The 70,004-nt window shown below is 45.6% G+C and overlaps 4 protein-coding genes and 1 pseudogene across 9 annotated transcripts in view; 4 read left to right on the forward strand and 1 right to left on the reverse strand.

The window, feature by feature from the left end:
* The first annotated feature begins 18,756 nt into the window (after positions 1–18,756).
* LOC148117967 (uncharacterized) lies at positions 18,757–27,337 on the forward strand. 4 transcript variants are annotated; one of them, XM_087901420.1, is made up of 8 exons: positions 18,757–18,900; positions 20,159–20,179; positions 20,906–20,923; positions 21,300–21,501; positions 21,653–21,921; positions 24,901–25,099; positions 25,261–25,526; positions 27,232–27,337. In XM_087901420.1, the coding sequence occupies exons 2-7, from the start codon at positions 20,159–20,161 to the stop codon at positions 25,524–25,526; spliced, it is 975 nt and encodes a 324-aa protein (XP_087757546.1). In that variant the 5' UTR covers positions 18,757–18,900; the 3' UTR covers positions 27,232–27,337. The 4 variants fall into 4 exon arrangements, with proteins under 4 accessions (XP_087757546.1, XP_087757547.1, XP_087757548.1 ...); XM_087901421.1 differs by having other exon boundaries at positions 18,758–18,900; positions 25,300–25,526; XM_087901422.1 differs by having other exon boundaries at positions 18,759–18,900; positions 21,300–21,387; positions 25,249–25,526.
* A 149-nt stretch (positions 27,338–27,486) lies between these two features.
* Positions 27,487–35,699, forward strand: LOC125400796 (uncharacterized). 2 transcript variants are annotated; one of them, XM_085683069.2, is made up of 6 exons: positions 27,487–32,086; positions 32,746–32,766; positions 33,407–33,460; positions 33,791–33,989; positions 34,150–34,406; positions 35,593–35,699. In XM_085683069.2, exons 2-6 carry the CDS (start codon positions 32,746–32,748, stop codon positions 35,596–35,598), a joined length of 537 nt encoding a protein of 178 aa, XP_085539195.2. In that variant the 5' UTR covers positions 27,487–32,086; the 3' UTR covers positions 35,599–35,699. The 2 variants fall into 2 exon arrangements, with proteins under 2 accessions (XP_085539195.2, XP_048290922.3); XM_048434965.3 differs by having other exon boundaries at positions 27,487–33,460.
* Positions 35,700–35,894: 195 nt separating this feature from the next.
* Positions 35,895–42,011, reverse strand: LOC148117968 (inosine triphosphate pyrophosphatase pseudogene; annotated as a pseudogene).
* A 6,119-nt stretch (positions 42,012–48,130) lies between these two features.
* LOC125400817 (uncharacterized) lies at positions 48,131–52,496 on the forward strand. The gene is made up of 6 exons (XM_085683071.2): positions 48,131–48,296; positions 49,507–49,524; positions 50,216–50,233; positions 50,599–50,800; positions 50,953–51,203; positions 52,389–52,496. Exons 2-6 carry the CDS (start codon positions 49,507–49,509, stop codon positions 52,419–52,421), a joined length of 522 nt encoding a protein of 173 aa, XP_085539197.1. The 5' UTR covers positions 48,131–48,296; the 3' UTR covers positions 52,422–52,496.
* A 256-nt stretch (positions 52,497–52,752) lies between these two features.
* Positions 52,753–70,004, forward strand: part of Ap3b2 (adaptor related protein complex 3 subunit beta 2) — a 36,364-nt gene continuing 19,112 nt past the window's right edge. The window contains exons 1-4 of one of the 2 annotated variants that reach the window (XM_087901251.1): positions 52,753–53,261; positions 63,205–63,280; positions 63,413–63,487; positions 63,793–63,888. In XM_087901251.1, the coding sequence (XP_087757377.1) occupies positions 53,149–53,261; positions 63,205–63,280; positions 63,413–63,487; positions 63,793–63,888 (360 nt within the window). In that variant the 5' untranslated portion in view covers positions 52,753–53,148. Of the gene's footprint in view, positions 53,262–57,842; positions 58,122–63,204; positions 63,281–63,412; positions 63,488–63,792; positions 63,889–70,004 lie in introns of those variants that run through there. The other variant, XM_087901250.1, reaches the window with a different exon arrangement.

Below are 70,004 nucleotides of genomic sequence, written 5' to 3' on the forward strand. Positions count from 1 at the left end.
TGCAGAAGTGGGATTCAGGCAGGCGCACCTAGTGGGAGTCCCCCTGGGTTTTTACTACCAATGAAACGGTTACTCTGTTCCTCACTCTGGATGGCCAGTGCTAGGCCTCACAGTTTAGGTGGCCACTAACAACATGGAACTCTGTGCAACTGATAATCAAAAGTGTAATTTTTGAGAACAGGGTGCAGCTTTTTTTGTTTGTGGATTGTTTGTATGTAAATTTTGTTTTGTTTTCAACAGGCTTTCTGTGAATCCCTGGCTGTCCTGGAACTCACTCTGTAGACCAGGCTGGTCTTGAACTCACAGATCTACCTGTCTTTGCCTCCGGAGTGCTGGGATTAAAGCTCTGTGCCAACACCATCTGGCACAGGATGCAGCCTTGTGCACATACTTTAATCTTAGACTAATGTTAGGCTATGAGCCTCTCCAGAATTCACAGCTCCCAGAGCTGGAGGATTCTGCTGAGATTCTGTCTGAGGATTCAGTAGAGATACAATGTCTCTCTAGTAGCTGGCTCCTCTACTTCTTTGATCTTTTGGCATTTACCCCATTTTGACTCTGGGTTTTATTATGAAGACCAATTGAAATTCGTGCCACAATCTCCCCCTATAGAAATATAATGGTTCAGTTACAGACACAGGACTTTGACATGGTCCTGCCATTATTCCTCAGCATGTGTCACATTAGTGTGTCTTCTGAACGCATTGTTACACAAACAAGCACGTCTCTCTCATTCACGTGTAAATTTACTTTAGTCCTGAGTGGTAAAATTGTGTGTGCCAAATAACTGGTTTTGTTATCTGGTTCTTAATTTTACACGTATATGTGAATGTATGTGTGCATGCGTGTGAAGTGTATGCGTGTGTTGTATGTGCACATGTATGTGTAGGTGGACATGCCAGCAAACTACAGGGAGATGTCCTCCTTTGTCATGCTCTGCCTTATTCTTTGATGCAGGATCTCTCGTTAAACCTGGAGCCCACAGATTTCCTCTAGACTGGCAGCCATGCCCAGAGAGTCTGCTCTCTCCATGCCCTCTCAGTGCGGGGTTAGGGGGGGTGAACAGGACCATGTTCGACGTTTATTGGGTGATGGGATCTGAACTCTAGTCTTCTGTACCAGCACTCTTAATTGCTGATTCATCTCTCCAGCCCCAAAGAACTGTTTTAATTTCTTTTGGATTTATTGCCAGTAAATGCTTGATTTGTGTGCCTGCTTTAGATCCCTGCAGTCAGAATCATGTAAAAGTTTCTCAGGTGCAAAGCTGTGCTCAGTAGAAAATGTTTAGATGTCCTGACCTACACCAGGGAGACAGGGGGGACATAAGGGCTTTCTTTCCTATTGCTTTGCTCAAACATCTGACAAAAGCAATGTAAGCAGTGGTTTATTTTAGCTCAAAGACTGAGGCTATATGTTGGGGAAATGTGATAGCAAGGGTTTGAGGCCGGACATAGGAAAACCTCAGTCATGAAGCCAAGAAGATGAACGAATGCTGAACCCTGTATGAGTTGAGCAATGGCCGTTAACAATAGAGAAACTGCAGACCTTAGGACGGCTGGGACAGGAGCAGTTAAATGAAAATTGAAGTTTTGGTCCCACAGTCATTCAGTCCCAAATAAACATACAGAGGTTTATATTAATTATAAGCTGGTTGGCATATTGTTCAGTTTTATTACTAACTAGTTCTTACAACATAAATTAAACCATAATTCTTGTCTATGTTTAGCCATGTGGCTTGGTACCTAGTCTCAGAAAGCATTCTCATCTTGCTTCCTCCGTGTCTGCGTGGTAACTGACTCTCTGCCTTTCCTCTTCCCAGAATTCTTCTAGTCTGATTGCCCCACCCTATCCTTCTTCCTGCCTGGCTATTGACCAATCAGCATTTAATTAAACCAATATGAGTGACAAATCTTTACAGTGTACAAGAACATTCTCCCAAAGCAGTTAAACACTCAGCATTCCGAAGAATCCACCAGCCCGTGGAATTCTCCTGTATTTGTTATTAAAAAGAAATCTGGAAAATGGAGAATGGTAACCGATCCAAGAGCTGTTAATGTGATTCAGCCAATGGCCTTCTACATACAGGCTGATATACCTATGCCTTTTCTATTACCTAAAGGATGGCCTCATAGTTATTGACTTAAATGATTGTTTCTTCATTAAACATTTAGAAGAAAAAGACAGAGAAGAATTTGTCTTCACAGTGCCTACATAGAATAATTAATAGTGTGGCCCCAAAGAGTCCAGCTCTTAAGAAACCCCTCTCAGGGCTCTATCAAGGACACCACAATAAACAAAGGGGGCTAAAGTCTGGGGGTCTAAGAAATCTACTTACAACAGGATCCATCTATCCATGTTTCTTTATTCCTGTTTTCTCTCTTTTTCCTTTTCTCCTTTGTTCTACCTATTACAAAGATTCCCAGTCATATATATCCTCATAACCAGCAACTCCCCCAGCCCTTGCTGGTTCCAGGGCTGGGATTCTTTTGCCCCATAAAAATCAGAGAAGAGTTTTCACACACTCACACACAGACCTGTGACTTTCAGCTTACGAGTGGGAGTGACTGGTGCAGGTCCAGTGAACTACTTAATGGAGAAAGTTAGGAAAGGAATTAAATCGTCAGGGGATTCTAGAAGGGAAGGTTAGGGTGCTGCTCTATATTTTTAGGTGGTTAGATGAAAGGTTTCTTTTCAGTAAAATTATGAATAGGTCACGGATTGTATTTTAAATCAGCACTCTGCTTCTTTTCTCCCAGAATGCATAGAGGATACCAGGTAATCAGGCAACCTACTTAAACAGTCAGGGGGGAGCTAATGGCTCCTCATCTGATTAGCATATTCACCAGAAGCTGCAGTTTCTAAGGGCCTAAGTCTGGAGTTTGCACTAAATTATCAGTTCAGTGGTATGCTGTTAACACCCATTCTGATCATGGGTATTGGAACTTTCTCTGACTTGTGGTTAATTATCTCTTCTGGTGTCCTTGAGACAGTAAATTTCCTGTACTAAAATCATCAGTGAACTGGCCTCTTCTTCTTTCTATGAACCACCAGCTTGGGCAAGCAGTAATTCTATGTCCTTGGATATCTGCGAATATCTTAAATGAGATGCTTTTGCCTGGACCCTAAATGCTGACCAAATGCCTGCTGATGAAGATAATTGCAGTAAGGCAGATCTCTGCTTTTACCTAGGAGAGAGGAAGGAAGCCCTGGCCGTGGGAAACTACTTTCACATGTGGATAGGGGAATGTGATGGGTAAGCCACAAAGACATAGGAAACAGTTCTGCACTATGTGAATTAATTGCCAATTTGTAACAGAAAGGGAGTTGGCCACAGTGAAAATTCACAGCAAAAGACAGTCACTTTATTCTCAAAACAATAATACTAAAATTTCCTTGAATTATGGTTTAACATTTACCATGGTCCCTGGTTCTGATATGTTCCTTGTAAAAAGATGGCTGAACAATTACTGTCTAATGTTGCGGCTTTTAGCAATTTATCAGCCACTAAAAGATTTCAATGTAAGATTCTCACACAAGGAAAGTTAAACAGCCCCACCTTTTGCCAATATTTTGTATGACAGCCGTTGGAAATGATACATAAGGAGTTTCCTCAGTCTATAGTTTACCATTATGTGGACGATATTTAATAGCTGATTCAAATGAAGATCTTTAGAGAAAATGTTCAAAGAAGTAAAGGAAATTTTGCCTTGTTTGAGATTACAAATCGCTCCTGAAAAAAATACGAAGTAGAAATTCTATTAATAGCTTAGAATATAAAATAGGTCTACCAAAAATTTGACCTCAAAATGTGCCAAGTAGGAGAGATAAATTACATACTCTTAATGACTTTCAGTGATTGCTGGGAGACATTGCCCATCTATGCCCCACTACTGGAGTAACAAAACCAGAACTGAGCAATTTGTTCCAAACCTTGAAAGCTGACAAGGATTAAGTGGTCCAAAAGAACTGGGTGAGAGAGAATAGGCTTTGCTGGAAAAGAAATTACAGGATGGACATGTGGATCATTTGGATCCAGAGTTTGATTGCATTCTGGTTATTTTACCCACTATGCATTCTCCTTCTGGAATATTAATGCAGAAGGAAGATATTATTTTCGAATGGATTTTTCTAACCACGTGAACAGAGTAAGAAATGAAAAACTTTTGTGGAAAAAAAGGTGCTTCTAAAAGAAAATTGTGACTTCATTAATTATTGTAGTACACTTTACAAATGATGTAATTGACTCATTAAGGGGAGAATTTGAAAACTGGCAAAGAGCTTGCAGTGAGTTTTTGAAAGAAATTAACAAGTATTCCAAAAGCAAGAGCATTCACTTTATAAAGAGAACTAACTGGATCTTCCTTACATTGTATAGGGAACACCACTAACTGGAACCCCGACATTCGATACTGATCCCAATAAACCTGGAAAGGAGGATTACCAGTTAGGAAATTGAAGTATAATGGCTCCAATCCCTTCTTATGCTGTCATGATCATATAGAAATGTCTTTATTATTTATTCAGTTACAAGATATAATTAGGAATAGGAATCATACCAAATATGTAGCACATATCCAATCTCATACGGGTCTGCCAGATCCTCTAGCACAATATAATGCAGAAATTGATCACCTATTGACAAGAAGTGTGATCAAAGCCTCAAGATTTAATATAAAAAATATGCCAATAGCAAAGGTTTGAAAGAAGATTTTTCTGGTGACAATCAAGGAAATTATAAAGAAATGTTCTGCTTGTTCTTTATACAATCAAACTCCACTACCTGCAGGAACTAACCCAAAGGGTACTCAAAAGAATGAACTCTGGCAGATGGATGTGTTTCATTTTGTCGAATTTGGAAAATTAAAATATGTAGACCATATCATAGATATATATTCAGGATTTCAGTGGTAAACTACTTTGAGTTCTGAGAAGACTGATTCTGTGATCACCCATTTGTTAGCAGTCATGACTATCATGGGGATTCCTGTACAAATTAACTCACAATGCTCCAGCGTATGTCTCTGTAAAATGAAAACAAACAGAAAGAAGTAATGAAGTCACCTAGAAATAGATTGCATAATGCTTTGTTAGATCTAAATTTTATAAATACTTACTTGAAATGAATGACAACTGCAGAGAGACATTGGCTAAAGAACAAACTACTGAATTAAATCATCCTATCTACTTTAAAGTTATGTTGACCTCGGAATGGAAATCAGAATATGTGTTGCATTGGGAAAGGGGTTTTGCTTTTGTTTCTACAGGAGATGAAATTCTATGGATACCATCAAAATTGGTAAAAGTTATATTTGAACAAGAGTGTTCTTGAATGAAAGAGGTGATAGTTTATCAAACTAACTTATACAATTAACAAGTTCTTCTCAATTGATCATATGGACCTTGCCAAAAGGGAACCTCCCCAAAGTTAGGGTTGGAGCAGGGTTTTGCTTTTGTCTTTCAGAAGGATGAAGGCATCCATCTAAGGAATCTGAAGACCACTGGACAAATGAGACCTGTGAATAAAATAACTACTCATCTAGAACAATGTCCCAACAAGTGTATACATTGAGAGACATTAAGATATACTGTTGGTAATGCAAGTTAGAATAGGAAGTGAATGAGAAACTGAAGAACAATTAATAAAAGCTCAGAGACAGATATTGGGGTTCAACCTGAAGACCATAAAAAATAAACCTGCCAGTCACTGGCTTTTACCTTGACCTCAGTATGAAAATGGCGATCCTGCCTCCAGGAGACCTCAGAATGAGACTGTGTGAGAGCAGTTTCTTCACATCTTATACTTGTTTAAGTACAATGAGTCTATATAATATATATTTAGGCAATAAATACATATGCAATGTCTAGTCCATTTGTGTTTGACAAATTCAGAGAAAATACTCTGTATCTATGCTATCCTGGTAAGTCCAAATTCTTGTACATAATTACCTTCTATCAAAACTTTCTGTTTATTATGTTAGGTAAACAAGGAAAACTATTGCTATCTAGTCTTCAACTCCCTCAGAGACTCAGGAAGGAAATAATACTAATTGAGTAAGCAGGAAGTGGCCCTATAGGCTTCATAAATAACTATACAGCCTGTGACATCTGCAAATCAACCCTCTCTGAATTCCTGGGATGCTACGAATTGAAGACTCTTGGGTGCTACGTCTCTGCCTCACTCATGGAATCTGTGTCGTTGTTATATGTCCTCACTCCCATGGGATGTTTCTGGAGACCCGGACCTTCCCTACTTATCTAGTTTTGTAGGACTACCAACTGTTGGCCACAGAGCTGGTGGTTCAAGAGGACCAAACATGTCTGGGAAGTGAGAACCAGCAGGACCCCAGAGGTACTAACCCTACATTGATAGTCCTCAGTAATCAAACCCCTGTGTTTCCTGGTAGATTAGATAGTGTGGGAATCCACACGTGTTTGAGATCCGCCATTACAAGATGGCGCTGAGAAGCGTGGTAAACAAGATAACAATTCTATTTTTGGCGCGAGTCTTGCCTTAGTTTGCCTAGCAACAGCTTTGCACCAATCCTAGCCTGACTAGTGTCCTGTTAGAGGGAACGTCTTTTCAGCCTGCATATAAGCCGCCACTCCTCCCAGCTCGGGGCCCCTCACTTCCAGCTCTCCCTCAACCAAGCAGTGCTTCAATAAAGCGTGATCAGAGAAGAATCCTCGTGTCGGTGGTCTTTCTTCCCCTGCTGGTCAGGGGCGCGCCACAGCTGGTACCAGAAACCCGGGACTGAGCATCTAGCAGACACCTGTGAGGGGCCGAAGAGGATTCAGAACTCTACACACGAAGCGGACGACGTCAGTAAGTCCTCTCAGGTATGTTGGTCGGCGGAATTGACCCGCTGTGGTTTGCTCTGTTTGTTATTTTGATAACCCTTGTGGTCTGTTTTTGTTGTTTTTGGCTGCGGTGTAATGAACCTGGAAAAGAGTGTCTTTGTTGGGTGTAGAAATCGAAAGTAAGTCCGCTGTAGATAAAGCGGCTTTCGACTGATGCCAAAAACCTCGTAAATAAGTGGGCAGTAGGGGCCACAGTCATAGTACTGGGTCAGGAGTCTGTGACTTCACCAGTCCAATACAGAGTTTGTTGAAACAAAGGGGTTTAAAGATTTCTACGAGTACGATTCAGGCCATCGTCAAGGACATAGATAAGACTGCACCGTGGTTTGCCGTTTCTGGCGATCTCACCCTCAACTGATGGGAGAAACTAGGCAGAGACCTTGAGGAAAATGATCAATTAGGCAGAGGAACGCTCCCCTTGTGGAGATTGGTACATTCGTGCCTTAAGGAAGGGAAAAATATAGAAGTAATTAAGCAAGGACGCAGGGTATTATCAGAGCACCAGGACAGTTTATCAGAAGCAGAATCAAAAGGAGAGGATCAAAACATGCGCAAAAATAAAAGAGAAAGGAAAAAGGCTAGCCAGAAGGAAGAAAAAGAGAGGGAAGAAAAGAACCCTCATAAAGAAACAAAAAAGGATAATATTAAGAAAAAGCCTCCAGCGTCCTTATATCCGGTGCTGGAAGAATTTGCCTCCCTCGAGATAAGGGAGTCAGAGGAGGAGGATGAATTAACTGAGCAAGAAGAGGAGGATTTGGAGGAGGCAGCTGCAAGTTATCAGGAGGAGAGGTATGATCCGCCAGTAAGGGGCAGACGAGTCAAATTAGGAACGGGGCCAATGGCGCCTTCGGCTCCGTATTCTGAGCCGGCTCCACCCCCTTATTGCCCTCCTCAGAATAAATGCCATTTTATTGGTGGGAGAACCTGGTCCCGCCTTGCAGCTGCTTTTCCAGTATTTCAAGATCCTCAAACAAATACCAGATATCATGAGCCCATTCCTTATAAGCAGCTCAAAGATTTGGTAGAAGCATCAAAGACATATGGAGCAAATGCCAGCTATACACTCACACTCTTAAGCAGGTTAGCCAATCAGGCTATGACTCCTTCAGATTGATGGGAAGTCGCTAGAGCTTGTCTTTCCACAGGACAATATTTGGATTACAGATTCCTTGGAATACTGCCAAAGCTGTGTGGGTGCCCCAGTGGCCCCTGTCTCAGGAGAAACTCTCAGCAGCTAAAGATTTGGTACAAGAACAGTTACAATTAGGACATATTGAATCTTCCATATCCCCTTGGAATACGCCCATTTTTGTTATTAAAAAGAAATCAGGAAAGTGGAGGTTGTTACATGATCTTAGAGCAGTTAATGCGCAAATGCAATTAATGGGAGCTGTACAAAGGGGACTTCCCCTTCTTACTGCCTTGCCAAAGAATTGGCCTGTTTATGCTATTGATATTAAAGACTGTTTTTTTCTCAATACCATTACATCCTAGAGATCGAGAGAGGTTTGCCTTTACTATCCCCTCTGTCAATCATGAACAGCCAGATAAGCGGTTTCAATGGAAAGTTTTACTGCAGGGTATGGCAAATAGCCCTACTATGTGCCAATTATACGTAGATAATGTTATTCAGCCTGTTAGGCACGGCTATCCATCAGTTAAAATTATTCATTATATGGATGACATTCTTTTGACTGCGTCTTCACAGTCAGTCTTGGATGCAGCTTACTCAGCTCTTGTAGCGGTCTTAGAAACAAGAGGGCTGGTCATTTCTCCGGATAAAGTACAGCAATCTAGTATTATTAAGTTTTTAGGAGCATCAATTTTCCCCGGTCAAGTGAAACCTCAAAAGGTTTGTATACGAACATCACACTTAAGGACTTTAAATGATTTTCAACAATTATTAGGAGATATTAACTGGTTGAGAGGATATTTACCCCTTTCTCGGGCTGACCTCCAAACTCTATTTTCAATATTAGAAGGTAACCCAGATATTAATTCTGCCAGGTCACTTACCCCTGGAGGAAATGCTGCGTTGCTTCGAGTAGAAGCAGCCATTACACAAGCACAGTTAAAAAGATTTGATCCAGAAAAACCTTTGCTGCTTTGCATTTTGAAAACAGTAGCTTATCCAATAGGTGTTTTTTGGCAAGGAGGCCCTCTTTGGTGGCTGCATAGCCATTCCTTGGGTGCCAAAACTCTGCAGTATTATCCTCACTTAGTGGCTCATCAAGCATTGACAGGATTGAAATTTGGTCTTACTCATTTTGCTAAATATCCTGATAAATTGATTGTTCCATATACTAAACAACAGATAGAAGTGTTGGCTGGAACGGTGGATGATTGGGCCGTGTTGATTGCCTCCTTTGCTGGTCAGTTAGATAATCATTATCCTCAGGATAAATTATTATCATTTGTGGATAAAAATCTTGTTTACTTTCCAAAAGTGACCTCTGTTAAACCTCTTGTGTCAGCAATAACTATTTTTTTCTGATGGCTCAAAGACTGGGAAAGGTGCATATGCAGTGCAGGGATATGACCCAGTGATATGTCAGTTTTGCCCTAATGCACCCCAAGTAGTGGAGTGCTATGTGGTATTGGAAGTTTTTAAAACCTTTCAAGAGCCATTTAATTTATTTTCAGACTCTCAATATGTAGTTAATGCAGTGGCAAACTTGGAAATTGCCGCTAATATTCATCCTTCCAGTGTAGTAGCTCCATTGCTGCAACAAATTCAATCTCACATTTTGCAAAGGACGAATCCCTTTTACATTGGACATATTAGAGCTCATTCATTACTTCCTGGCCCGATGGCTGCTATGAATGATTTAGTGAATGGGGCAACGCGTGAGGCAGCTATGATAGCCCTGGATCCATTAGAATCTGCCAAACACTTTCACCAGTTATATCATATTCCTGCCAATACCTTACGTCAAAAGTTTTCAATTTCGCAAAATGATGCAAGAAATATAGTCAAAAACTGCACTTCATGTGTCCCGTTTCAACATCCCCCTCATATCGGGGTGAATCCTAGAGGCTTGAAACCTTTGTCTCTTTGGCAAATGGATGTTACTCATGTTCCTGAATTTGGACGATCTAAATATTTGCATGTATCAGTTGATACCTGTTCTGGTATAATTCATGCTACGCCGTTGTCTGGTGAGAAAGTCTCTCATGTGAAGACCCATTGCCTAGAGGCCTGGGCAGCATGGGGTAAGCCTCATGGCTTAAAGACTGATAATGGCCCAGCTTACACCTCTCGTGGCTTTAAGGAATTTTGTGCTCGTTTACAAGTATTGCATAGTCTAGGACTCCCATACAACCCACAAGGACAAGGTGTGGTAGAACGGGCCAATAGAACTATTAAAGAATTATTACAAAAGCAAAAAGGGGGAATAGCGGAAGGTGCTACCCCACGAGAGAGAATATCTCTAGTCCTTTTTACACTTAATTTTTTAATTTTTGACACCTTTCGGCAGACTGCTGCTGATCGACATATGCAGTCGGTACCAATTGTAAAACAACAAGTCATGTGGAAGGATGTTCTAGATAACAAATGGTATGGACCGGATCCTGTGATACAGAGATCCAGGGGAGCTGTTTGTGTTTTTCCTCAGAGTCGCCCCGACCCTATCTGGATCCCAGAGAGGCTGACACGGAAGATAGAGGAGCCTGAGAGGAGGGATGACGCAGAGAAGCTTGATGAGACTGTGGTGGCTGATTCCTCTGATCCATCTGTTGAATGCTGAGGAGAACCAATTTTGGGCATTTACACGGACCTGGCCCATACCTATCCCCGTTCATAATGAATCTACTCTTTTGCCGCAATTTTATTCTACTACTTGCCAATTTGGAGTGCCATGTAAAGCACACGTGGACAGGGAGGAGTCATTATTTAATCAGACTAAGATGTCATTAGCAGGAACATTGTGCCTGACTAGGAATCAAACCAGTCAAACATGTATTATTCTTGAACAAAAGGTGCTGTCAGCTTTTGAGAATCCTTTGAGATTTATAGTTTCAGGTCTGTCTGTTAAGATGTTAACAGAAGCCCTATCCCAAGTTTCAACAGGTGTGGGTTCAGGCACTGGAAAAGGGAATAATGGCACCACTGAAGTTAATGTTACAACATATTTGATGAATATTACTGTTACCACTCCTAATTTTATTCAAACTACCAGCGGCAATGGTTCTGGTGAAAATTATAACCAAACCAGACCTATGCGCAATTGTCCCAATATTTACTTAGAATACCCACCTGAATTTTTTGATTGCAAAGGGGAATATGACAAATTTAAAGTTGCTACGCCTGGATGGTGGTTTTCCCCTCAGTTGCAATGCTATTTTCTGAACAAAAATAGCACTAAGACAGGCTGGCCATTAACGGCTTGGGTATTGGTCAATTCCAGAGGCGTAGCATGTGATTTATCACCTATAGTTAATATTAACCAGAGCCTTGTGGAATTATTTAATGTAACTGGCAGATTAAATACTACTAATAATAAGTTGATTATTGATAGCAAAGAAGAACATCATATTATTTCCTATGAAGGAGGAAGATTATGCTTAGATCCACCATTCATATTTTTGGTGTTTAATTATTCACAAGATGCCGTGGATTGTGGAAATACCACCTGTTATCTTACTCAATGTTGGGGAAAGAAACATGACACAGCCTTGGTCATGCGCTTGCCTACCTTTGTGCCTGTTCCAGTTAAGGCTAACCCCAAGGATTTTCCTTTGACCACCATATTTAGACAAAAGAGAGATTTTGGCATTACTGCAGCTATTGTCACTGCCATTGCGATTTCTGCGGGTGCAGCTGTTACCGCGGGGATAGCTATGACCAATCAAGTGCAGACTGTGTCCACTATTAATGAGGTTGTACAGAAGACCTCCAATGCCTTATATATCCAAGAGAAAGTTAATACACACTTAGCTTCTGGTATATTAATGCTTAACAAAAGAATGGACTTGATAGAAAGATCAGTACAGGATCTTTTTGATGTCATGACTATGAGCTGCGTAGATAGAACTACTCATATGTGTATTACCCCCTATCCTGCTACCCTTAATGATTCCAAAGCTATATCAGCCTTATTAAGTGGAAATTGGTCCCGAGAACTTGAACAGCTTCAAGCTAATTTTACGCTTAAGATACACATGCTTAACCAGACAGAAGTAGAAGTTGTTACATTGGGACAGTTTTCTGATTGGTTAGTAGCTACATTCACCTATTTTAAAGAGTGGGTTGGAGTTGGCATGTTCGGCATGATAATTTTTGCAGGTCTGATACTTGTCTTGTTCCTGCTCTGTAGGATGCTGCGTGTTAGGAAACGGGAGAAGGTTGCAATTGCTCGAGCATTGGCAGCTTTGGAAGCCGGCCAGTCCCCCCAAGCATGGATCAGCATTTTTCAGGACCTCTAATCCAGTGCCCTTGCACCTGGAGGCCTTGTTGCCATTGCACCCAGAGGGACTGGATGACCGGTTGGCACCGGTCAGAGGCTACCACGGATAGCTTGCACCTGAGAGTGCACTGATCAGATCCTATCAGGGGGATATGATGCTGAGCATATAGGTCGCCCTCAATGTTACCCTATCCCTGGAAAAAGGAGTGGCAATATTTTTCAGGGCAGCATCCACTATCCCCAGCTATGACCAGTACATTTTCATACGATTTAAAACAAAAGGGGGAAGTGTGGGGATCCACACGTGTTTGAGATCCGCCATTACAAGATGGCGCTGAGAAGCGTGGTAAACAAGAAGATAGAAGGAGAGTGTCCGGCTGATGCTGTGGTGATGGGAAAGGATACTGCATTAAGCCCTAGGGAGTTGACTTGGTTTCACCTCAAACAGCATTTCATCAGGTGCAAGCGACACCTGATATTTCTACAGAGCCAAAACAGCTTCTTTATTAATCATTGGTAATAAAACATATTCACAGCATACACAGGTAAACCCCACATCACAGAGTGAGTTCCAGGACAGCCAGGACTGCACAGAATAATGCTATCTCAAAAAAAAAACCCAAAATTAAATAAATAATAAAAAATATAAATATATAAATAAAATGAGTGAAAAAATAGACATCACCCCAAAACCTCAATAACAAACTAGATCAAGTGAAGCAATAATATTGGAGCTTTAAATTGTTTCTTTAAAAATAATTTGTTTAGACAGGAAAAAAAAAAAACAAATCACAGTTCCAAGAAAAAATGAAGAGAGCCCTGGGCAGCCTTAGAAATTACCCCAGCCTGACTAGGCAGTGTCCACTCTGAAGGCTCCTGTCCTGAATGCCTGCTGAGTAGCTGGCCACTGAGAGATGACTGGTCCAAGGATGCTGACCTCAGCAGAGGATCAACCCAGCAAGGACCTTATATATGACTTAGGAGGGAGGCATGGTTGCAGCAGGCAGGTCACTGGGCAGTGTGGTGGGGGACACATCGTTGCAGGGCATCTTTACCCCTGGCCTCTCTCCCTGTGTCACAACTTCCTGGTCACTGTGTGAGCAGCTCTGCTCTGCCATGCCCTCCCACCATGATGGACTGCTTCCTTGCTGGTCCCCAAACAATGAAGCAGTCATGAGAAATGCTGAAGGAATTTCATCTGTCTAAACGGAAATAAGTATCAGATACACACTTAGACCTTCAAGCATGTAACTATGAGGGGCATCCTTACTCCCCTTACTCTCTCTTAACATATACAGTGTTTCAAAGCAAAATTTGTAAAATGCTGTGAGGTGTATCGTGTACATATGACAAACATGACTCAAGACAGGCAGGGATGGTGGGACCGGAGCTACAGCACTGGCTGTGCAGATGCAAGCTCTATAACTAAGTAGTTTGTGTAAACTACGTACTATTATATTATTAGCACTATGCCCTAACCAATTAAGCTAACTGTCCAGCTGGAAAACTAGTTACATTGTCATCTCTAAAGAGACTGCTAAGGCAGAAGACAAAGAACTGGAGCTAAAGCCAGCAGATAATGAAAATGGAGTCATTCTGAATCAGAGTCTTACTGTATGACACAGGCTATAGAACCCAGGTGAGTCTGGAACTCACTATGTAGCCCAGGCTGCTCTCAAACTCTCAGTTCCTCCTACTTCAGCTTCCTGCGTGCTGGAATTGCAGGTGTGTGCTGCCATGCCCATCTTAAAGTGAATTAGTGAAAATATTCAAATAAACCAAAATGATACAAGAAATAGAGAACAAAAGGATACACACACACACACACACACACACACACACACACACACACACACCAGAAAGGAAAAACAGGTGAATAATGGTAGATCAAAGTTTAACCATATTAATTACCAAATTAAATATTATATCTGGAGTGAAAAGGAGGACCCGAATATGTCCTATTATGTATTTTTTAAAACACAGTGACATAAAGCTAGGCCTATGGAGTGTACTTGAGCCTAGAGCTGAGACCAGCCTGAGCAACAAGTGAGACTCCCATCTCAAAATCAAACATAAACGCAAAGACACAAACAGATTGCAAGTGAAAGGGAAAAAGGAAAGCCAATGAGTGATAAAGACGCGGTTACGATTAGCAATCCTAGTGTTAGATCAAGACTTCAGCTCGAGCATTCGCAGAGCTATGGGGGGACATTCATATTGATAAACCTCAGCTCATCCAAAGATGCCGCAGTCATAAAAGGTTTCTTCATGTAGTAAGAGTTTCCAACTCCACAGAGCAAAATCTATAGGATGAACGGAAGACGGTTCTGCCCCTGTACTTAGCAGGAAATCTTACCATCCCTCTTAACAGACAGAAAACTGTAGGAAAAAAATAAAGTTAATATAGTCAGAGGTGATTTGAGCAATATCGCCACCACCTTGACATAGGTGCGCTCACTGAACACTACACCCGAACCTGCAAATACACTTGCAAGGGTGCAAAGTGTGTCCCCTAGAACAGAGCACAAATCAAACCTCAATAATTCATGGGGATTGAAAACTAGCTCTCGTCCTCTGTCCAAGGCAGCGTGGAGATGAAGCCTTGAGTTCTCCGAAACCAGTAAAGAATGAGGGAAAGGAGCTGAAGGGAACGGGCAGTCATGGATGTAAGATGATGAAAGGTGGGAGGAGGGGAGGGAGGAGCCATTTACTGAAATACGATTAATAAAAGGTCAGTGTCAGAAACTGGGGTTCAATCTGAAGATCTGAGAAGCAAAATGGTCAGCCACTGACTCTTACCTCGACCTTGTTCCACAATGATGATCCTGCCTCCAGGGAGCTCAGAAAGAGCCTCTGTCTGAGAACTAATTCCCCCTGTCTTATATTCCTCTCTAGGGCTGGGATTAAAAATGTGCACTGCTGGGGTTTAAGGCATTCCCCACCCAATTTTTTGGCAACCAGTGTGGCTACTGGGATGAAAGGTGACATCATTGCGGTTACTGAGAGTAAAGGCGTGTATAACCTGGTCTGTAAGGCTGACCACTGGTACTGTTTTACTCTCAGATAGTCAGGCAGTCTTTAGTTATTAAAATACAATTGAAATGTCACTACATTTCCCCTTTTTGTCTAAAATGAAAAGAAGGCTATAAATAATGTAAGAAAACTATATATAGTAAGTACAATGACTATATACAATATACACAGGCAATAACTACATCAACAATGTCTAGCCCACTTGCATTTGGCAAATTCCGAAAAAATATTTCATATCTATCCTATCTTGGTAAGTCCAAAGTCTTATACCTACTTGACTTTCTATCATAACTTGCTCTCTGTATCTGATAAATTGTCCTATAGCTATCTAATCTTCAACTCCCTCAGATACCCAAGAATAAATAATATTAACTGAGTAAGCTGAAGGTGCAAGCAAGTGACTTTCAAGAAATGTGAGAAATGACAGAAACAGCTGGCTGCCTGGACAGTCACCCAAAGTTCCTCTGCAACATTGGGGCATCCATCTTTGGCCTACAGGGCTAGCATACTTAACAGACTTTTCCGTGAAGCAGGATATTTTGTGTTCTGCTTGTCTAATTAGGACAGCATAATGTCAGCAGTTGAGGCAGGAGCATTTTCTTGCCCAGTGGCTTACTTTCACCGTGAAGAAAGTAAACTCCATGTGGAGGTTTTTTGAGGCCCATTATCTTCTCTGAAGTAGATTGGTGCTGCCAGGAGCAGACATGTCTTAATGTTGTTGCAAGGAGCCACTTGTTCATCATGGCCACCCAGAAACTGTATTAATTAAATAATTGCTTGGCCCATTAGCTCTAGCTTCTTATTGGCTAACTCTTATATTAATTTATCCCATCTCCATTAGTCTGTATATTGCCACTTGGCTGTGGCTTACCGGGTAAGATTCCCATGCAGTCTCTCTCTCTCTCTGCCTTCCTTCTCCCAGCATTCAGTTTCATCTTCCCCGCCTACCTAAGGTCTGTCCTATCAATAGGCAAATGCAGTTTCTTTATTCATTAAGCAAGAAAAGCAATACACAGACAGAAGGACCTCCCATATCACATTGTCATAAAAAAAGAAGAACTTAGGTCATTAAAACATCTTAAATTCCAAATTCTGTAGATCTCTGAAGTTTTTGAAGATAAACTATCAGTCTAAATTATATCTTTGTTTGACCTTGATAAGATATCTAAATGTGACTACAAGTTCGATTATATTAGGTCATTAACTATTAACCTATATTTTGTTATTATCCTACACAGTTGATAATAATAATTTTCAAGGACTAGAAATTTGCAATACATTGTTAAATGAACTGTATAGATATAATACCTTGGACAAGATTAGAAAAGTGTATATTATATGTTTTAACAAAATTAAAATTAAATTTGAATCATTATACAAAATTAATAGTTGCTTTTTTAAAAAAGTGGGTGCTATAATTACCTTTTTATCTCATCATATTTACATCTTCACTTTTTCTTTTCAGAGTAGATTCAATAATCTATCTTTCTATCTTGTCATATTTATAATTTTCTTTTTTCTTTTCCTTAATTTTCTTCCTCTCTTTCGCTCTCTCTTTCTCTATATATTTTTTTATTTTTTTGAGACAGGGTTTCTCAGTAGCTATGAATCCCATTCTGTAACTTGCTCTGTAGACCAGACTGACCATGAACTCATAGAGATCTACCTGCGTCTGCCTCCTATTGCTGGGATTAAAGTCGTGTACCACCTGGCCTTTTTGTTGTTGTTGTTGTTGTTGTTTCAAAGCAAGAACCTTAAATCTAATTTCCTTTGTTTTGCTTCCCCCCCCACCATTATCCAAACAACTTGTAACCAACACATTAAACAAATACAAACATCCATAATCCAGGTTTGGCGAATGTGAGCTTAGTTTTGTAGGATACTTCCTTTTGATTGGAGGGCACTGGTCATCTTATGGGGACCTAAAGAAAATTTAGGATTATGATCAAGACCTTCTGGAGTATTCTCTGAGGCTGGATCGTTTCAGGCAGCAGTCGTGAAGCTGTTTTGGATGTAGAACTCAGTGGAAATTGTAACAAATATACTCTGAAATATTGGATCATCTGTGTCATCTGTTACCATTGGAGACTTTTCAGGGGGTCTTCCTTAATCAACCTTGCTTTTCATAACCAACAATGAATCCACAGACTCTCACTTCCTGTGGAAACAAAAGCAAAACCTCTTCTCCAAAGTAACATAACTTTTGACTTAAATTTTGAAGTCAAGGCATTTTGAACAAACCTTATTTTTTTTAATCCATAATGAATCCATACAGGTTAGCTCAGTTGGTAGAGCATGAGATTCTTAATCTCAGGGTGGTGAGTTCATGCACCACATTGCAGGCCGAATGAAAGACAATTAATAAAAACTCAGGGTCAGAAATTGGGGAACAACCTGAAGATCTGAAAAGCAAAATGGTCAGCCAGTGGCTCCTACCTCGACCTCAGTCCAAGAATGACAATCCTGATCCCGGGAAGCTCAGAACGAGTCTCTGTCTGAGAGCTGTCTCCTCCCATCCTATATTCCTCTCTAGGGTTGGGATTAAAGGTGTGCACCACTGTAATTAAAGACATGCACCCCCCTGATTTCTATGGCAACTAGTATGGCTACTGGGATGAAAGGTGCATGTTATTGTGGTTACTGGGATTAAAGGTGTGAGTTACCGTAACCTGGTCTGTAAAGCTGACCAGTTGGATTGTTTTACTCTCAGATCTCCAGACAGTCTTTATTTATTAAAATACAATTTAGATGTCATTACAATTTACCTATCTGGACCCCAGCCCCCAGGCTCTGGTTTCTTGCCCACCCCAGGGTCATAGGGGAAGTGCTGCTGTCTCATTCAGATTGGCTAGGACACTGGTGCCCAGAATCTGGCCCCAGAACTTCCTGGTTAGCCCCTTTATCTGCCAGACCCATGGAAACTTGTCCTCTTTCCGCTGGTCATAGAAGACAGACGTCTCATAAGGAGTGAAGTGTGGTTACTACTGTTGGGTCCTGGGAATGCTCAAATAATGGGGAACAGACCCCAAAGCCTATGAACCAGAAGCAAACTTTATGCCAGATACAGCAGGGCAAAAAGAAGCTTATCAGCTCTCTGGGGCAACAATCAAAAATCGGTCTCTGATACTGTAGCAATGGGAACAAGTTTTGAGCCTCTTTTTATAGTAAAAACTAAGCATCAGACTTGGGATAAATGTATTTTTTATTTTTACAATTTTGAGGTTAAGCTTAGCATCACCTTTGCATTCTAAAATTAACAATTTCTGCTTATAAGGTGTTGGTTTAAGGTGTTTGCAGAAGCCTGCAGCTGTCCTGATACGGATGTTTGCCCTCTAGCTGAGAAGGATACAAGGCAGTGATTAATGATTAAAGAAAAGAGCAGATGGGACTTACATATAAGCAGCTATAAAGTTAACCTTGGTCGGTGGCAGTGGTAACACAAAGGTTTTATTCTTTATAAGTTGATCTTTGACCACTGACAAAGCTTCTGGCTTTAAGGAAAAAGACATTCTTCAAAGAGAACATTTGGCTGCTGACACACCTGCAGGCTGTCAGCTCTCCTCTCTCTAGGCTTACAACTTTCTGGGATCTTCACTACAAGGTGAGCAGCTTACATTATGGGCTCAGATTATGATGGGATCACAGTGATCAGAGACCCCAGAAGGGAAGGATGGTCAGAAGAGGTTGGCTTCCACTCTGACCTTAACTTTAGCTGTAGGTACCTGGCTGGGAGCAGTGACCCCAAAGCCAGTCTCAGGGACACCCTGCCACTGCTCTGCTTCTGATAGCCAGGGCGACAGAAGGAAGGACTCACGCCTCCAAGCCTGGATCCCCAACAGGGTGGGCAACATTGTCAGGCCCTGGGCCGTGGAAATGGAAAACTTCTGTCCCAGACTCTGATGGCTCCAGGGTGTTGCTCTTTCTACTTTTAACGACTAAATGAATGAATGCTAAAGTCAAGGGTAGCTGCTCCTCTGGGCAGGAAGACTGCAGGAGTCAATACCTCCTGTTGGTGGGGGCTGGAGACGGGGGGGGGGGGGGGGGGTGTTCTGTGTACCATTCAAGAGGTCCCAGGACTCTGGAGTCAGTCCCTTACCCTGGGTAAGTCAGACCACCTCAGTCTGAACACTACTTCTACCACTTTTTAGATGTAACCTTAACAACCTCCCCAGGCCCCAGTTTTCCCATCTTCCATGAGAATGACAGTAGGATCTACATGACATTGTTGTTGGGGATAACTGGGGCCTTCATACAGCTTTGACAACAAGTATTATTTTTCATTATGGGTGGAACAGCAGCCATGGACCTGAAGCCTTGTTTGAAGGGGCAAAGACCCAGTTGATGGCAGACAGAGAGGCTCTCTGTCCTCAGCCTCCACTCTAGTGGGAAATTTGAGGGAGAGTCTGGACTTTTCATTTGAGTGATTCCTTTGGACCTGTGAGGCAGGGGTCACAGGGAGGCCACCAGCCTTTAGGATCCATTGGTGTCCTCTGAGCTGAGAGAGAGCTATTCTCTGCAGCCCTCCACTGCAGGCAAATGTGCAAGTTCAGGAGCCAACTAGACCTTAGATAAATAAGCCCTGCCCTCTGGCCTTGTAAGGATCACAAGGAGCTCTCAGTGCTTCACAGAGGTCAGGTGATGCCCAGCTCACCAACATTATTGTCCTCAGGTTAGAGATGAGAAAGTTGAGGTTGAGAGAGAAGGGACTATTTTATGTCCCATATGGAGAGGGGACAGGTCTCTCAACCTACAATCAGCCATGTAGAGCAGGTTTATGCACAACACCCAGATACTGAGCAGCCAGAGCAGGGAGGAAGGGTGACGAACCCGGTGGTGATGACTGGCTTTTCTCTCTCTAGATGAGCTTCTCCGAATCCATGGTAAGTGGAACTGAAGTCGTTGACTCATTTTGTCTCCTCCCCAGGCAGGGTACCAGCAGTCTCAACAGGGGCCAGGACAGTCCCCTGCCTTCCATAGCTGTGACTTCTGCTTGACCCTGTGGGTATGGGATGGGAGGGGAGCTGGGAGGAAGGTGTCTCGCTATTTGGTGGATGTCAGAGAGTAAGACCCCTGATCAAAGGGCACAAGGACACAAAGATGCCTGGGGTGAGGGATCACTTGTTGGTCTGAGGTCCTTTAGCAATGCCCCAAATAGTCTCTCTCTCTCTCTCTCTCTCTCTCTCTCTCTCTCTCTCTCTCTCTCTCTCTCTGTGTGTGTGTGTGTGTGTGTGTGTGTCTTCTCTTAAAGCATAGCTCAGGTCTAACCAGGGCTGTAAAGTCATCCTTCCAAGTTTCCAACTCCCCCTGTTCCCAATGAAGATGAGAAACTAAACTGGATTCCTCAGTTCCTTATAAAAAAGATTTTTAAAAAGTCACAATATTAGTTTAGTACACAAGCCACAGGATGGTCACATGGGCACAGGTGAGGTGTGTATACTATAGCAAGATTTAACATTCCTCATTTTTTTTCTTGAAAGTAAGGATACTATAGCTATATCGAGAAAGGTAGGAAGCAGTGAATGGATGCATGTTGGGTACCGAGGTTATTTGACTTGGGAGGTGTCTACCATGGCTCAGATCTCACTGAAATTTTCCTGTTTCTTCAGGACCACTTCTCAACCCAGGTACCTGCCGACACCCAGAACCCAGTGTTGCTTGTAGGAATACCAGGATGGAAGACCAATGAGGGAGGAGATCTGGGAACCGGGATAGGGAGGAGAAGAGTGGCGGGATTTGGGAATAGTGGATAACCCTGGGTGACAAGGAAGTCCCATTTGCTGCACAGTATGGGATCCTTAAAGGTGGCTCAGGGCAGGGCACATCTGTGGTTTTCAGGCCTCTGGAGTCCCTTATAGGCGGGGTGGGGGGGTTGTTGGGTAGGAAGAAGTGAAGACCTTCTACCTAGGTCCCTACCCTGAGTCAGGTCTACCTCTGTGATGAGCGGAATGACCCAGCTGTACCTGTGCATATACGCTGCATCTGCCCCATTTCTCCTCTTAGACCGTACCAAAGGCAGCCATCACCGTTAAGTTCTTCTTCTCTGAGACATTCGTGAATCAGCACTTCCAGGAGGTGGAGTTAAACCAAGGTGAATATCAGCCTGGAGACCTCTTCTTGTTCGAATTGCAGACTTCTAAGGCCCAGTACTTTGGGTTCCACGTGGGTGTTTACTGTGGCAACGGAGAGATCATACACTTTGAGGGTGAGCGAAAACAAATACGGCCAGTCAGGAGAGGACATAGCTGGCGTGAAAACTGGGATGGAAGTGTAGGTCTCTGAAAGAGGGAGGGGCAGCCCTGGTGTGGGACTTCAGATTGAGGAAAAAATGCTAGCTCTGATTTGTACTGGGCCAGCTCTCCCCACAGGCAGGACCTCCAAGTTTGGTATAGGTGGTGTACTACAGTCACTTCTGGAGCACAGAGAAGGTAAGGTGAGCAAAGAGGGACTCCGTGCATTAAAGCGATCCAGAAAGCTCTCTCGTGTGCTTCGCAAACGTGATGGTGTGGACGCTAAGGACCTAGATCGCCGAGTAAAAGAAGTCATGAATAACGATCCTCCTCAATACAATGTTATTAAAAGCAACTGCATGCACTTTGCCCTGAGGCTGCTGGGCATGGATTCAGTAAGTACCTCTCCTGTAGCCGCACAAATCCTCATCCCAGTCTCAAACTTGCTAACAGATGCAAACTTGCTCCAGCAAAATTCAGATGCTCCCTCTCCTGCTACACTCAGACCAGGCTCCTCTAAACTGAAGGTCTTCACTCTGACATCCATATGTCCCAGAAACAAACTGGTGTGCCTACTTGTTGAAGGTTACACACTATGAAGCCCTTTGAGCCCTTGCCAGGCTGGCCTCAAGCTCCAGTTCCTTAGATCCTGACTCGACATATTTACTGAATACTACCAATCTCCTGTCCTGATGCTGGCCCAACCCCTCAGTCTTCTTCCTTCAGTAGAACTTTCTGAAAGGACACACCAAGACCAAGTTCTCAGCACAAGTTATTTGCCCTAGGGGGACAAAGGCAGGGAATAGGAGACAAGGGAGAGGGGAGAAAGGGCAAGGGAGAAGGGGAAGAGATATTTCCCCAGAGGAAGAAAGGACTGCCTTTGGATAAAGGGGAGGCAGATGTGGTCCATAGGCAGATGGCAGCTTATGAAGGGTAACCCATTTTTGTAATGGTCTGCTCTGTCCCTTTAAGAGACAAGCCAAGGCCACTTCTCCTCTGCTAGGCAAGCTCAAGCCTGAGTGTCTCTCTCTCTCTCTCTCTCTCTCTCTCTCTCTCTCTCTCTCTCTGTCTCTCTCTCTCTGTCTCTCTCTCTCTCTTTCTCTCTCTCTCAGAGGCAGCTTCTGTCTCTCCCTTATTCCCACTTTTCCCCTTTCCTCCTCTCCTCTCTCTCTCTCTCTCTCTCTCTCTCTCTGTCTCTCTCTCTCTCTGTCTCTCTCTCTCTCTTTCTCTCTCTCTCAGAGGCAGCTTCTGTCTCTCCCTTATTCCCACTTTTCCCCTTTCCTCCTCTCCTCTCTCTCTCTCTCTCTCTCTCTCTCTCTTTCTCTCTCTCCCTCTCTCCCTTTCCCCCTTCCCATCCATAACCCACTAAATAAATATCCGACTTCACTTTACATGCCAGGCTTATCTGTCTCATTCTCTCATCCGCCTTGTGGCTTCCAGCCTGGGACCCAGCTGCCTTTGTGGCCTGCTGTGCTCTCGAGACCCACTACCCACTGCCTGCCATAGCTCAGGGACCTGCAGCGTGGTCTCATGGCCCGCTGTCTGCTGCAGTCACTCAGGGGTGCAGCATTTTCTTAAACCATAACACTGTGTTAGGATGAGTTGGTTTGTTTGGATTGGGCATGGTAAATAGGGCAGACAAAAGGGGGGGTTGCTGGACTTCAATCCTTTGATAGCTGACCCTTGATGGTCAGTCTCAGGAGGAGAAAGTGGCCAAGTAAGGAAATAGACCTTGGTGGCTAGCTTTAGGAATGTAATCTAACAGGTTAGCAGGATGAGGGAATGGGGCAGGGAGAGACCTGCCAGAGACTTGTTTGCCATGCTGGGGCCTACTAGAGCCCTTCACATTCTGTTGATCCAAAGTCCAGCTTTATGAGATTCACCCAGCCCACCAATTCTCATCTCAGAGATTTGGGGATTCTTGTTCTTCAAATCAAGACAGTTCTTGGGAACTCTTCCATTCTCCAAAGCACACCAGGAGTGCCCAACCACTCAGATCCATTCCCCAAACTCTAGCCCAAAGAGATGTAACCCATACATTAGCCTAGCTTAGGGCTTTCTCTCCATCCAGATCTAGTAAGTTCCTTTCTTACTTCACTCTCTGCCTCCCTGCCTTGGGTCTTAGGAGCTAAGCTCCAGGAATCACAAAGTGCTGGAGACACGGTATTACACCAGACTCTAACTCAGTCTGTTACTTTCCCCTTTCTTCATAAATATCATGTCCCATATGGAGAGAAGACAGGTCTCTCAACCTATAATCAGTCATCTAGTGCAGATTTATGCACAACACCAAGATACTGAGCAGTCAGATCAAGGAGGACAGGAGAAGTAGCCAGTGGTAATGACTGGTTTTTCTCTCCCGACAAGAGCTTCTCATCCCAGGTAAACTGAGCCAAAGTCCTTGACTCATTTTGTCTCCTCCCCAGGCAGGGTACTAGCTGTCTCACCATGGCACAGGACAGTCCACTGCCTTCCATAGATGTGACTTATGCTTGACCCAGTATGTATTGGATGGGAGGGAGTAAGGTGTTATCCCTATTCCGTGGATTTCACCCCTGACCAGGGGCACAAGGACTCAAAGTGCGGGATCATATATTGGTTCCAGGTCATTTAGCAGTACCCCAATAATCCCTCTCACCTCCATCTTTCCTCTGAAACCAAAGCTCAGGCATAACCAGGGCAGTGAAATCATTCTTCCAAGTCTCCAACGTCCTCTGTTCCTAGTAAAGATGAGAAATTAAACTGAATTCCTCAGTTCCTTTACAGAAAGAAACATGCAATGGCATTTATTTAGTACACGAGATGCGGGATGGTCATGTGGAAACAGGTTAGCTGTGTACTCTAGAAAGATTTAACATTCCTCAATTTCCTCCTGAAAATAAGGATACTACTCCTATCTTGAGAATGGTAGCAAGTAGTGAATGAACGCACATTGGCTACCGAGGTTATTAGACTTGGGAGGTGTCTACCACGGTCCAGATCTCACTGAAGTTTTCCTGTTTCTTCTGGTCCACTTCTCAACCCAGGTACCTGCTGACACCCAGAACCCACTGTTGCTTATAGGAAAGTCAACATGGAAGATGAGGAAGGAGATCCACGAGCTGGGAAGGAAGGAGAAAATAGTGTCAGGATTAGGGAGTATGTGGACAACTGTGTGTGATGAGGAAGTCCCAATTGATGGACAGTATGGGATCCTTAAGAGGTTGCTCAGGGCAGGTTACATCTGTAGTTTTGGGGTCTCTGGAGGCTCTTATGGAGAGGGAGGAAGGTATAAAGCAGTGAAGACCTTCTGCCTAGAGCCGCACTTTGATCCAGGTCAACCATGTGTGATGAGCGGAATGACACCATCCAGTCTGAGACAGTTCTTTTCTTAGACCCTTATAGGCACATCCTGCAACTTTCAATTCTACCCCGGGAAGTCCACAAGTCAACCCTTCCAGGAGGTGGAGTTAGACAAAGGGGCCCCCAAGTCTGGAGACCTCTGCCTGTTCAAGTTGCAGTCTCCTAAGGAACAGTCCTTCAAGCCCCACGTGGGTGTTTACTGCGGCAACGGAGAGATCATACACTTGGATGGTGAGTGAAACAAATTTGGCCAGTCATGAAGGGGCTGACCTGGGATGAAAACTGGGCTAGAAGTATAGGTCTCTGAAAGGGGGAGGGGCCGCCTGGGTGGGGGACTTCAGTTGGGGGGGGGATGCTAACTCTAATTTGCCCTGGGGCAGCTATCCCCACAGGCAGGGCCTCCAGCTGGGGTGGACAACAAAGCCTTCTAGGTTACCTAGGTTACGGTGGAGGTGGTGAAGGTGTGGTGTGCAAAGAAGACCTTGGTGCCTTGAGGAGCTCTGGACACCTCTTGCACGTACTTCGCCAATGCGATGACGTTAAACCTGAAGAACTGGAGCGCAGGATGCAAATAGCTATGAACAGCAAGCCTCCTCCCTACAATGACATCACCAGCAACGGCATGCACTTTGCCCTAAAGCTGCTGGGCATGGACTAAGTGAGTACCTCTCCTCTAGCCGCACAAATCCCCACCCCAATCTGAGTTTCCTAAATAGATGTAACTAGACACTCCCTCCCCTGGTACACTCAGACCAGGTTCCTCTAAACTGCAGGTCTTCACTCTGACATCCCAAAGTCCCAGAAACAAACTGGTATGCCCAGTTGTTGAAGTTACACACTATGTATGCAGTCCTTTGAACGCTTGCCAGACAGGCCTCAAGCCCCAGTTCGTAGATCCTGGCCAGACATATTTACTGAATACTGCCAATCTCCTGCCCCGGTGCTGGCCCAACCCCTCATTCTTCTTCCTTCAGTAGAACTTTCTGGAAGGACATACCAAGACCAAGTTCTCAGCACAAGGGAGAACTATTTGCCTCAGAAGGACAAAGGCAGGGGATAGGAGACAAGGGATAGGGGAGAAAAGGGGCAAGGGAGAAGGGGAAGAGATATTGAAAGACTCCCCAGAGGGTGTCTTGAACACATGGAGACCCTCGCCCAAGAACCGAGTCTGAGCCACTGGATGCAAGAGCAAGAGGCAATTTTTATTGTTCACACAGGACCTGTGGGTGCTGCAGTCCTATAGAGAACTGAGCACCCTGGGCTGGGTTTTGGGGCAGATTATATAGGGTTGGGGTAGACAGAAGCAAACGTACAGAAGCAGATGCATGGTAACAGGGATCTCATTGGTCAGTTTGAATGAGGCAAGGGGTGAATTTGAGGGCAGGTCCCTTGGCTCCTGACCAGGATCATAGAAACCAGATAATAGCTGACCTGACCCTATCTAAAGCCCATATGGTTTTCCCTGAACTTTCCATTCCCCTCCCAGGCCAGGTGTCTGACCATAAATCTCCTGTTTTGCAGCCTGGTGAGGCTGCCCTCGCCCCCTGACCTCAGATACCCTATTTGTTTGTGAAAGAGCCTTGCAAAATGGCTTTACTGCAGCTAAAGCTCGGTCGGGGTCTTAACAATATTTCCCCAGAGGAAGAAAGGACTGTCTTTGGATAAAGGGGAGGCAGATGTGGCCCATAGGCAAATGGCAGTTTATGAAGGGAAAAGGGTAACCCCTTGTTAGATGAGTTGGTTTGGTTTGATTGGGCATGTTAATTAGGGTGGAAAAAGCAGGAGGTTGGGTTGTTGGACTTCAATACTTTGACAGCTGGGCCTTGGAGGTCAGTCTCAAGAGGAAGAAGTGGCCAAGTAAGGAAATAGACCTTGGTGGCTAGCTTTAGGAATGTAATCTAACAGGTTAGCAGGGTGAAGGACTGGGGCAGGGAGAGACCTGCCAGAGACTTGTTTGCCATGCTGGGGCCTACTAGAACCCTTCACATTTTATTGATCCAAAGGCCAGTTTTATGAGATCTACCCGGCCCACCAATTCTCATCTCAGAGATTTGGGGATTCTTGTTCATCAAATCAGGACAGCCCTTGAGAACTCTTCCATTCTCCAAGGCACACAGGAGTGTCCAACCACTCAGTCCCATGCCCAAAACTCTAGCCCAAAGAGATGTAACCCATACATCAGCCTAGCTCAGGGCTTTCTCTCCATCCAGGCCTTCCTTCCTTGCTTCCTTCTCTCTCTCTCTCCCCCTGCCTCCCTCCCTCCCTTGGGTCTTGAGAACTGAGCTTCAGGAATCACAAGTCCCTGAGACCTGGAGGTTAGACTAGACCCCAACTCAGTCTGTTACTTCTCTCTTCCCTCCTAGATGTCAACGGACATGGATTTAACCATGGATTAATGTGACCGTGGGTCCTCCTGAGCCGACCTGAAGAGGCTTCAGAAAGAATCATTAAAGCATTTTCTATTTAGGATGTTAGATGTTCTATCTACTCCACATGGAATTTCTTTGATTCCAGTATGCTGATGCTTCCTGGGTCAGCCTGCCCTAAAATTCCACTCTTTCTAGGAAAGTGCTAAGCTTCGCCCTTAGTAGAGAGTCCCCCACCCACTCCCAGAGGGATTTAGACTGTGTGAAAAGGGAAGTTGGAAAGGTACCAAATCTCCAAGGCCAGTGTTTTAACTGGTGTCTGCAACAAGACCTTTTTTTCAGGTTAACTCCCCTCTTCACTGCGTGGGTGGGCAGACCCTTGGAGGTCAGGTGATCAGGTTGATGATCCAACCCTATCCCTCCCAAGGCTGTGCCATCATCATCCAGCAGCCTGATTCACTGTCAGAATTGAAGGTGCTTGTAGTTGCTTCAAGTGTAGAGACAAGGGCGTCAGGGGATTCTGAGAGACGGGGTCGGAACAGGCGCTGTTCCTCCTCCCAGTGTCTGCTCACCCCAACCCCTGCACTCCGGGGTGGTGCTGGCGCCTTTAAGAATCTCAGAGTGCAGCCCTGATTGCTGAATCTGCATGCAGCCTCCACCACACAGATTTGCAGCTCTGCTGAGCTAGGCCTGCGCCCCCTGCCTGGGCCATAGCGCATCCTGGTTGCTCACTCGCCCTGCAGAGCAGACCCATGTGGGCAGCCCCAGCCTACAGCGAAGACAAGGGCGGCTTGGCCTGCCCTGGAGAGCCGGAATATGGCCACGATCTTCTCATAGTATGAGCGGTGAGCTAGGGAAGTTCAGGCCAGGACATAGGCGACGGTTGGGCAGCATGGACTGCGCCTGGGAGGCCCAGGACTGGCCCTATAGGCTTTTGCACAGGGTTCCTGCAGCCTAGCTACCTTGCCTTAGGCTAACAAGGGGACCAGGGGCTGGTGAGGGAGGGCCCAGCCAGGCTAAGTTCTCAAAGGACAGCTGCTGGTTCCTTGTGTACTTATGTGTCTCTGCTTTACAGCCTTTTATTAGCTGGGTGTGTTGGCTCAAGGAGAAACAAAACAAAACAAAACAACAAAAACAAACCAACAAACCAACCAACAAACAAAAACACCTTGGGGAAGGGCTCTAAAGTACTGAATTTAGACCCCTGAGTTTGAGTCTGGGCTGCTGTCCCAGAATAAAGACCTCCATCTCCCACCTCATTCTCCCTCTCTTCCCCACCCCACCCCTCACTGCACTGTGATTCAGCCCTGCTTGTCTAAAGTATGGTTCAGACCCTGACCTCGGACTCACTCATTTATTCGTTCATGAATTCAATAGCAATCATTTATTAGAGGCCTTCCGCGTAAACCTGCTTGTCATGCAATACAGCAGTGAACAGAAGACCACAGATTGCTCTAAAGGAGCAAGAATGAAGCAGTGGCCATTCAGCTTCTAGGGGCAGCAGGGGAGTGTGAGGCTGGCTCCATTTTAGGTAACTCATAAGAAATGAGTATGGGGGGTCTCAGAGAAATGACATCACAACCCAAATCACTAGGGGAAAGCAAATTGTCTTCTGCAGGGGGATTCAGGCAAGCAGGAGACCTAGTGGGAATACCCCTGGGTTTTTATTAGCACTGAAAAGATGATCCTGTCCCTCATTTTGGATGGCCAGTGCTAGGCCTCACAGTTTAGGTGGCTGCTAACATCAACAAACCCTGGACAACTGATAATCAAAGTGTAATTTTTGAGAACAGGGTGCAATTTTTTGTTGTTGTTTATGGTTTTTTGGTTGATATATATGTTTTGTTTTCAGACAGGATTTCTGTGAATCCCTGGCTGTCCTGAAACTCACTCTGTAGACCAGGCTGGTCTTGAACTCACAGATCCTCCTGTCTCTGCCTCCTCAGTGCTGGGATTAAAGCTCTGTGCCAACACCACCTGGCACAGGATGCAGCCTTGGGCACACACTTTAATCTTAGACCAATGTTAGGCTATGAACCTCTCCAGAATTCATAGCTCCCAGGGCTGCAGGACTCTGCTGAGAAGTGGAAACCTGAGACAAAGGAGATAGAGCCTGCGCTCTCTCTCTCTCTCTCTCTCTCTCTCTCTCTCTCTCTCTCTCTCTCTCTGTAACATTTTAGTAAAATTCCCATTGGCAGAAAAGATGGTACAGCAGGGTGCAGTGGTGCTCACCTTAACCCCAGCACTCAGGAGGCAGAGGCAAGAGGATCTCTTTGAGTTCAAAATCAGCCTGGTCTACATAGCCAGTTCTAGCACAGCCAGGACTACAATTGAACAAACAAAGAAACAAATAAAGAAATAAGCGTATTTCATTTAGATTTCCTACTTCCCAGAGGCCTAAGGAAAGCAATATGTGGGTTCTTTTGCTGTCAGCACAGTGTGGCTAGAATCACTGGAAGTCACTAGAATGAATGAGGGTTCTAAGCAGGAGCTCTCTCCAGATTTGTGTGCTGGAAGGATCTCAGGGTGGACTGAAGAAAATGAAAGTGGGGAGGAGGGAGTTGGAAGAGATGACTGAGTGTTAAAAGCACCTGTTGGTCTTTCTGAGGACCTGGGCTCAAATTCCAGTGTTGACTCATGGCTAGCTACAACTCCAGCTCCAGAGGGTCTGATGCCACTTCTGACCTCCTTGGACACCATGTAAACATGTACAAGATGCCCAGGCATACATGCTGGCAAAACGCTCACACATGTGAAATTAAAATAATATTTTTTTTAAAAAAAAGAAAGTGATCTGTATTGAGCAAGAGGCAAAGGAAGTGTAGCGTGAATTTTAATTGGTCTTCATGATAAAAACTCTGAGTCAGCTATCAGGAGGTGAAAGGAGAAGGATCAGAGAAACCTGTGGCCAGCCACTAGAGAGTTCTTACCTCTACCAATGCTCAGACTAAAGGGTGATCCTGTCCTCAGATCGCTGCCTCAGCCTGAATGGAGCTCCTGTCTCCTCCTGCCTTATATTCTTCTCTTTGACTAGACAGCCTTTCCTGTCTCCACCTCCTTAGTGCTAAGGTTAGAGGCCTGGGATCCTAAGTGCTGGGATCACCCCTGTGTGAACTCTGTTTCTCTTTTAGACTGGATCAATTTCGTGTAGCCCAGGGTGGCCTTGAACTAACAGAGATCCATCTGCACCCGGAGTCCTGGGATTAAATGTGTGTGCCACCCCTCCCAGACCTCAGTGGCTTAGCTCTGCACTCTGATCTTCAGGCAAACTTTATTGTTAAAACGCAAACAAGATATCACTACAGGGGAAGGGATGTTAGAGCAGACTGGCTGGGCATGAGGATGGCCTAAACAAAGCTGTTTAAACTGAGGGTCCCAACTGGGCCTGTTAGCTGAGCATAACATTCAGAAAAAGTTTGGCAGCAGTAAAGGATTCTGAACACAGAAAACCTGAAATGGATTCAAAATGAAGCACATAATGGAACTGGGGAGTTCCTGATTTCTGCTGCCTTTACTTTACTGCAGCTGTGATTCTAAACAGAACATCACACTCTATGACTGTGTTCCAATCACATCAGACAGCTACACTGCCTGACACACCTTGGTGCACACGGGAGACTCTCCCTGGAGACTGACATGCCGTGAATCACAGTACTTTCAATGGTACATACAAAGTCTTCTCTGGCGATATTTGCTGATGCTTTAACAATAAAGCTTGCCTGAAACTCAGGTTCACACACATGCTCAAACACACATGCTCACACTTCAGAAGGGGAGAGCCTGTACATAATGATAGACCAAAGATTAACTATATCAATTTATCACATTGAATATTTCTGGAGTGAAAAGGAAGACCCAGTTATAGTCTATGTATGTATTTTAAACACAGTAATGTAAAGTCAGGCCTGTGGTGTGTACTTGAGCCTAGAGCTGAGATCAGCCTGAGGAACAAGTAAGACTCCCATCTCAAAATCAAACATAAATACAAAGACACAAACAAACAGATTGCACGTCAACGGGAAAAAGGAAAGCCAATGAGTGATAAAGACACGGATGCAATTAGCAAGCTTAGAGTTAGATCAAGACTTCAACTCGAGCATTCGCAGAGCTATGGGGGACATTCATATTGATAAACCTCAGCTCATCCAAAGATGCCGCTGTCATAAAAGGTTTCTACATGTAGTAAGAGTTTCCAACTCCATAGAGCAAAAGCTATAGGACGAAAGGAAGACAATTCTGCCCCTGTACTTAGCAGGAACTCTTACCATCCCTCTTAACAGACAGAAAACTGTAGAAAAAAACAAAGTTACTACAGTCAGAAGTGATATGAGCAATATTGTCAAACACCTTGACCCAGCGTGAGCTCACAGAAATCTACATCTGAACCTGCAAAATACACTTGCAAGGGTGCAAAGTGTGTCCCCTAGAACAGAGCATAAAACAAACCTCAATAAATTCATGGGATTGAAAGTTAGCTCTCGTCCTCTGTCCAAGGCAGCGTGGAGTTGAAGCCTTGAGTTCCCCGAGGCCAGTGAAGAGTGAGGAAACAGAGCTGAGGAGAACGGGCAGTCATGGATGTCAGATATCAGATATTGAAAGGTGGGAGGAGGGGAAGGAGGAGCCATTTACCTACCTGGACCCCAGCCCTCATGCTCTGGCTTCTTGCCCATCCCAGGGTCATAGGGGAAGTGCCGCTGCCTCACTCAGATTGGCTAGGACACTGATGCCCAGAATCTGGCCCCAGAACTTCCTGGTTAGCCCCTTTATCTGCCAGATCCATGGAAACCTGTCCTCTTTCCTCTGGTCACAGAAGACGAACGTCTCATAAGGAGTAAAGTGTGGTCACTAAAAGGTAAGCAATGTAGTTATGAGCTTAGATTTGATGGGCGGGTGACAGTAGCCAGAGTCCCCAGAAAGGGAAGGATGGCCAGAAGAGGTGGACTTCCACTCTGACCTTGCTTTAGCTGTAGGTATTTTGCTGGGAGCAGTGACCCCAAAGCCACTCTTAGGGACACCCTGTCACTGCTTTGTTTCTGATAGCCAGGGTGACAGAAGGAAGGACTCAGGACTCCAAGCCAGGATCCCCAACTGGGTGAGGATCACAGGGAGGCTACCAGCCTTTGGGACCCATTGTTGTCCTCTGAGCTGAGAGAGAGCTATTCTCTGCAACCCTCTACTGCAGGCAAATGTGCAACTTCAGGAGCCAACTAGACCTTAGATAAACCTTAGATAAACCCTCAGGCCTTGTAAGGATCACAAAGAGTTCTCAGTGCTTCACAGTGATCAGGTGATACCCAGCTCACCAACATTATTGTCCCCAGGTTATAGATGAGAAAGTCGAGGTTGAGAGAGAAGAGACTTTTTGATGTCCCATATGGAGAGGGGACAGGTCTCTCAACCTGTAACCAGCCATGTAGAGCAGGTTTATGCACAACACCCAGATACTGAGCAGCCAGAGCAGGGAGGAAGGGTGACGAGCCCGGTGGTAATGACTGGTTTTTCTCTCCCTAGATGGGCTCACTCTTTTCCAAGGTAAATGGAGCAAAAGTCCTTGGTTCGTTTTGTCTCCTCCACAGGCAGGGTCCCAGCAGTCTCAATGGGGGCCAGGACAGTCCACTGCCTTCCATAGCTATGACTTCTGCTTGACCCTGTGGGTATGGGATGGAAGGGAGGGAAGCTGGCAGGAAGGTGTCTTGCTATATGGTGGATGTTAGAGAGTATGACCTCTGACCAAGGGCACAAGGGCACAGAGGTGCTTGTTTGAGTTTTCACTTGTTTTCAGGACCTTTAGCAGTGTCTCAATAGCCCCCCACCCTGAATCCAAAGCTCAGGTTTAACCAGGGCAGTGAAATCATCCTTCCAAGTCTGCAGCACCCTCTGTTCCCAATGAAGATGAGAAACTACACTGGATTCCTCTGTTTTATAGAAAAACAAAAAACCCACAGTATTTATTTAGTACATGAGATTCAGGATGGTCACATGGGCACAGATTAGCAGTGTGGACTGTAGCAAGATTTGTCATTCCTCAATTTCCTCCTGAAAATAAGGATACTACTCCTATCTCGAGAATGATAGCAAGGAGTGGATGAATGCAAGTTGGCTAATGAGGTTATTAGACTTGGGAGGTGTCTACCATGGTCCAGATCTCACTGAAGTTTTCCTGTTTCTTCAGGAGGACAACGTCTCAACACAGGAAACTGCCAATTCCGAGAACCCAGTGTTGCTTGTAGGAATACCAAGATGGAAGATGATGAAGGGCATCCAGGAACTGGGAGAGGGAGGAGAATAGAGTGGCGGGATTTGGGAATAGTGGATAAACCTGGGTGGCAAGGAAGGCCCAACTGCTAGATAGTGTGGGACCCACAAGGGAGGCTCAGGGCAGCTTACATCTGTGGTTCTCAGGCCTCCAGAGTCCCGTAAGGACAGGGAGACTGGTGTAGAGCAGTGAAGAAGACCTTGTGCCTAGAGCCTCACCCCGAGCCAGGTCTGTGACAAGCAGAATGACCCAGCTATACCTGTGCATCTACCCTGCAGTCTGTGACATTTCTCCTCTTAGACCCTGGCAGGGGCATCCAGCATCTTGAAGTTCTTCTCTGAGGAGTTCATTGGTCAGCACTTCCAGGAGGTGGGGTTAGAGGAAGGCGATCCTCAGCCTGGAGACCTCTTCCTGTTTGAGTTTCAGTTTCCTGTACCGGTGCCCTTTGTGGCCCACGTGGGTGTTTACTGCGGCCAGGGAGAGATCATACACTTTGAGTGTGAGTGGAAACAAATGTGACCAGTCACAGGGGTGCTGCACTGGGGTGAAAACTGGGATGGAAGTGTAGGTCTCTGGAAGGGGGAGGGGCAGCCCTTGTATGGGACTTCAGTTTGAAGAAATGCTGTCTCTGATTGGCACTGAGCATGCTATCTCCACAGGCACAATATCCATCGAGAGTTTAGATAGCATACTACAAAAGCTTCAAGGTTACTTGGAAGGTGTGGTGTACAAACAGGGCCTTTGTGCGATGAAACACTCCCGAAAGCTGTTGCGTGTACTACGCAAACGCGGTGGCATTGACCCTAAGGTGCTGGAGAGCCGTGTGCGAGAAGCCATGAACAGCATCCCTCCTCCCTATCATCTTGTTGAGAACAACTGCGTGCACTTTGCTCTGAAGCTGCTGGGCATGAACTTAGTAAGCTCCTCTCCTCTAGTTGCACAAATCCCCATCCCCGACCCGAGTTTGCTAACAAATGCACCTAGACAACCTGCTCCTGCAAAATTCTGATGCTCCCACACACACACACTCAGACCAGGTTCCTCTAAACTGCAGGTCTTTACTCTGACATTCCAAAGTCCCAGAAACAAACTGGTGTACCTACTTGTTGAAGTTACACACTATGAAGCCCCTTTGAGCCCTTGCTAAGCTGGCCTCAAGCCCCAGTTCTTAGATCCTGATCAGACATATTTACTGAATACTATCAATTTTCTGCCCTGGTGCTGGCCCAACCCCTCATTCTTCTTCTTTCAGTAGAACTTTCTGGAAGGACACATCAAGACCAAGTTCTCAGCACAAAGGAGAACTATTTGCCCCAGAGGGACAAAGGCAGGGGATAGGAGACAAGGAAGAGGGGAGAAAGGGAAGAGATATTTCCCTAGAGGAAGAAAGGACTGCCTTTGGATAAAGGGGAGGCAGATGTGGCCCAGAGGCAAAAGGGAGCTTATTAAGGGAAAGGGGCAACCTCTTGTTAGGATGAGTTGGCTTGCTTTGATTGGGCATGTTAATTAGGGTAGACAAAAGGGGACTTTTGATTGCAGAACTTCAGTATTTTGATACTGGACCTTGGTGGTCTGCCTCAGGAGGAGGAAGAGGCCAAATAAGGGAATAGACCATGGTGCTAGGAATGTATTATAACAGTTTAGCAAGGCAGAGGGAATGAGGGAGGACAAGATCTGCCAGAACTGTGTTTGCCCTGCTCAGGCCTACTGGAGCCCTTCCCTTTCTATTGACCCAAATTCACCCTTCTGAGTTCCACCCATTTCAAGCAGCCCACCAATTCTGATCTCGGAGTTTTGAGGATCCTAGTTCTACAAATCAGGACAACCCTTGGGAAGTCTTCCTGTCTCCAAGCCTTATCAGGGGTTCCAACCACTCAGCCCCATGCCCAAAGTTCTAGCCTGAAGAGATGTGACCCACACATCAGCCTAGCTCAGGGCTTTCTCTCCATTCAGAACTGTTCCTTCCTTGCTTCCTTCTCTCTGTCCCTGCCTCCCTCCCTCCCTTGGGTCTTGGGAACCAAGCTCCAGGAATCACAAGTCCCTGAGACCTGGAGGTTAGACTAGACCCTAACTCAGCCTGTTACTTTTCCTTTCCCTCCTAGGAATAAATGAACATGGACTCAACCATGGATTAGTGTGACCCTGGGCCCTCCTGAGTGGGCCAGAAGAGGCTTCAGAAAGAATCATTAAAGTATTTTCTAAAACTTAATTAGGACTTTAGCTGTTCTCTCTACTCCATGTGGATCTGCTCTGCTCCCAGAATGCCCTTGTGCTTGCTTCCGGGGTTCAGCCTGCCCTTAAATTTGACTTCTTCCAGGACACTGCTAAGCTTCTCACATAGTAGGCAGGTTGCTCCCAGAGGGATTTAGAGGGGGTCAAAATGGAGATTGGAAAGGTACCATCCCTAAATCTCCAAGGCGAGGGTGGGTGGACCCTTGGAGGTCAGACGGTCAGGGTTGGTGACAGGAGGTCCACATCCTCCCAGGACTGTGCTGTCATCAGTCCAGCAGCCTAGTTCACTGTCAGACCTGTAAGTGATTGCAGTTGCTTTAAGTGCAGAGACATGGGTGTCAGGGGATTCTTGAGGGATTAGGGCGGGGCAGCCGCTGTTCCCCCTCCCCAAGTCCGCTCACCACTACCCTTGCACTCCACGGTGGTGCTGGCGCCTTTCATAATCTGAGTGCAGTCCAGATTGCTGAAAACCCTCTAAACCCTCCCGCCAAGCAGATTGCAGCATGCGGAGCAAGACATGCGCCCCCTGCCTTGGCCATAGCCCATTCCAGAGGCTCACTCGCCCCGCAGCACAGACCCAAGTCGGCCTCCCCCCACCCCCTCCTGCTTACAAGGAAGACTAGGGCGGCTCGTCCAGAATATGGCCACGACCTAGCAAATGGCTAGATCTTCTCCAGGGATTATAAGGGGTGAGCTAGGGAAGTACAGGAATGAAGCTGCTGACACTGGCACCATGGACAGCGTCCGGGAGTTGGCAAATGGGAAGGGGGGCTCCCTAGGTGCCTACCTGGGTTCCTACAACCTGGCAACCTCTCCTTAAGCAAACAGGGGACTCAAGGCTGGTAGGTGAGGGGGGGCCCCAGGCGGAGTTCTCAAGGAACAACAGACAAACAATACAAAAGAAAACCCAAACCCAGCACACTTTGGAGGAATGACCATTCCTGAACTGGAGTTTGAGTCCTGGCAACTGCAGGAAGCCAGCTCAGGATGTAGACTGAGAAACTGGCTCCTCCTACAAATTCATTCCCCCTTCTCCCACCTCATTCTCCCTCTCTTTCCCACCCCACCCCTCAATGCACTATGATTCAGCCCTGCTTGTTTAAAGTATGGTTCAGCTCCCGACCTCTGTCTCACTTATTTATTCGTTCACAAACTCAACAGCAATCATTTATTAGAGGCCTACCGCGTAGATCATGCAATACAGCAGTGAACAGGAGACCACAGACTGCTCTAAAAAAGGAAGAATGAAGCAGTGGCCATTCAGCTTCTAGGGTCAGCAGGGCGAAAGTGGGGTGGGTTCCATTTTTAGGGAACACATAAGAAATGGGTCTGGGATCTCAGGGAAATGTCACACAATCCAAAGCACTAGGGGCAAGCAAATTGTCTTCTGCAGAAGGGGGATTCGGGCAGGCAGGCGCACCTAGTGGGAGTCCCCCTGGGCTTTTACTACCAATGAAACGGTTACTCTGTTCCTCATCTGGATGGCCAGTGATAGGCCTCACAGTTTAGGTGGCCACTAACAACATGGAACTCTGTGCAACTGATAATCAAAAGTGTAATTTTTGAGAACAGGGTGCAGCTTTTTTTGTTTGTGGGTTGTTTGTATGTAAATTTTGTTTTGTTTTCAACAGGCTTTCTGTGAATCCCTGGCTGTCCTGGAACTCACTCTGTAGACCAGGATGGTCTTGAACTCACAGATCTACCTGTCTTTGCCTCCGGAGTGCTGGGATTAAAGCTCTGTGTCAACACCATCTGGCACAGGATGCAGCCTTGTGCACATACTTTAATCTTAGACTAATGTTAGGCTATGAGCCTCTCCAGAATTCACAGCTCCCAGAGCTGGAGGACTCTGCTGAGATTCTGTCTGAGGATTCAGTAGAGATACAATGTCTCTCTAGTAGCTGGCTCCTCTACTTCTTTGATCTTTTGGCATTTACCCCATTTTGACTCTGGGTTTTATTATGAAGACCAATTGAAATTCGTGCCACAATCTTCCCCTATAGAAATATAATGGTTCAGTTACAGACACAGGACTTTGACATGGTCCTGCCATTATTCCTCAGCATGTGTCACATTAGTGTGTCTTCTGAACGCATTGTTACACAAACAAGCACGTCTCTCTCATTCACGTGTAAATTTACTGTAGTCCTGACTGGTAAAATTGTGTGTGCCAAATAACTGGTTTTGTTATCTGGTTCTTAATTTTACACGTATATGTGAATGTATGTGTGCATGCGTGTGAAGTGTATGCGTGTGTTGTATGTGCACATGTATGTGTAGGTGGACATGCCAGCAAACTACAGGGAGATGTCCTCCTTTGTCATGCTCTGCCTTATTCTTTGATGCAGGATCTCTCGTTAAACCTGGAGCCCACAGATTTCCTCTAGACTGGCAGCCATGCCCAGAGAGTCTGCTCTCTCCATGCCCTCTCAGTGCGGGGTTAGGGGGGGTGAACAGGACCATGTTCGACGTTTATTGGGTGATGGGATCTGAACTCTAGTCTTCTGTACCAGCACTCTTAATTGCTGATTCATCTCTCCAGCCCCAAAGAACTGTTTTAATTTCTTTTGGATTTATTGCCAGTAAATGCTTGATTTGTGTGCCTGCTTTAGATCCCTGCAGTCAGAATCATGTAAAAGTTTCTCAGGTGCAAAGCTGTGCTCAGTAGAAAATGTTTAGATGTCCTGACCTACACCAGGGAGACAGGGGGCACATAAGGGCTTTCTTTCCTATTGCTTTGCTCAAACATCTGACAAAAGCAATTTAAGCAGGGGTTTATTTTAGCTCAAAGACTGAGAATATATGTTGGGGAAATGTGATAGCAAGGGTTTGAGGCCGGACATAGGAAAACCTCAGTCATGAAGCCAAGAAGATGAACGAATGCTGAACCCTGTATGAGTTGAGCAATGGCCTTTAACAATAGAGAAACTGCAGGCCTTGGACGGCTGGGACAGGAGCAGTTAAATGAAAATGGAAGTTTTTGTTCCACCTGGTCCCACAGTCATTCAGTCCCAAATAAACATACAGAGGTTTATATTAATTATAAGCTGGTTGGCATATTGTTCAGTTTTATTACTAACTAGTTCTTACAACATAAATTAAACCATAATTCTTGTCTATGTTTAGTCATGTGGCTTGGTACCTAGTCTCAGAAAGCATTCTCATCTTGCTTCCTTCGTGTCTGGGTGGTAACTGACTCTCTGCCTTTCCTCTTCCCAGAATTCTTCTAGTCTGATTGCCCCATCCTATCCTTCTTCCTGCCTGGCTATTGACCAATCAGCATTTAATTAAACCAATATGAGTGACAAATCTTTACAGTGTACAAGAACATTCTCCCAAAGCAGTTAAACACTCAGCATACTAAAGAATCCACCAGCCCGTGGAATTCTCCTGTATTTGTTATTAAAAAGAAATCTGGAAAATGGAGAATGGTAACCGATCCAAGAGCTATTAATGTGATTCAGCCAATGGGCTCTCTACATACAGGCTGATATTCCTATGCCTTCTCTATTACCTAAAGGATGGCCTCATAGTTTTTGATTTAAATGATTGTTTCTTCATCAAACATTTAGAAGAAAAAGACAGAGAAAAATTTGTCTTCACAGTGCCTACATAGAATAATTAATAGTGTGGCCCCAAAGAGTCCAGCTCTTAAGAAACCCCTCTCAGGGCTCTATCAAGGACACCACAATAAACAAAGGGGGCTAAAGTCTGGGGGACTAAGAAATCTACTTACAACAGGATCCATCTATCCATGTTTCTTTATTCCTGTTTTCTCTCTTTTTCCTTTTCTCCTTTGTTCTACCTATTACAAAGATTCCCAGTCATATATATCCTCATAACCAGCAATTCCCCAGCCCTTTCTGGTTCCAGGGCTGGGATTCTTTTGCCCCATAAAAATCAGAGAAGAGTTTTCACAAACTCACACACAGACCTGTGACTTTCAGCTTACTGGTGGGAGTGGCTGGTGCAGGTCCAGTGAACTACTTAATGGAGAAAGTTAGGAAAGGAATTAAATCGTCAGGGGATTCTAGAGGGGAAGGTTAGTGTGCTGCTTTATATTTTTAGGTGGTTAGATGAAAGGTTTCTTTTCAGTAAAATTATGAATAGGGCACGGATTGTATTTTAAATCAGCACTCTGCTTCTTTTCTCCCAGAATGCACAGAGGATACCAGGTAATCAGGCAACCTACTTAAACAGTCAGGGGGAAGCTAATGGCTCCTCATCTGATTAGCATATTCACCAGAAGCTGCAGTTTCTAAGGGCCTAAGTCTGGAGTTTGCACTAAATTATCAGTTCAGGGGTATGCTGTTAACACCCATTCTGATCATGGGTATTGGAACTTTCTCTGACTTGTGGTTAATTATCTCTTCTGGTGTCCTTGAGACAGTAAATTTCCTGTACTAAAATCATCAGTGAACTGGCCTCTTCTTCTTTCTATGAACCACCAGCTTGGGCAAGCAGTAATTCTATGTCCTTGGATATCTGCGAATATCTTAAATGAGATGCTTTTGCCTGGGCCCTAAATGCTGACCAAATGCCTGCTGATAAAGATAATTGCAGTAAGGCGGATCTCTGTGCTTACCTAGGAGAGAGGAAGGAAGCCCCGGCAGTGGGAAATTGTTTTCACATGTGGATAGGGGAATGTGATGGGTAAGCCACAAAGACATAGAAAACAGTTCTGAACTATAGGAATTAATTCCCAATTTGTAACAGAAAGGGAGTTAGCCAACGCAAAAATTCACAGCAAAAGACACTTTATTCACAAAGCAGTAACACCAAAATTTCCTTGAATTATGGCTTAATGTTTACGAGGCCCCCTGGTTCTGATATGTTCCTTATAAAAAGATGGTTGAACAATTACTATCTAATGTTGTGGCTTTTAGCAAATTATCAGCCACTAAAAGATTTCAATGTAAGATTCTCACACAAGGAAAGTTAAACAGCCCCACCTTTTGCCAATATTTTGTATAACAGTCTTTAGAAATGATACATAAGCAGTTTCCTCACCATTATATGGACGATATTTAATAGCTGATTCAAATGAAGATACCTTAGAGAAAATGTTCAAAGAAGTAAAGGAAATTTTGTCTAGTTTGGGATTATAATTGCTCCTGAAAAAAATACAAAGTAGAAATTCTATTAATAACTTAGAATATAAAATAGGTCTACCAAAAAAAAAATCAGTCTACCAAAAATTTGACCTCAAAATGTGCTAAGTAGGAGAGATCAATTGCAGACTCTTTTTTTTTCCCACTCAAATATACCATTTACTTTGGAAACATACCTTCCAGAATTTACATTTGCTGCATTCTAAAATCAAAGGTTGTGTATTTCTTTGCCAACCCTCAACCCAGCTAAGAAGTGTGAACACCCAAAGTTCTCTCAGGATCCCAGAGGCTGCAAGAGCAACTCTGCCTTTTTGTTTTGCTTTTGAGACAGTATCTTACTATGTAGCTCTGGCTGCCCTGGAACTCACTATCTAAACCAGGCTGGCCTTAAACTCACAAAGATCTGTTTGCTCTGCCTCCCACATTCTGGGACTAAAGGTGTGCACCACTATGCCTGGTCAAAAGAAACTCACGAATCCCAAAGGGCAAGAGTTTAGTAACAACTGGCCCAGAGTTCCCCTGTGCAGAGCAAACTGCTCTTCCAGACCTGGCTGCTGAAGCTGCCTGTATCCCTTGGCAAAGGGAACCCCAGAGAAATACCTGCCAGGAGTGCCTGCCTCCTGGGGAGTTCTACAATAGTCCTCCCCATCCCCACGGCTTTTCTGGTTACCAGCCCCAGCAGTCACGCTAAAGTACTCTTGTAGCTTGAGCAGGGCCCTGAACCGATGAGAAATGGTGTTTTTCTCAACTTTTGTCATCTCTGCATACGTTTGCTCCTATCCATCAGGTTGAAAGCAGGCATCCCAGCCAAAGTCCCCGGAGCCTCTGGCCCGCCGTCTGGCCCCTGATCAAGAGGACTGCCTGGCTTGGGTCCCCAGTGCTGAGAGCAAAGGTAGAAAGTGCATAAGCTGATTTGTCCTCAAAGCTGGCCAGGAGTTTGTGGAGACCTTCAGGCTTTAGCGTCTCTAGAAACTATTTTATGTGGGGGCCAGGGAGCCCCCCCCTCCGCCCCGAGTGCGGTAGAGCACAGACAGGTATCCTCCACCAGTACAGGACCCTGCACCTGGTGAGCTGCCTCCCAACACTTTTGTCTGGAAATTTCATCTGGCTCTCCCTGGTACTCAGGCAGGTCAATTTTCTATGCCACCAAAGTGCATGGAAACTTATCTCCTAGAATCTGAATGTCACAAACACGATCTTCTTGCCCACCAAACACGAGGCCATTGCAGGGGCTGGTTGCGGCAGAGAATCCAAGGACAGACTCTTAATGACTTTCAGTGATTGCTGAAACATTGCCCATCTATGGCCCACTACTGGAGTAACAAAACCAGAACTGAGTAATTTGTTCCAAACCTTGAAAGCTGACAAGGAATTAAATAGTCCAAGAGAACTGGCTGAGAGTGAATAGGCTTTGCTGGAAAAGAAATTACAGGAGGCACATGTGGATCATTTGGATCCAGAGCTTGAATACATTTCTGGTTATTTTACCCTCCATGCATATTCCTTCAGAAATATTAATGCCGAGAAACTATATTATTTTAGAATGGATTTTTTTTTGCCACATAGAGTAAAAAATGAAAAACTTATGTTTTCTTCTAAAAGAAAAATTAAGACTTCATTAATTAGCAGGAATTGCAGTACATTTTATTAATGATGAAGTTGACTCATTATGGGCAGAATTTGAACACTGGCGAAGAGCTTGCAGTAAATTTTTGGGAGAAATTAACATGTATTTCAAAAGCAAGAGAATTCACTTTATAAAGAGAATTTACTGGATCTTCCTTACATTGTATAGGGAACACCATTAACTGGAACCCCTACATTCTATACTGATGCAAATAAATCAGGAAAGGCAGGTTAACAGTTAGGAAATTTAAGTAAAATGGCACAAATCCCTTATGATACTGTCATGATCATACAGAATTGACTTTATTATTTATTCAGTTACAAGATATAATCAGGAATAGAAATCATCCCAAATATTTAGCACAATCCAATCCTATGTGAGTTTGCCTGACCCTCTAGTAAAATAAATTGCAGAAATTGATCAGCTGTTGAGAAGAAATGTGCTGGAGGCCTCAAGATGTCATGAAAGAGCATGTCAAGAGCAAAGTTTTGAAAAAAGATTTTTCTGTCAACAAGCCAAGGAAATGATAAAGAAATGTCCTACTTCTTCTTTATACGACCAGACCCCACTACCTGCAGGAATTAACCCAAAGGGCACTCAAACGGATGAACTCTGGCAGATGGATGTGTTTCATTTTGTCGAATTTGGAAAATTAAAATATGTAGACCTTATCATAGATATATATTCAGGATTTCAGTGGTAAACTGCTTTGAGTTCTGAGAAGACTGATTCTGTGATCACCCATTTGTTAGCAGTCATGACTATCATGGGGATTCCTGTACAAATTAACTCACAATGCTCCAGCGTATGTCTCTGGTAAAATAAAACAGTATTTTGGTCATTGTAATATTAAGGATATTACATGTAAACCATATAATACTATAGGGCAAGCAGTTATAGAGAGATCAATTCAAACTCTAAAAGATATGCATAATTAGCAGAAAGGAATAATGAAGTCCCTTAGAAATAGATTGCATAATGCTTTATTAGTTCTAAATTTTATTATCAATTATTAGAAACAAATGATTACTGCAGAGAGACATTGGATAATAGAACTAACTACTGAATTAAATCATCCTATATACTTTAAAATGTATTGACCTCAGAATGTGATGGGGAACCTCCTTCAGCCAATGGCCTCTGAAAGGCTGGACCAGGTTGGGTGTGCCTTTGGGGTACCAAAAAGCCCTCAGGAGTGCCATACCTGGATGTCAGATCCCATTCATGTTCCCTCATTGTAATCCCTGAGATTCCCTTTTAATAAAGAAAAACCTTGGTATACCTTATTCATTGTTAATGTGAGAGTATTTGATTCACGTTCCCCCACACACACCATCTGACAAGTTCGCTTCAAGAATGGAAACCAGAATATGTGTTGCATTGGAGAAGGGGTTTTGCTTTCGTTTCTATAGGAGAAGAAATTCAGGCTATACAGGATGTGTCATGAGAGACCCCACTCCTCCTCCATTTCTATTCAGAAAAGGGCAGGCCTCCCATGGGCATCAATAAAACACAGCATATCAAGTTGCAGTAAGACTGAGAACTTTTTTAAAAAGCTCAATAAAGCCTATGAAAACAAATACCAACTATCTATTTGATTAAGAAAAGCAATTCAAAATATGCATGAGAGATTTAGTAAAGAGAGATTTTGAAAATAAAAAACAAACAAAACAAAAAAAACCATAAGTCTTGAAAAGAAAAGCTTAGTAATTTTTAAAATGAGCCAAAACCAGACAGTGGTGGCACACACCTTTCATCCCAGCACACAGGAGGCAGAGGCAAGTGGATCTCTGAGTTTGATGCTAGCTTGGTCTACAGAGTTGTTGGGTGAGACTGCTTGTTTGTTTCCCAGCCACCCAGACTCCCAAAATAATCACATAGAAACTAAATTATTTGCAATACTGTTTGGCCAATAGTTCTAGAGTATTCCTAGTTAGCTCTTACATCTTGAATTCACTCATCTCTAATAATCTGTGTATTACCACATGGCAATGGCTTACCGGGTAAAGTTCTGGGATGTCTATCTCCTCTGCCAGTGGCTCCATGGCTTCCCTGACTCTGTCTTCTTTCCTCCTCTGTTTGGAATTCCCGCTTGCTCTATTCTGCTCAGCCACCAGCCAAAACAGCTTCTTTATTAACCAATGGCAATAAAACATAGTCAAAGCATGCATAGGGAAATCCCACACCACAGAGTGAGTTCCAGGACATCCAGGACTACACAGGAAAATGTTATCTCAAAAAAAAATCCAAAAGTTAAATAAATAATAAGTAAAACATAAATACATAAATAAAACAAATTTAAAAAAAGATATCAGTTGAAAACCTCAACAACAAACTAGATCAAGTGAAGGAATCATATTGGAGCTTCAAATTGTTTCTTCCAAAATAGTTTGCTTAGAAAGATAAAAACAAACAAACAAAATTCCAAGAAAGAATGAAGAGAGCCCTGGGCAGCCTTAGAAATTACTCCAGCCTGACTAGGCAGTGTCTACTCGGAAGGCTCCTGTGCTGAATGTATGCTGTGCAGCTGGCCCCTGAGAGATGACTGGTCCAAGGATGCTGACCTCAGCAGAGGATCAATCCAGCAAGGAGTTTATAGATGACTTAAGAGGTGGAGGTGTGCTTGCAGGAGGCAGATCACTGGGCAGTGTGCTGGGGGACACATCTTTGAATGGCATCTTTACCCCTGGCCTCTCTGTCTGTGTCACAGCTTCCTGGTCACTGTGTGTGAGCAGCTCTGCTCTGCCATGCCCTCCCACCATGATGGACTGCCTCCCTGCTGGTCCCCAAACAACTGAGCAGCCAGGGGACCATGGACCTAGGCCTCTGAAACACAGGACAAATAAATCTTTCTCTCCTAAAGTCTGCTACAGCAATGGAAAACTGACTAACACAAACAGCAAATATCGGCCTCATCAGCAAACAGGAGGGAAGGGGGTTACAGAGCAAAGATACAGAAAATCTGTTTAATGGAATAACAGCAGAGAATTCCAGTCTCAGGAGAGACATGGCAATACAGGATTGTAGTGAGGAGCTGCGGACAGGCCTGCTTTTCATCCTGCCCAGCTTCCACACAGCTAGCTTAGCCCCAGAAATAATAACACAGAGATTGTATTCATTTAAACACTGCCTGTGGCCCATTATCTCTAGAGAGTTAGTTACTGACTAACTCTCACATTTTGATTAACCCATTTCTAATAATCTGTGTAGCACCATGGGGTGGTGGCTTACTGGAAAAGATTCAGCATGTCTGATCTGGTGGCTGACTCCATGGCACCAGCCTCATCGTCCTCTTTCCAGCATTCTGTTCTGTTTACTCCGCCTACCTAATTTTCTGTCCTATCAGAGGGCCAAGGCAGTCTCTTTATTAACCAATGAAAATAACACATAACAGAAGGCCCACCTACATCACAGGATGTCCTGGGATTGTGTTGCTCCCTCTTTCTCTTCTGGGTGTGGGACTTTCTTAGCATCTCCATTAATGCTGGGTGAAAGCCATGGATTCCTGAGTTTATGCTTCTCTTTGAAGGTCTTCACTTCTTTCCACAGGGAAACCCTTGTGTATGATAATCCTGTTTGGAAGTCATTTTCTTTCAGAACTTGAAGTACTCATAAATTCTATCTTGGCCTTTAGAATTTCTGCTGGGAAATCCATGTCTAAATAGCTTGCCTTTAAGTGTAATATAGTATACTTCTCAAATGTTTTTCTTTCTTTATAATTTTATTTATTTATTTATTTACATACCAATCCCAGTTCCCCCTCCCTCATCTCCTCCCGCTCCTCCCCATACCCGGTGTTCAATCTGCTCCTAAGAGAGGTTAAGGCCTCTCCTGGGAAGTCACCTAAGTCTGTCCCACCTTCTTGAGGCAGGATCACGGCCCAGAAATCCACAACTAACCACTGGGCCAAGCTCCATGCAAAGAAAGGGACTAGCAATAACATGAACAAAGAGGTCAAGACCATGATGGGGAAATCCACAAAATCAGCTGACCTGAACCAGTGGGAGATCACTGACTCCAGTCTGACAACTGGACATAGGACAGGACTAGGCCCCTTGAATACAGGTGACAATGGTGTGGGTTGGGCAGTATATGGGGTCACTGGCAGTGGGACCAGGACATAACTCTTTAGAACTGATGTTGTAGAACTCATTTTCTTTGGAGAGACACTTTACCCAGCTTAAACATGGTAGGAGTGGGGAGAGTCTTTTTCTAGAGTTTTGTTTTGTTCTCTGTTCTTTCTTTGATTTTTGCATTGATTTGGGCTAATTGAATCCTGGTTATTTTAAGCAGAGTGTTGGGGGTGGGGCGGGCTTAAGGACACAGATTGTGCATAGGATAAGAAAATGCAAATTTTGAGCTACAATGTCAGAATATCTTTTCTAAAATAACTTAACCTTGACTCTAGCAAAAGACTACTTGCCAAGCTGAGATAAAACCCATAGTTTTGATTTGTAAGCCCAATCTAGTGCTTACACAACATAAAGACCTTCAAACAGGCCAGGCAGGTATAAGGGCCAAGAAACCAGCTTCAGTCCCTACCCAAAGTTCCAAAGGTGAAATGCTTCTCAGAGGCAAAGGAGGGGTAAAAGATTTCTACAATAACTTCACACGCAATCTGAGGGTCATGCTCTTCATTTCATGTGCTCTTTATTGCTCTGTTTCTACTCTAATGATTTTGTCCTCCTTCTAACTTCTCTTAGCTTCCTTTTCCAGCTTCTTCTATTCTGTTTTCTCAAAACAAGAGACAGACGGATAGGTATGCCATGCAGAGTGAGGAGTGGGGTTGGATATTTATTTAGTGGGTTATGGAAGGGAAGGGGAGAAGGGAGAAGAGCAGAGAGAGGGAGGGGCAGAGAGAGAAAGGGAGGGAGGGAGAGAGAGGTGGGGAGGGGAGAAATTGGGACAAGGGAGAAGAGCAGGGAGAAGGAGAGGCAGAGGAGAGGGGAAGGGGAGAAGTTGAAAGAAGGGAGAGACCAAAGCTGCCTCTTTGAGAGGGAGATGGAAAAGGAAGGGACTCAGGCTGAAAGCTGAAAACCAGCTTGCCTAGGCAGACAGGGGAGGGAGTGGGCATAGCCTGTCTCTTAAAGGGACAGAGAAGATCATTACAAACATTCATATTGATAAATGTCAGCTTATTCAAAGATGCTCCAGTTGTAAAAGGCTTCTATATGTAATAAGAGTTTCCAACTCCACAGAGCAAAATTTATAGGGATATAATTCTGCCCCTGTACTTAGCAGGAACTCTTACCATCCCTTTTAACAGACAGAAAACTGTAGAAAAAACAAAGTTAATATAGTCAGAGGTGATTTGAGCAATACCATCACCACCTTGACCCAGTGTGGGCTCAAAGAACAGTACACCTGGACATGCAAAATACACTTGCAAGGGTGCAAAGTGTGTCCCCTAGAACAGAGCATAAAGCAAACCTCAATAATTCATGGGGATTGAAAGCTAGCTCCCGTCCTCTGTCCAAGGCAGCGTGAAGTTGAAGCCTTGAGTATCCCGAGGCCAGTGAAGAGTGAGGGAATGGAGCTGAGGAGAATGGTCAGTCATGGATGTCATTTATGAGATGTTGAAAGGTAGGAGGAGGGGAAGGAGGAGCCATTTACCTACCTGGACCCCAGCCCTCATGCTCTGGCTTCTTGCCCACCCCAGGGTCATAGAGGAAGTGCTGCTGCCTCATTCAGATTGGCTAGGACACTGGTGCCCAGAATCTGGCCCCAGAACTTCCTGGTTAGCCCCTTTATCTGCCAGATCCATGAAAACTTGTCCTCTTTCCTCTGGTCACAGAAGACAAACGTCTCACAAGGAGTAAAGTGTGGTCACTAAAAGGTAAGCAGCTTTGTTATGAGCTCAGATTTGGGGGGAGGTGATAGTAGCCAAAATCCCCAGAAAAGGAAGGATGGCCGGAAGAGGGGGACTTCCACTCTGACCTTGATTTAGCTGTAGGTACCTGGCTGGGAGCAGTGACCCCAAAGCCAGTCTCAGGGACACCCTGCCACTGCTCTGCTTCTGATAGCCAGGGCGACAGAAGGAAGGACTCACGCCTCCAAGCCTGGATCCCCAACAGGGTGGGCAGCATTGTCAGGCCCTGGGCCGACTAAATGAATGAATGCTAAAGTCAAGGGTAGCTGCTCCTCTAGTCAGGAAGAATGCAGGAGTCAGTACCTCCTGTTGGTGGGGGCTGGAGATGGGGTTCTATGTACCATTCAAGAGGTCCCAGGACTCTGGAGTCAGTCTCATGCCCTGGCTAAGTCAGACCACCTCAGTCTGAACACTGCTTCTACCGCTTTTTAGATGTAACCTTAACAACCTCCCCAAGCCCCACCTTTCCCTTCTTCCAAATGAGAATGACATTGTTTTTAGGGCTAACTGGGGCCTTCATACAGCTTTGGCAGCAAGTATTATTTTTCATTATGGGTGGAACAGCAGCCATGGACCTGAAGCCTTGTTTGAAGGGCAAAGGCCCAGCTGATGGCAGCCAGAGCACCTCTCTGCCATCACCCCACAGTGGGAAATTTGAGGGAGAGTCTGGGCTTTCTGGTTGAGTGATTCCTTTTAATCTGTGAGGCAGGGGTCACAGGGAGGCCACCAGCCTTTGGGACTTATTGTTCTTCTCCTCTCAACTGAGAAAGGTATTCTCTGCAACCCTCCACTTCAGGCAAATGTGCAAGTTCGGGAGCCAACTAGACCTTAGATAAACCTTAGATAAACCCTCAGGCCTTGTAAGGATCACAAAGAGTTCTCAGTTGCTTCACAGTGGTCAGGTGATGGCCAGCTCACCAACATTATTGCCCCTAGGTTACAGAGGAGGAAGTTGAGGTTGAGAGAAAAGGGACTTTTTGATGTCCCATATGGAGAGGGGACAGGTCTCTCTTTTTTGTTTGTTTGGTTTGGGTTTTTTTGGGGGGAGGGGACAGGTCTCTCAACCTACAATCAGCCATGTAGAGCAGGTTTATGCACAACACCCAGACACTGAGCAGCCAGAGCAGGGAGGAAGGGAGACGAACCCGGTGATAATGACTGGCTTTTCTCTTTCTAGATGAGCATCACATGCCAGGTAAATGGAGCAGAAGTCCTTGGCTCATCTTGTCTCCTCCCCAGGCAGGGTCCCAGCAGTCTCAACAGGGGCCAGGACAGTCCCCTGCCTTCCATAGCTGTGACTTCTGCTTGACCCCGTGGGTATGGGACGGGAGGGGAGCTGGGAGGAAGGTGTTCTCCCTATTTGGTGAATGTTAGAGAGTATGACCCATGACCAAGGGCACAAGGACACAGAGATAGCCAGAGTTCTGGGGTGGGTGGTCACTGTTGTTCTCATGTCCTTTAGCAATCCCTCAATAGTGTCCCCCACTATCTCTCTCTTTCCTCTGAAACCAAAGTTCAGGTATAACCAGGGCACTGAAAACATCCTTCCAAGTTTCCAGCGCCCTCTGTTCCCAGTAAAGATGAGAAACTAAACTGAATTTTTCATATATATATATAGATATAGATATATATCTTTACTGAATTTTAACTCACAGTATTTATTTATTACATGGGATGCAGGATGGTCAGATGGGTGCAGGGTAGCTGTATGTACGTATTCTAGCAAGATTTAACAGTCCTCAATTTCCTCCTGAAAGTAAGGATACTATACCTATCTTGAGAACGGTAGCAAGCAGTGAATGAGGGCATGTTGGCTACTGAGGTTATTAGACTTGGGAGGTGTCTACCATGGCTCAGATCTCACTGAAGTTTTACTGTTTCTTCAGGCCTACTTCTCAACCCAGGTACCTGCTGACACCCAGAACCCAGTGTTGCTTGTAGGAATACCAAGATGGAAGTCCGATGAGGAAGGAGATCTGGGAACTGGGAGAGGGAGCATAAAAGAATGGCGGGATTTCGGAATAAATGAATAACCCTGTGTGACAAGGAACTCCCAATAGTTGACAGTTTGGGATCCTAAGGGTGGCTCAGGGCAGGGTACATGTGTGGTTTTCAGGCCTCTGGAGTCTCTTATGGATACGGAGGCGGGAAACAGTGAAGTCCTTCTGCCTAGGGCCCTACCCCAAGCCAGGTCTACCTCTGTGATGAGCAGAATGACCCAGCTATGCCTCTGCATCCACCCTGCAGTCTGTGCCATTTCTCCTCTTAGACCCTGACTGGGGCATCCAGGACCTTGAAGTTCTTCTTCTCTGAAGCTTTCATGGGTCAGCACTTCCAGGAGGTGGAGTTAGACAAAGCGGACCCTCAGCCCGGAGACCTCTTCCTATTCAGGTTGCAGTCTCCTAATGCACAGTGGCTTGGAGCCCACGTGGGTGTTTACTGCGGCCACGGAGAGATCATACACTTTGAGGGTGAGCGAAAACAAATGTGGTCAGTTATGGGGTAGGGACTGCCCTGGGATGAAAGTGTAGGTCTCTAAAGGGGGGGAGGGGCAACCCAGGGGTGGGGCTTCAGTTTGAGGAAATGCCCTCTCCTGTTTGCACTGGGCCTCCTATCCCCACAGGCAGGACCTCCAGCAGCAGAGGCGGACTACAGACGCTGCTGGGTTACTGTGAAGGTGTGGTGTGCAAACAGGGTCACCGGGCACTGCAGCGTTCTCGAAGGCTCTGGCGTGTGCTTCGCAGACGCCGCCGCATTGACCCTGAGGAGCTGGAGCGCCGGGTGCGAGAAGCTATGGACAGCGATCCTCCTCCCTACCATCCTACCAGCAGCAACTGTGTGCACTTTGCCTTGAACCTGCTGGGCATGGACTCAGTAAGCTCCTCTCCTCTAGCTGTACATCCCCATGCCAGCCCCTAGTTTGCTAACAAACGCCAACCTGCTCCAGCAAAATTCAGCCGTTCCTCACCCCTACTACATTCAGACCAGGTTCCTCTAAATTGCAGTTCTTCACTCTGGCATCCAAAACACCCCAGAAACAAACTGGTGTGCCTACTTGTTGAAGTTACACACTTATGAAGCCCCTTTGAGCCCCTTGCCAGGCTGACCTCAAGCCCCAGTTCGTAGATCCTGGCCAGACATATTTACTGAATACTACCAATCTCCTGCCCCGGTGCTGGCCCAACCCCTCATTCTTCTTCTTTCAGTAGAACTTTCTGGAAGGACACACCAAGACCAAATTCTCAGCACAAAGGGGAATTATTTGCCCCAGAGGGACAAAGGCAGGGAATAGGAGACAAGGGAGAGGGGAGAAGGGGAAGGGAGAAGGGGAAGAGAGGTACCCAGAGGAAGAAAGGACTGCCTTTGGATAAAGGAGAGGCAGATGTGGCCCATAGGCAAATGGCAGTTAATAAAGGGAAAAGGTCAACCCCTTGTTAGGATGAGTTGGCTTGCTTTGATTGGGCTTGTTAATTAGGGCACACAAAAGGGCCTTTTGTTTGCTGAGCTTCAATATTTTGATACTGGACCTTGGTGGTCAGCCTCAGGAAGACGAAGAGGAATAGACCTTTGTGGCAGCTTTAGAAACATAACCTAACAGCAGGGTGAAGGAATGGGGAGGACAAGACCAGTCAGAGTCTTGTTTGCCATACTAGGCCTACTAGAGAGAGCCCTTCACCTCCTATTGACCCCAAGTCCACCTTTCTGAGTTCCACCCATTTCAAGCAGTCCACCAATTCTGATCTCGGAGTTTTGAGGATCCTAGTTCTACAAATCAGGACAACCCTTGGGAAGTCTTTCTGTCTCCAAGGCACACCAGAAGTTTCCAACCACTCAGCTCCATGCCCAAAACTCTAGCCCGAAGAGATGTGACCCATACATCAGCCTAGCTTAGGGCTTTCTCTCCATCCAGACCTGTTCCTTCCTTGCTTCCTTCTCTCTCCCCTGCCTCCCTCCCTACCTTGGGTCTTAAGAACTAAGCTCCAGGAATCACAAAGTCCCTGAGACCTGGAGGTTAGACTAGACCCTAACTCAGCCTGTTACTTCTGTCTTCCCTCCTAGATGTCAACGGACATGGACTTAACCATGGATTAATGTGACCGTGGGTCCTCCTGAGCGGACCTGAAGAGACTTCAGAAAAAAATCATTAAAGTATTTTCTGAAACCTAATTCGAACATTAGTTGTTCTCTCTACTCCATGTGGATCTGCTCTGCTCCCAGAATGCCCTTGTGCTTGCTTTCGGGGTCAGCCTGCCCTTAAATTCCACTCCTTCCAGAAAACTGCTAAGCTTCTCACATAGTAGGCAGGTTGTCCCCAGAGGGATTTGGACTGTGTGAAAAGGGAGGTTGGAAAGGTACCATCCCCAATTCTCCAAGGCCGATGTTTCAGTAAGTGCCTTTTTTCAGAGTAACCCCCTTCCTTCACTGCGTGGGTGGGCAGACCCTTGGAGGTCAGGTGATCAGGTTGGTGACAGGAGGTCCTCATCCCTCCCAAGGCTGTGCCGTCATCATCCAGCAGCCTGATTCACTGTCAGACCAGCAGGTGCTTGCAGTTGCTTTAAGTGCAGAGGCATGGATGACAGGGGGTTCTGAGAGACTGGGGCGGGGCAGGCGCTGTTCCTCCTCCCAGTGTCTGCTCACCCCAACCCCTGCACTCCGGGGTGGTGCTGGCGCCTTTAAGAATCTCAGAGTGCAGCCCTGATTGCTGAATTCGCGCGCAGCCTCCACCGCGCAGATTTGCAGCTCTGCTGAGCTAGGCCTGCGCCCCCCTGCCTCGGCCGTAGCGCAGCCTGGTCGCTCACTCGCCCCGCAGCGCAGACCCATGTCGGCCGCCCCAGCCTACAGCGAAGACAAGGGCGGCTCGGCCGGCCCCGGGGAACCGGAATATGGCCATGACCCGGCGAGTGGCGGGATCTTCTCCTCCGACTATAAGCGGTGAGCTAGGGAAGCGCAGGCCCGGATGCGGTCTACGCGCCGGCACCATGGACAGCGCCCGGGAGGCCCAGAACCGGCCCTCTAGGCTCTGTGCTGGGTCGCCTTAAGCGACCCAGGGAACCCGAGGCTGGTGAGGGAGGGGCCAGCAAGGCGGGGTTCTCAAGGAACCGCTGCCCCTATATCCCTGCTTTGCAGCTTTTATTCACTGGTTGAATTGGTTCCAGGAGAAAATCAAAACAAAACCCCAAACCCAACACCGTGGGGGAGGGGTCTAAATTCGTGAACTGGAGTTTTAGTCTGGGCTGCTCCAGAAAGCCAGCTCAGGATGTAGACTGAGAAACTGGCTCCTCCTACAAATTCATTCCCCCTTCTCCCACCTCATTCTCCCCCCTCTTCCCCACCCCACCCCTCACTGCGCTGTGATTCAGCCCTGTTTGTCTAAAGTATGGTTCAGCCCCTGACCTCTGACTCACTCATTTATTCGTTCATGAATTCAATAGCAATCATTTATTAGAGGCCTACCGCACAGACCTGCTCGTCATGCAATACAGCAGTGAACAGAAGACCACAGATTGCTCTAAAGGAGCAAGAATGAAGCAATGGTCATTCAGCTTCTAGGGTCAGCAGGGGAGTGTGAGGCTGGTTCCATTTTTTTAGGGACACATATAAGAAATGGGTCTGGGATCTCAGGGAAATGACCCCACAATCCAAAGCACTAGGGGCAAGCAAATTGTCTTCTGCAGAAGGGGGATTCAGGCAGGCACACCTAGTGAGAGTCCCCCTGGGTTTTTACTACCAATGAAACGGTTACTCTGTTCCTCACTCTGGATGGCCAGTGCTAGGCCTCACAGGTTAGGTGGCCACTAACAACTTGGAACTCTGTGCAACTGATGATCAAAGTGTAATTTTTGAGAACAGGGTGCAGCTTTTTTTTTTTGCTTGTTTGTGGGGTTTTTTTTGTTGTTGTTGTTGTTGTTGGTATGTTTTGTTTTATTTCGAGATCGACTTTCTGTGAGTCCCTGACTGACCTGTGTAGCAGGAATAATAAAAACCCAGAGATAAAAATCGGGATTCAACCTGAAAACCAGAAAAGCAAAGCAGTCAGGCAACTAGAGATGTCCCAAGGCTGGGCAACCATAAACAGACTAAGCCTCTCTTAGCTCAGTCAGTGAAGCATGAGACCCTTAATGTCAGGGTCGTGGCTTTGAGCCCCATGCTGGGTAACAAAAGTAGCATGAATAATAAAAACCTGAGGCAAAAATTGGGGTTCAACCTAGAACCTAGAAAAGCAAAATAGCCAAACCAGTAGAGACATCTTACCTCTACCAAGGCCGAGTAACTGCAAACTAAGCAGACTAAACCTCTCTCTCCTCTCATTTTATATTCCCTCTAGTGCTGGGATTAAATGTGTAGACCACCACCACCTGGATTTGTTTATGCACTGATCTTGTGTAGCCCAGGGAGGCCTTGAACTCACAGAGATCCATATGACTCTGTCTTCCAAATCCTGGGGTTAATGGTGTGTGTCACCACTGCCTGACCTCTAGGGGCTTTAGCTTTGCCTCTGGTCTTCACACAAGATTTATTTATCAAAAGAAATATTATATGCCACTACAGTCCTGGAACTTACTCTGTAGACCAGGTTGGCTTCAAACTCACAGATCCACCTGTCTCTGCCTCCTCAGTGCTGGGATTAAAGCTCTGTGCCAACACCACCTGGCACAGGATGCAACCTTGGGCACACACTTTAATCTTAGACTAATGTTAGGCTATGAGCCTCTCCAGAATTCACAGCTCCCAGGGCTGAAGGACTCTGCTGAGAAGTGGAAACCTGAGACAAAGGAGATGGAGCCTGCTCTCTCTCTCTCTCTCTCTCTCTCTCTCTCTCTCTCTCTCTCTCTCTCTCTGTAACAGTTTAGTAAAACTCCTATTGGGAGAAAAGATGGTACAGCAGGGTGCAGTGGTGCTCACCTTAACCCCAGAACTCAGGAGGTAGAGGCGAGAAGAGCTCTTTGAGTTTGAGACCAACCTGGTCTACATAGCCAGTTCCAGGACAGCCAGAGCTACAAATAAATAATAAACAAATAAATAAGCATATTTTATTTATACTTCTTACAGCCCAGAGGACTAAGGAAAGCAAATTAGAATCACTGGAAGTCACTAGAATGAATGAGGGTTCTAAGCGCGGGCTCTCACCAGATTTGTGTATTGGAGGGATCTCAGGCTGGATTGAGGAAAGTGAAAGGGGGGGGGCAGGCTGGAGAGATGGGCTCAGTGGTTAAAAGCACCTGTTGCTCTTTCAGAGGACCTGGGGTTCGATTCCCAGTACCCACGTGTTGGCTCATGGCTACCTCCAACTCCAGCTCCAGAGGGTCTGGTGCCACTTCTGACCTCCTTGGACACCACACAAATATGCACACAATGCCCATGCCTCCATGCAGGCAAAACACTCACAACTGTGAAATAAATAAATAAATAAATCTTAAGAAAGAAAGAAAGAAAGAAAGAAAGAAAGAAAGAAAGAAAGAGATCTGAGTTGAGTAAGAGACAAGGGAAAATGTTAATTAGAGTTGAGTGGCTGGGTATGAGGCCAGACTTAAGCAAAGCAGTTTAAACCGGAGGTCTCAACTGGGTCGGCTAACTGAATGCAGCATTCACAAAAAGTTTGGCAGCAGTAAAGGATTCTGAGCACAGAAAACCTGAAATGAATTCAAAAGCAAACACACAATGGAACTGGGGAGTTCCTGACCTGTGCTCCCTACTGTGACTTTACTGTAGTTGTGATTCTAAACAGAACATCACACGCTACTACTCTGACCTGACCACACCAGACACTGACCGCACCTGACACACCTTGCGGCACACGGGAGACTCTCCCTGGAGACTGACAGGCCATGAACCATAGCGCTTTCCACTGTATGTACAAAGTCTTCTGCTTTGACAGAAACATAATGGTTTAATTACAGAACTGTGTACTTGTGACATGGTTCTACCCTTATTCTTCAGCATGGATCAAGTCAGTGTGTCTTTGGATTTAGTGTTACACAAGCAAGCACATCCGTGTCATTTGTATGCAAGTTGACTTTAGTCCTGAAAGTGACATTATTTGTGGTAAATAACTGTTTTTGTTATCTTGTTATTATTTTTATGTGTGTGTGCCGCAAAACTACAGGAAGATGTCCTCCGCCTTGTTCCTTAGATTCAGGGTCTCTCACTGAACTGAGCTCGCAGATTTCCTCCAGGCTGGCAGCCAGTCATGGCCCAGAGAGTCTGCTCTCTCCATGCCCTCTCAGTGCTGGGTTAGAGGGGTGAACAGGACCATGTCTGACGTTTACATGGGTGATGGGATCTGAACTCTAGTCTCAAATGCCAGCACTCTTGATTGCTGACTCATCTCTCCAGCCCCAAAGAACTGTCTTAATTTCTGTTGTATTTATTGCCATTAAATGCTTGATTTGTGTGCCTGCTTTAGATCCCTGCATATAGAGTTATGTAAAAATTTCTCAGGTGCAAAGTTGTGCTCAGTAGAAATGTTAAGATGTCCTGACCTACACAAGGGAGACAGGGGGGACATAAGGGCTCTCTTTCCTATTGCTTTGATCAAACATCTGACAAAAGCAATTTAAGCAGTGGTTTATTTTAGCTCATAGACTGAGGATATATGTTGGGGAAATGTGATAGCCAGGGTTTAAGGCCGGACATAGGAAAGCCTCAGTCATGAAGCCAAGAAGATAAATGAATGCTGGGCTTCATATTCTCTCTCTCTCTCTCTCTCTCTCTCTCTCTCTCTCTCTCTCTCTCTCTCTCTTTCCTGCTGTAATTCTCTTAAATTTGTTATTTTTATTTTATGTATATGGGTGTTTTGCATGCATGCTTGTCTGTGAACCACACATGTGCCTGGTGTCTGTGGAAACCGAAAGATATTGTCTGATTTCCTGAGACTGGAGTTACAGACACTGTGAGCTGCCATGGGGGTGCTGGGGATAGAACCTGGGTCATCTGGAAGAGCAGTCAAAACTCTTAATCACCGAGCTTTTTACAGACCCCCCCACTTTCTCCTTTTTATTCAGTCAAGTGCCCAGATCATGGGAAGTTGCCCCTTACACTTAGGATGGATCTCCCCATGTCTATTGAACCAATCTAAATACTCCCTCACAGACAAGCCTGCAGGTTTGGTGTTCTTTAGATCATTCTATATCCTACAAACTAAGATTCAGGATTAACTACACAAACTGCTTTGGAAAGAATGATGAGGATCAAGAGGCTGGGCCAGAGTGAGCAGGAATGTATGAGATTCCTAGAGAGGAAGGAAAATGCCGTTTGGAGAAAATTCACCATTCAGTTATGGCTATGAGATTTGGAGTGAAAAAAGGAACTCTTCCCCTGATCCTCTCATGTGCCCAGAGACTGGGATGGGCTCAGTCCCTGTCCCCAGCCCCCAGCCATCTGTACCTCCCGTGGCTTTGCTTCTGAGCCTTGAGAAGGAAACCAGAGCCTCCCACCTGGCCAGTGTCTAGTTACTGAGTTTCAGGGCGGGCCTTCTGGTGGCAGTGGACAGGACGAGCAGTCCCAGCTAGCTGCCAGCTCGGTACTCTCCTGGAGCTGGACCTGATGCCAGATGCAGCGGCTCCTGCAGCTCCCCGGGACTGTAGTGAGGCCAGGGGCCAGTGGGGCTGAGCAGGAGGAGGCTTCCAGTCCTGTGCTTGGTCCTGAAGGTGGGCCCCCACCCTGGTACCAGGCGCTGAAGCCTGAGGAGCTTCGGTGGCTGCAGGCTCCTGAGGAAGACACAACCCCAGAAACATCGATAGAAGGACCTTGCCCTGAGGTTGGCCAAGGCCAGACCCAGAGCCAGCCATTAAGGTACAGAACGTCCTGCCTCTGCTCCCAGAGAACTGAGGTCAGAGAATGGGTGGCTGCTAGTTTCAGCCCAGCTCCCTGTTTAATCTCCTTAGTAGAGTAGCACCAGGCACGTATTCAGGCTCCAGGCTGGAGGGGCTTCAGGTTGAGGTCACAGGACACCTGAGGGTTGATAGTATGACTAAGTGAGAAAAAGAAACTCTGAGCGGAGGGAGAGGGTGAAACATTCAAGGCTTCAGGGCCCACCTTGACTGCCCTACCCCCAAGCCCTGGCTGGAGTAGGCTCAGGATAAGGGTTGGGGACAGAAACTAACACAGTCTAAGTTTGAGCAGCCTCTCTGGGTGTGTTGACCGTAACTTGGGGAGGGAGCCCTGTGGGCCACTGAGGGGTGGGTGGATGTGTCTGATCCCAGTGTCATGTTTGATACACTGGAGGGCTCTAGCTACAGTCAGGAGAGTCTGCTAACCCAGAGTAGGTCAGGGGTCAGGTCAGAAGAAGTGCAAGGTAAAGGGATCCGACTGGGAGGTGAATATTTCATGATCTCAGATCCTCGCTGCATTCCTCTCCCTTCCTCTGCCTCCTGGGAACGTGAAGCCAGTGGGAGCAGTGGGAACAAAAGAGGGATGGGGTCCATCATGCTCCAGCAGGAGCAAGGACAAAGGCCACCTCACTCCAAGAGGCATCGTGTGGGTTGTGGGCATTTGAAGATCAATTCTGCCAGCTCTGTTTTATACCCAGTGTCCCTCCCTTCTGCCAAGAGCCTAAAATGCATTACCAGTTTTGTGGGTGGCATGGCCTAGGGTGTGTGCTTTTTGACAGGGCCCTGAGATATTTGGGGTATGGCAAGGACACCCATGTGTGAAGCAGTCAGCTGCTAGGGAACACTGTCAGTTAAGGAGACTGGCCTGCTCTGTCCACTGAAGGTCACTGCCCTACCCCATACCACACCAGGCTGGGCCTCAGGCAGTCAGAGGATCTCCTTATCCGTCTTGAAGTCCCCTGGCCATTTTGGTGAATGAGCCTGGAGTAACCAAATTTGTCAAGGTTGTGTATTAGGTATGGCTGTGTTGTGTGACTGTAAGGGACCTATGTATGTCTATAGGATAGCATGGGGGAGTATGGAGTGATCTCTTATGGCATATATCTATAGGTGTGTAGGTGTAATGTGTCTGGAGGTTTGTGTCTTGAGAGTGCTTCTCTGGAAGGGTGCTGTATGTTTTGTATTTGTGTGAGTGTGTGTGTTTCCCTGGGGTTTGTGGGTATGTATCTGCAGTTTCACGTATATGATTATTTGTGTCTGTGAGGGATGTGTTGTGGTATATGGCTCTATCTCTGGGGTACAGGTATACCCACAAGAGTGGACAAGTGTGTGGTACATGTGGGTGGTACTCACATGTGAGTTAAACATGGAGTGTCTATTTGAGGGGTACAACAGTGCTCACTTAGACATGGGGAAAGCTGGTGCCCACCTCTGTCAGCTCCCAAGACTCCAAGTTATGCCAGTGACTCAGCGGAATTGTTTGTGCTTCTGCCCACATCTCAGCTCAACACCCCTGAGTGACTGTGTCTGGGAGTGTTGTGTGACTTTTCCTGGGTTGACATGAACAGATACAGATTCACCCCAGATGTGGCACCAGAGACAGACCAAAGAAACAATCCTACCTAAGTCCAACTCAGTGAGCCAGGGAATTCCAGGAGTATGGGTGAACAGGAGCCTGAATGACTCAAAGGCAGCTGGGTCATCAAAAAATCCAGACCAACATGGGCGGCAGTTCCCAAAAGCCGTATCCCTGGAGCTCCCTGCATATTTCTGGGTAGGCTTGTGAAAGAGTCTTCTCTCTCCAAGAGGAGACCCTAACCCTAACCCTAACCCTAACCTCTGAGCAATTATAGGGAGGGGCCTGGTAACTCCTATTTCCTGGTCTTGTGAGTTATACATCCTGAGTCTTATGGAGCCTGCTGTCAGGAAGGACAGTTTCTTAAAAAAATAACTCCCCTTATAGTAGTGAGAGGGACAAAATGGTTGTCTTATGGTCTTGGGGGCACCCACCCAGAAAAGGTCACTTTGAGCTAACATGAGCAGGACTGGATGCATTCTGCCCATCATTTACCAGCTAGCAAATTCTAGAAGGCATCCTTTTTCTACTTTGCTTTTCTGTCAAAAATCTTTTCCGAAAAGACATTTCCCATGTACATACACATGTGTTGACTTGGGTGTACAACAGTGCTCGTGTGTGTGCCATGCACACGTGCATGTGGAGGCTGGGTGAGGAACGAAGCTTCCTAAAGTTCTTGGGACATGGGTTTCTTAGTGCTCCTATGCCTCCTCGTTTTTTTCTGTTGGGCTCACACACATGACTGGGACATGTGTAAGGAGATTCTCTTTCTCGTGATGTAGGTCGCTGATTTTTCGTCTCAACAGCAGACACATCGGCCCCTCTCCTAGGACTGGACGGTGTTTCTAGATGTTTTATTTCACCCTGTAGTGTTTTATACCTTCATAAATGGCCACCCAATGCTAACTGACAGGATTGACTTTGGACATGAGGCCACCCATTGAATCCTTGGGAGTTGTCCGGTTCTTAGATTCATTTTGGTCTGTAAGGCCAAGACCTGTAAACACGTTTGACATGGGGAAAAGAGCATCATACTCTTCTTTTCTTTTTGTGTGTACAGGGGCACTATGCAGGTGCACATGTGTGTGGGTGCCAGACACCTACCCTGTGTTCCTCAGGAACCACCCACCTTGTTTATTTGAGGCTAGGCCTCATTCACTGATTTCTGGCTCTCCCTGTTTTGATGAGTGGACTAGCGATCAAGCAAGACCCAGAGATCCTCCAGTTTCTGCCTCCCCAGTACTGGTGGCAACAAGCAGTTGCCACCATGCCCTGCTTTTAATGGATGCTGGGAAGCAATCTCAGGTCCTCATGCTTGCATGAAAAGCACATAATGACACATCTCCCTAGTCTCCTAACCTTGTTATGACACCCAGTTCCTCTCCCTTGGTTCTTCCCATCCACAGAGCTAGGCCTTATCTTTCTACCCCAACCTTTCCTTTGTCCCTTGGCTCTCTGAATTTTGTTGTTGCTGTTTGACTGGTTTGGGTTTTGAGACAGGGCCTCACTGTGCAGTGATGGCTGGCCTGGAACTCATAGAGATCCACTTGCCTCTGCCTCCTGAGTGAGGATTACATGTGTGCCCCATCATGGCTGGTTTAGTTTTCTACGGTTGAAGTAAGAAAGAACCACAAGCTGTATTACTTTTGGGGGACAGGGTCTCCTGGTCCTCCTGTCTCCTATTCCTGAGCCTGGGATGTGCTACTACACACAGTTTAGGTGGGAATCAAACCCAGAACTTTGTGCAGCTAAGCAAGCACCCTAACAGCTGAGCTTCATCTCAGATCCTAGAATAGAAACTTTCTGTTTCAGCTCAGAAGGCATAAAGTCTATAATGAAGGTGTTAGTGTCTTAGCTAGGGTTTCTATTGCTGTAAAGAGATATCATGACCATGGCAACTCTTATAAAGAAAACCTTTAATTGAAGGTGGCTTGCTTACAGTTTCATGAAGGCACAGCAGTGTGCAGAGCAGACACGAGAGAGCCCAGAGTTCTACATCTTGTAAGAAACAGGAAATCAACTGTCACACTGAATGAAGTTTTAGAAGAGACCTCAAAGCCCGCCCCCACAGTGACACATTTCCTCCAACAAGACCACGCCTCCCAGTAGTGCCCCCTCTCTTTGCGGGGCATTTTCTTTCAAACCACCACAGTTAGTTAGCAAGGTCACGTTCCCTAGAAACCCAGTGGGGAATCCTTCTGGCTTGCTGGCTGTTATCAATGTTTGTTGGCTTACAGATAAAAATCTTCGGCCTGTGTCTTTACAGTATTTTCTTTGTGACTCACCTTTTTTTAATGGGATACCAGGGGATCTGGGTGTGATGGTGTAGGCTAGTGATCTTAGCACTCCAGGAGCTGAGACAGGAGAATCATCAGGCTGAGGTAAGAGTCCAGCCTGGGCTCTAAAGCAAGATCTGTCTCAAATTGAACTAACAACAATAACAACAACAACAAAGGCAGGAGACATATTGGACTAGGGAACCACCCAACTGTAGCTTCATTTAATTTCAGTATGGGTATTCCTACCTTAATGATGGTTCAACCTGTGAGCGTTTGACTTTACGGTGCTGTGAAAGTGATGTGCATTCCACAGAAAGTACTTGAAGTTTTGTTCTTTTCCCAGGCTAGTCATGTGCAGTGTGGTACTTTAGTGTTGTGTCCGTGTATCAGCTAATAGAAGCCTTCTGGCAACATTGAAGATGATCCAGGCTATCCTGTGATGTTTGGTAGTTGAAGTGTATTAAATATATTTTCATCTTGATAGGCTCACTTTATAGTGGGTTTATGGGGACGCAATCCCACCATAAATCAAGAAACATTTGTCATTCCATCTCTATACATATGGGGTACAGGTGTGTGTGTGTGCGTGCGTGTGTGTGTGTGTCTCTGTGTGTGTGTGTGTGTGTCTGTGTGTGTGTGTGTGTCTGGAAGCCAGAGGTCATCCTTGGGTGTCATTCCTCAGGAGCCATCATCTGATTTTTTTTTTCAGACAGGGTCTCTCACTAGGACCTGAGGCTCACAACTTAGCCAGACTGGCTGCCCATGAGCCCCAGGAACTTCCTGTCTTCACCTCCCCAGTGCTGGGATTACAGGCACTTTCCACTCCACTCAGCTTTTATGTGGGCACTAGAGAGTGAACAGGCCTCTAGGCTTACAGGTCAACACTTCACTAACGGAGCTATCTTCCCAGCTCACATCCTCGACAAATCAGTTTCCGAAAATTCTAAGGCACTGGGGGTTAGCACTTCAACATCCTTTCTTTTGGCCAGGGAACACAACCCAGCTCATAACAGTGGCTGGCCCACAAGTCTCTCCTGAACCCCTAATCTGGAGCTTACCCATTTCCACTCCCCACCTGGATCCCCTGGCTCTGGTCCCTCCTTGGACTGAACCTGGCCTGAGTCCTGCCTGGACACTGGTGACTCATGCCCCGCCCTGTTCCTTATCTGACCTTCTGTGCCTCCCACTAGGCATGATGACCTCAAAGAGATGTTGGACACCAATAAAGATTCCCTCAAGCTGGAGGCCATGAAGAGAATTGTGGCGGTAAGAGGGGCTTCCCATGGGTGACGGGCCTGGCTGTCCCAGAGCAGTGACCCTGGGTATGTATCAGGCTTTGCCCTAATCAGCGCTCCGCCCCCCTCCCCTTTTATTTTCCTTTTTGATCCCAACACTCAGATGATCGCCCGAGGGAAGAACGCCTCAGACCTGTTCCCCGCCGTGGTGAAGAATGTAGCCTGTAAGAACATAGAGGTGAGCACCGTTCACAGATGGGTGCCCATCCCAACCCAGGACTGAACTCAAGCTGGGCTGAGGGCAAGGAAGGAAACTATTTAACCCTTGGGGGACTGACCTGCTCAAACTGTCCCTGACCCAGAAGACACAGTCCTTATGTCCCTGAACTGGATGTCAATCAGGGTAGAGGGCTGGGGACACACTTAAGGCTGCTGAACTTGACCCATGAACTACAGCTCCATGCACAGGTGGTGATGGTATCCCGGGCAGTAAAGGTGCTACCCCCTGCTGGGACACCAGCCAGGACACCTGCTCTCTCCTAGGTGAAGAAGCTTGTCTACGTGTACCTGGTCCGATACGCTGAGGAGCAGCAAGACCTAGCTCTTCTGTCCATCTCTACCTTCCAGCGTGGCCTAAAGGTCAGAGGTCTGCATGGGGCCTGTGCGTCATTGGAACTATATGGGAGGAGTCGGCCCAGACAGGCCTGTGTAGGCCTGTCGAATGTGTAGGCTCTGGAGACCTCTTCCTACTTGCTAAAGCAGGAAAAGTCAGGTTCAGAGGAGAGCAAAGGGCCAGTGAAGCGATGCAGGTAGAAGCCAGACTTAGAAAGAACGTGGGATAGGAGCTAGGTGCCCAGAGCCCAGGTCACTGCCCCTGAGATGCCTGTGTGACTACAACGAGATCATTTGTAAAGAAGAAAGGGTGGCTGGAGAAATGGCTCAGCAGCCCTTCCAGAGGACCCGGGTTTATTTCCCAACAACCACATGGCAGCTCACAACTGCCTGAGAGTCCGTTCACCTCCAGGGAATTCGGCACCCTCGCACAGACATACACGTAGGCAAAACACCAATGCACATAAAATAAAAGAATAAAGGTTTATCCATCTCACAGCCCTGGAAGCTGGAAGGTCCAAGCCCAGGAGGGCACATCTGGTCAGGATTTTTTGGCTCTTCAGAGTCCCAAGGTAACACAGGGTATGTATCACATGGTGAGAGGGACACATACAAGAGACGGAGCCATTCTTAAGCCATTTATTCAGAGCCCTCCAGGCACAGCCACTTCATAAAGGTCCCCCCTAGCCAAAGTTGGCCTTAATACCTCTGGGTAGAGGTAACATCTCAACTGAAGTTTTAGTGGGTTTATTTTTTAACAGCAGGCTGCCTTCAGTTTGAATCACTTGAGCCCCTGACAGTGGAGACTCTCGGTCCTTACCTCTGCCGATAGAGGGACATGAATAGTGACTCACGTCAGACACATGGCAGTCTGTCAGGAAGAATTCTGATGGCAGGAACTCTCACCCTGGGCAGTAGAGCCTCCTGATTCTGGTGTCTGTAAAGACCAATGCCATGAGGAACCTTTTTACCCTCAAACTGTGAGGTAGGACAGAGGTTTGGCTGAGGGGCAGTGAGAAGAAGACCGAGTTTCCCTTGTAGGAGATTGCTCTCCCCCTGGGAGGCTGGCTGCTAAGGCCAATGCAGAGGACCAGAAGCACCTGCCAGAAGGGACCCTGGGGATCCCATCCTCTGTGCGTTCTGTACAGCTGGTGATTCTAGAGCTGGGCGAAATCACTCTTTCTTCTGTTCAGCACAGGGGTCACTGTTGTGTCTCAGATGCAGAGTATTGGAAAACCAATCACCCCTTAAATACCAGATCACATCTATTCCTGCAGAATGACATCTGAGCCAGACAGAAACTGAAATCACCTAAATGGAGGGTCAGTGGAAGAGTCAAGTCCTCTAAGACAAGGCAAACACCCTCACTATTTAAGCTGTGAATATCCCCCCACCACCACCTTTTCCTTCTGTACAGAGTGTAGATTTGAACTCATGAGTTCATGCGAAAGTCTCTCTTGGTGCTTTGCTGGTTAGTTTAAGATTCCCCCAGAGAGCATGCAGGCAGCTTCCTCTCTCCATCAGACTTTCTTTGTAAAGAAAGTCTGGTTATGACTTCTACTGCCCTTTCTCTCTCCACACTCAGTTCAGATTTCTGCGAGAGGGTTTTAGAAGCACAACTCATCCTTTCATAGTCCGGCAATTCTGGAGGTCCCTGGGCAGGCTGAGAACTGGTTGATGTCCTCTGGGGCTCAGCTCTGGTTTAGTCTGCTGGGCTCATAGAAGGGGTGACAGTCTGTCCTTAGGACAGGGGAGGAAGCATGGATACTCGTATATATGTTAACTAGTAAGTAGCTTGAGCGTCTTCTTTACTGTTTTGGGGGGTTCTTTTGTTGTTGTTTTTTCAAGACAGGGTTCCTCTGTGTAGCCCTGGTTGTCCCAGAACTGGATCAGATTGGCTTCGAACTCACAAACATCCACCTGCCTCGGCCTCCCAAGAGCTGGGATTAAAGGTGTCCACCACTGGCACCTGGCCTAGTTTGAGTGTCTTTATGTCATACAAATACTAGACGGGTCCTACAAGTCACAAGTATGGGCTCCATCTCAGACTGGCAAGTAAACTTTTGTTTGGATCAAGGTTTGATTATTTTATAAACGCTAGTCTAAAATTGTAGCACAGATTTTGATTTTCTTGTTCTCTACAATCTATCCCTACCCCCACCCCTTAAGAAAACCTGGGCTTAGGACTGGAGAGATGGTTCAGCAGTTAAGAGCACTGACTGCTCTTCCAAAGATCCTGAATTCAATTCCCAGCAACTACATGGTGGTTCACAACCATCCGTAATGAGATCTGGCGCCCTCTTCTGGCCTACAGGCATACATGCAGATAGAACACTGTATATAATAAATAAATAAATCTTTAAGGTCTGGAAAGGTGGCTCAGAGGTCCTGAGTTTAATTTCCAGCACCCACATGACAGGTCATAACTGTAATTCCAGTTCCAGGGGGACCCAACACCCAGGGAAAATACCAATGCACATAAGATAAAGTTAAATAAAGAAAAGAAAGAAAAAGAAAACCTGGACTCATTTGGCCCAAATCAATGCAAAAATCAAAAAAGCAAAAACACAAAAGTCTAGAACAGTTGTCAGCAAACTGTAAAATGTTCATATAGTATTTAGGGCTTGTAGGCTCTTGTGTTTCAACCATGTGATTAATGGATTTTGTGTTAAAAATGGACATGGTTATATTCCAATAAATATTTATTTTAAAACATAGGCAGCTAGTAGAACCGTCCTGAGGTCTGTGCCTAGCAGTCTTTGCTGTTGAACGTCTCCAACACATCGCCAGTAATTGGGACCACACTCCTTCGTAAAGTCATATGCCCCACCTCTTACCCTATCTTAAGACAATTACAATGGCTCTCATGTTTGTTTCTTAACCATTATATTATATTGAAACTTCTATAGCTATAATTCTTTTTTGTTGTTGTTTGTTGATTTTCAAGACAGGGTTTGTCTGTGAAACCGTTCTGGCTGTCCTGGAACTTTGTAGACCAGGCTGGCCTCGAACTCACAGAGATCTGCCAGCCTCTGCCTCTTGAGTGCTGGGATTTAAGGCATGTACCACCACTGCCTGGCTTATAACTATAATTTAAAAAAAATGGGTTTGAAGTATAATCAAGACGCTGGGTTCAGTCACCAGAACACAAAGGAATATCCTATGTTCATAGAAAACCTAATTAATGTCATGCTACACCAGTACAAGCGCTGTTGATCACACAGCCAAAGCCTCCTGTGTATCTACCATACTTTTTCACAAGTATATGAGTATTGTTTTTAAAAATCATATTTCTTTATTGATTTTTGTGTGTGTGCAAGTACGTGTGGAGGTCGGCTGATCTCTTTCCACCATGTGGTTCCCAGGGATGGAACTCAAGTGTTTGGTGGCAAGTGCTTTAATCCCCTGAGCCCTCTCACTAGCCCATGTGTTTACTCTTTTATTGCTCAGTTATGCATTCCTAAATGATGAAATACTGTTTTTTTAAAATGGTCTCATAATATAAACAGAGTTTTCTTGTTTTGATTACTGGGTTTGGGTCTGTCTTCAGCTATTGTGTATGCCCGGGTTCTCTTTCTTTCAGCTAACCTGAAGCCATGTTTCTGTTTGTTTTTCTTTTCTTTTTCTGTTCAGCACTTCTCTGTCAACCCTGTGGGTGGCAAACAGATAATCTAGACTTCTTCTGTCCTTCTGTCTCTGTGGGTGCCCCCTGGGATCGCCTGTGAAATACTACGTTTTGTTTAGTTTCACAGAATCTCTAATCCAGGATCCAGTGCCCTGCTGGACTTGAACCTAGGCTCTCCTACTTCCTAGACAAGCATTCTGCCAGTGTGCTACATCCTCAGTGCGCGCGTGCACGCGCGCGCGCGCACACACACACACACACACACACACACCACCCTTTTCCTTTCAATTTTTGTTTGTTTGTTTGTTTTTCGAGACAGGGTTTCTCTGTAGCTTTAGAGCCTGTCCTGGAACTAGCTCTTGTAGACCAGGCTGGCCTCGAACTCATAGAGATCCGCCTGCCTCTGCCTCCCGAGTGCTGGGATTAAAGGCATGCAACACCACCACCCAGCTCCTTTTGGTGTTTTGAAACAGCCTTGCTTGAACTTGCTCTGCAGTACAGGCTAGCCTGGAACTCTCAGTTCTTCTTCAGTCTCCCGAGTGTTCAGGCTCTAGATGTGTGCAATCACATTGGGCTCATGGGCTTTTTATTTTTGTTTACTTTAGGACACAGTTTTGCTAAGTTTCCCAGGGTGGCCTCAAACATTCAGTCCTGCCTCTGCTTCTCTGGTAATTGGGACTTCATGCACATACCACCACACCCAGTGCAAAGCTCTGAATTTTAATTTTGTCCCTTAACTTTGTGTCTTCCTCCGTATCTTCCTTTGTATTAAAACTGAGTTTATTTGAGCCAGGGCATCAGCTTGGAGTGTGTGGCATATATTGTTTCCAGGATATCAACGGTTTGTTAATAAATCTTTCCTAGCTAGGTTTTATTAAATTGTGGATGCATAGAACTGTATAGTCACCCTGTATTTTTCTGTCTTACTTTGGAAGATCCTGAAAGCAAGGAGAGAAAACTTTAACACCCTTCACGTGTTAAAACTTTATGTAACTCATGTGTAAAAAACTTTAACACACCTTCATGTGACTATGATGACAGAGATAAAACAGGCCCAAATTCTGCTCCTAAAATGCTCACATGATTATGTGAACCCAAAGGCCTGCATCAAGGGTGGCAATGTAGGAAATGTTGAGACTCCCAGAATGCCTTGCTGAAATCAAGAGTCACAGTGTTAATACCTACCAGTTTAATTTTCTCCTCCAAATTGAAAACAGTTGGGTTTTTTGTCCCTATGATTGTTTTCAAAAGAAAAATGGTAAAATAAAGCAGGCCAGTTTCTTAAAAACTAAATTTATTTATTCACTTATTTTATATCCTGGCTGCAGCTTCCCCCTCCGTCCTCTCCTCCCAGTCCCTCTCCTCCAAAGCTCCCCTTCTGTCCCCCCCCCATTCACCCCTCCATTTCTATTCAGAAAAGGGCAGGCCTCCCATGAATATTAATAAAATATGGTGTATCAACTTGTAGTAAGACTCATATATAAGGCTGGGCAAGGCAACCCAGTATGAGGAACAGGGTCCCAAAAGCCAAGAATCAGAGACAGCCCCTGCCCCCACTGTTAGGAATCCCACAAGAGAACCAAGTTACACTACTGTTACATACATGCAGAGTGCCTAGGTCAGTCCCATGTAGGTTCCCTGGTTGTCAGTTCAGTCTCTGGCACCTGTGAACCCAGGTTAGTTGATTCTGTGAGTTTTCTTATGGTGTCCTTGACACCATCCCACCCCATCCCACACCCCCTGCTCCTACAATCCTTCCTCCCCCTCTTCTACAGGATCCCCTGAACTCTACCTAGTGTTGGGCTGTGGGGTCTGCATCTGTTTTCATCAGTCGCTGGATGCAGCATCTCTGATGACAACCGGGCTAGGCACCCATCTGGTCACAGGAGATGTCGGTTCAGGCTATGTATCCTAGGAGTCTCAGCCGGGGTCATCAGCAGGCCAGGTTGGAATGGCTGATGTGATACAATGTGTCTAAGAAAATACAGGCTCCTGCTTTCTAAATCAATGCTTTTAAACCACACCACAAAAACTCAATTCCAAAATTTTGGCAGGCATTCCCATCATTTCCACACCTGATTTTGCGGCTCTCCAGCTGTGCAATCAGGGTGACATCTGTCTTCCTTTACTGTTGTTGTCTACCTTCCTGCAGGGTTGGTGTCTGTTTACAGCGTGGCTCTCAACCTTCCTATTGCTGTGACCCCTTTAACATGGTTCCTCATGTGGTGGTGACTCCAACCATAACATTATCTCCATTGCTACTGCATAACTGTAACTTGGCTACTGTTAGGAATCATGATGTAAACATCTGCTCTGCAGGATATCTGAGTCACACATCACCCCAAAGTGGTTGTGACCCACAGGTTGAGAACCACTGGTTTATGCCCCTGTGGGAAGATAGCGCTAAGCTCTGAGATTGGAGCAGGAGAGTGTATGCTGGTAGCAGACCTGCATGGGATCATCTGAGCAGAAGCCTATACATGGGTTTTACATATTGGAGAAGAGGAGCGACTGTTGA

The sequence above is a fragment of the Myodes glareolus genome, chromosome 24 (genome assembly GCF_982192425.1).
Source record: "Myodes glareolus chromosome 24, mMyoGla1.1, whole genome shotgun sequence".
Lineage (NCBI taxonomy): Eukaryota > Metazoa > Chordata > Mammalia > Rodentia > Cricetidae > Myodes > Myodes glareolus.

Coding starts and splice junctions, on each gene's coding strand:
- LOC148117967 (XM_087901419.1), top strand. CDS start 20,159: ATGAGCTTCTCCGAATCCATG. Junction 21,502..21,652: donor AGAGATCATACACTTTGAGG/GTGAGCGAAAAC, acceptor GTACTGGGCCAG/CTCTCCCCACAGGCAGGACC. Junction 25,100..25,248: donor AGAGATCATACACTTGGATG/GTGAGTGAAACA, acceptor GCCCTGGGGCAG/CTATCCCCACAGGCAGGGCC.
- LOC125400817 (XM_085683071.2), top strand. Junction 50,801..50,952: donor AGAGATCATACACTTTGAGG/GTGAGCGAAAAC, acceptor CTATCCCCACAG/GCAGGACCTCCAGCAGCAGA. Junction 51,204..52,388: donor ACCTGCTGGGCATGGACTCA/GTAAGCTCCTCT, acceptor CTTCCCTCCTAG/ATGTCAACGGACATGGACTT.
- LOC125400796 (XM_048434965.3), top strand. CDS start 33,320: ATGAATGCAAGTTGGCTAATGAGGTTATTAGACTTGGGAGGTGTCTAC. Junction 33,461..33,790: donor CCGAGAACCCAGTGTTGCTT/GTAGGAATACCA, acceptor TTCTCCTCTTAG/ACCCTGGCAGGGGCATCCAG. Junction 33,990..34,149: donor AGAGATCATACACTTTGAGT/GTGAGTGGAAAC, acceptor CTATCTCCACAG/GCACAATATCCATCGAGAGT.